We start from the raw sequence: 72,089 nt of genomic DNA on the forward strand, positions 1-72,089 counted from the left end.
TTGATAGAAGGTTATAATAATTCTTATTATTTTTCTATTGGAATGATACCTATCGACGCTAGAAAACCTGAAAATGCTGAAATTGTTTGGAATAATTTATATGGAGCATTTCGTGTAGATTATTTTGGTGAACCTAAATTAAAAGTTGGTCAAAATTTTAGAATTTCTAAGTATTAAAAGATATTTGACAAAGGATACGATCGTAATTTTACTAGAGAAATATATAAAATAAAAAAAGTAATAACAACAAAACCATATGTCTATAAATTAGAAGATTTGGATGGTGAAGAAGTTGATGGGTATTTTTATGAAGAGGAATTTAAACTACAGTTTAACTACTGAAAATCTAGAACAAATGTAAAATTAAAAAAATTTTAAAAACAAAAACTGTTAATAGGAAAAAATATTCTTTAGTAAAATTGGTTGGATGGCCAGATATTTTTAATGAATGGATATTATCAAGTCAAATTAAAAATATATAAATGAATAAGGAATTATTTATATTTGAGCCTCATAATATGTTAATTTCTGGTGTAACAAATTGTGGAAAAACTTATTTTATATTAAATTCATTAGAAACTATTTATAAAAACTATTTTGATAATATAGTATTATTTTGTCCAACATATGAATTCAATCAAACTTATAATAGAAATATAACTAGAAATAATAAATTTATTATATTAGATCCTAAAACAGTTAGAGAAAATTTAGATAATAGTATTAAAATAGCAATTGATATATATAAAGGATCTAATACATTATTTATCATAGATGATTGTGCTAATCTACATGATTCAAAAGTTAGAGAAAGTGAGTTATGCTATCTAGCTTTCTCTGTGAGACATGTTCCAATTGAAAAAAGTTTGGATGATTTAGGAATAACAGAAACAAAATTAACTCCAGATGATCGTGCTTTAAATGATGTTACAACAAATAATAATTATGAATATTATCTTTATTGCAAACATCAATTAGACATATTAATAGCATCTGGAAAATGTAAAACTTTTATTGGTAAAAATTTATCTTATAATGAATTGATACAATGAAACCTAATCAAATTATTAAATTATTTAAGATTTACGAAACTGCAAGAATAGCTAGAATTAATGATGCGATATCAGAAAATGTAGTAAAAGGTTATAGTAAATTATGTAAATATATGCTACCAATTGAAGATGAAAATAGATTATATTCCGATTTAAAAAATGATTATTTAGTTATGACTGAATTAAATAAATGGATTGGATATTTATCATTTCAATTAGGTGGATTTTAAGACATTATCATCAACTGGGGTTATAACATTTTCAAATATTGAAAGTAAAAGTTTTCTATGATAAATGAGCGAAGTGCGAGAGGTGAAAGAATTAACTGTGAAGAAAAAACCGGGATTACCGAAACAAATTGAAAGGTCTCGGCAATTAGGAATTAAATTACAAGAATTTAAAAAAGCTATAAAAGAAAAAATAAATAATGAAAATGTTAATGATAATGGTGAAAATATTGTTATTTCTACATATTTCTATATTTGATATTAATAATTCTGAAACTACTACTGTTGAAATTCCAAAGTTCACTATAAAAAATGGACTAATATTTTAGAAAAAAAGAAAAAAGAATAATTTCATTTTTAATTGATTGAATATCTCACTACTTTTGTCTATCTACGCGGAGCAATTAAATTGTCCAGATAAGTCATTTCGGATTCTAGATATTCATTATTTTTATTATCAATTTATTTTTTTAAATCCTTCTATTACAGTAGCTTAAATTTGCTGATATTTTATCTCCATATTTAGTTTTTATCTTTTCTAATTTTAATATTTTATATTTGTTGACAATTGACTGAACAATTGTGTTTAGGGATTTGTACTGGTATACGGTTTCTGTAATATCTAGTTATTATGTCACGCTGGTAGAGCATAAAATTTAGTCTGCAATCCTAGCAGTATAAAGGTTCAACACATAGCATTTTCTGGGCAGTTCACATATATCCTTCTAGTGACTGGTTTGAAGGGAAACAAAATTGTAAGTTTGAATTGTGAATCTATGTAACTTTATAGCTGAGAAATTAATTGTCGAGATATATAATTAGACTATTGGCTAAAATGTGTGTTTATATATTTTTGTTACAGCAAACGATTATGTTAAGAATAGAATAAATCCGTTTGAAAGTTTCCTGAAGAATTTGTTCGTTCGTGGTTTGGTGGTTTTTCTGGTGGACTGCAACATAGTTTGAATTTTGTGCCAGAATTATACGTCACTTAAAACCACCAGTACCATGAGTATGGAATCGAAAAGTTCTGAGAAGCTGAAGAGCAGTCGTGGTAGCCTCGCTGGGTGGCTGACAAGAGCCGTGGACCAGGTAGAGAGTGTTTTAGGGATGCACTCACTTGCTCAAAGAAACGCTTTGAGCGACAAAATAGCCGGACGTTTGAAATCGTTACAAGCTGCACATTATAGATACGTAGCTTCACTAGAGGACAGCGACGTAATTACCGAAGCCCACGAATGGATGGATTCGTATTACAATACCGCTACAAACGCGATTGGCCGCCTCGAAACATCGGTATTAGCACCAAAACCGTCACAAGAAATGCCGCAAGAAATGCAGCATCAACCGTCAACCGTGATACCACCATCATCAGCGACACCGGAGTTCGCATTGAATCCTAATGTACCCGGTTTCGTTCCGCAAACCAATTTTCAGGAACCGGCAATGCTTGGATCCGTTGATGCGTGGATCGACGACTTGCAGCCCGCAATGGAAACAATCGTCCCAGACCAAGACGACCAAGCGTCTGTAGAGCAACTTATGGCAAGGTTGTCAACTGATCGTGATTTGCCGAAAGTAGAGCTACCGGTATTTGATGGTTCTCCACTAGATTGGCCTCGATTTGTAGAGCAGTTCTACTCACAGGTTCATCTCAGATCCGAGATTAAAGACATTCGTCGCATGGACATTCTTCAGTCACACGTACGAGGTGAGGCGAAAAAATTAATTCAAGGTCTAGGGTACTCTGCCAAGTTAGAGTTCGTATGGCAAAGGTTAAAACGGCGTATAGTGAATATTTACGTCCAGTTGCGAAACTATGTGTATTGGAAGAATCTGTTGGAAATTGATTTGTTTGTAAACTATGTATCTATATTGATGTATTGTTTGAAATTAATATAGATTATAGGTTTGATAATTCTTAGTTTGACACCTAGTTTGTTAGGCGTCAAGGGGGCGCTATGTTGACAATTGACTGAACAATTGTGTTCAGGGATTTGTACTGGTATACGGTTTCTGTAATGTCTAGTTATTATGTCACGCTCGTAGAGCATAAAATTTAGTCTGCAATCCTAGCAGTATGAAGGTTCAACACATAGCATTTTCTGGGCAGTTCACATATATCCTTCGAGTGACTGGTTTGAAGGGAAACAAAATTGTAAGTTTGAATTGTGAATCTATGTAATTTATAGCTGAGAAATTAATTGTCGAGATATATAATTAGACTATTGGCTAAAATGTGTGTTTATATATTTTTGTTACAGCAAACGATTATGTTAAGAATAGAATAAATCCGTTTGTAAGTTTCCTGAAGAATTTGTTCGTTCGTGGTTTGGTGGTTTTTCTGGTGGACTGCAACAATATTCAATTTCTTTTGTAACATCAACTAACTTTTTTATTTCAAATTGTTTTTTTTGTTGGTTTTATTCTGTTATTTATTCTTGCTAAGAATGCTTTTCTATCTCCCATTTATTAGGGAAAAATTACTTGTGGTGATGAGTGGTGTGTCGGCCTCTCGCCCTCTGATCTGAAACCCCACTTTTCTAATTACTGATTTCTATATGCTTTTCTCCAAAATGAGGTTGTTATACGTTATAGTAAAATTCATACATTAATAATTTTGATATTTCTAAAACTGATGCTCCAACATAAATTGGTTTATTAAATTTCATAAAAGTTCTCTTCATTTTAACCGCAGCTAAATTTTCATCAAATCTTCTGTTACCAATAAATTTAGGATGTGTTTGTAAATGTCTAATTCTTTTACCATTACTAACTAACTCAATATCATTTCTATTTCTTATATTTTTTTTGGGAAGATTTTCTGTCGAAATATATATTCAAAGAATCGCTCGATCGTAATCAATGATGAATATTGTGCGTGTGTTTTCTTCTGGAGAACCATGAGTTACATAGTTATACCATACATCAATACAAGCGCCTCGGCTGTCATGAACAACTTTCGTGCTCGCCTGAAGCTGAAAAGTCTTAAGACAAAATTTTTCTCACACAGCACAGAACTGATGCTCCAACATAAATTGGTTTATTAAATTTCATAAAAGTTCTCTTCATTTTAACCACAGCTAAATTTTCATCAAATCTTCTGTTACCAATAAATTTAGGATGTGTTTGTAAATGTCTAATTCTTTTACCATTACTAACTAACTCAATATCATTTCTATTTCTTATATTTTTTTTGGGAAGATTTTCTGTCGAAATATATATTCAAAGAATCGCTCGATCGTAATCAATGATGAATATTGTGCGTGTGTTTTCTTCTGGAGAACCATGAGTTACATAGTTATACCATACATCAATACAAGCGCCTCGGCTGTCATGAACAACTTTCGTGCTCGCCTGAAGCTGAAAAGTCTTAAGACAAAATTTTTCTCACACAGCACAGAACTGATGCTCCAACATAAATTGGTTTATTAAATTTCATAAAAGTTCTCTTCATTTTAACCACAGCTAAATTTTCATCAAATCTTCTGTTACCAATAAATTTAGGATGTGTTTGTAAATGTCTAATTCTTTTACCATTACTAACTAACTCAATATCATTTCTATTTCTTATATTTTTTTTGGGAAGATTTTCTGTCGAAATATATATTCAAAGAATCGCTCGATCGTAATCAATGATGAATATTGTGCGTGTGTTTTCTTCTGGAGAACCATGAGTTACATAGTTATACCATACATCAATACAAGCGCCTCGGCTGTCATGAACAACTTTCGTGCTCGCCTGAAGCTGAAAAGTCTTAAGACAAAATTTTTCTCACACAGCACTTTTTCGACGTCACAATTTTCAAAAGTAAAAAACCCCCTGGTGGATGAACGGGACCCCAGTCAAAAATCCAAGACACCTACCTCATTGTACGTACATTTTGTATACAACACGTTAGTTTCAAGTAATCCGTCGAGGAATATTGTAATGCTAGCAGAATATAGAGTCATCCACGCTCTCGCGTATAGATAAATAAATAGATAGCTGGATTAAAAATTCATCAGCTCTATTCAGTAGGTGATGACCTCAATTACTGCTATAAATACCAGCTGTATGTAGGGTGCCTTAACATTGTGTTTACCACAGATGCACTGCTTTGTATAGAACATATATAGCACAGTACAGCGAGTGATATAACGCTCATGATCGTATTACACGCATGACACCACAGAGCCGTCGGAAGGAATTTTTCAGTGGCGAGGCTTATTTCTGGAGGGGGTTTGGTGGCCCTCCCCTTGATAAAATTTTAAAATTCAATCGCCAGAGATGCGTTTTGGGGCCATTTCACGGTCTCAATCACAGAAGCATAAGAAGTCGTGAGCCGACCACCTAGTACGGGGAACGAGCTGCTACGCGGTACAGCGTGCTTTTGAAAAAATTTTGTTAAGCAACAAAGTGGGGCCGCCCCTGTTCCGACGGTCCTGCACCAACCCAAAATTGTTCCCAGACTTCTAATTAGTTGATTTTTTTTTGTTGAGTTCAGCGCTAGGCCCAAAAGTGCATACGAAACCCTCACAAGCTATTCTAGTAATTATAGCTTTTTCTCAAATTGGATGGATGACATGGATATAGCGACAATGGAGAACAAGAGGGCTATGGGCTTTGAAACTTCGATTATCAGGGATTATGAAAAACGGTTGTTTCCGTTCCAGATGGCAGCACGAACTAGTTATTTTTTCACAGTAGTTTATATTGGAAATACCAGATGGCAGCACATAACGTTTGTCAGTTACATCATAATGCCATACAGAGCAAACCTTCCGACCCCCCCCCCCCCACCAATTTCTCAACGGATCTGGGCAATTTGGAAAGCTGTTTCTTTTAAATTTCTCATCACAAAAAAAACGGGAACCCGCCAAAAAAACGGAAAATAAAGAATGTCAAGCATAAAATAAGTTTTATTTTTATAGTTATACATTCCAAAATTGAAAAAGCCATTTCAAAATACATTCCAAAATCGGTAAATGTTATTAAAAAATTAAGTTGCTTCTAACAGACATATTCATTTCGATAATACAGTTGACTAACTTAAGTTTTCTAACACAGTAGACTCTGTCCAAACCGGTAAAGGTTTATCCGATAATCTGTTCAATTCGGTAAAATAAGAATACGTTTTCCGTTTGCTACATTGAATTTCACACTTCTATTAACCGAAAACCGCCTAATTCGGTGGAAAAATGAAGGTCAACTATACCGGGGTTCAGAGCTAAAACACGACTAAGGGTCGTTGAAGGTTAAAAAATTGAGTACAAATATTAACATTATATTCGAACTTTTACAGAAGTCCAATTTAATCAAAGCGGTAACACGGCGGTTTCACTTTAATCGATCTAACAATACAGAGACCAGGTGAGGAGCTTACAAAAAGAATGAAAGGTAAACCGTGTCAACAATCTGACAATTACAACATCTAACAGCCCTGGGGGGGGGGGGGGCATATACAAGAAACTATATACGGTAGACTCTGCTTAGCCAGAAACAAGGGATCCACGAATCTTTACATCTCAGGCGCAGTAAGTCAATTGAAGAAATTGTGGGACCATTGAGACATTGGATTAATGAGATGCAGGACTAATGGGATGTGGAATGAATTGTGGGTCTAATGAGTATCATCAGTACTCTACGTTATAAATACTTCTTTAGATACACGCTAAAGCGAAAGAAAATCTAACAGCGATCTAATGTCAATCGGCGCGGCGCCGGGCTTGGGCCAATTTGATTGTGCCCCTATCGATGATGTAGCATATTGATTGAATCTTCTATTTTTGCATAATAAAATAGTTTTGGGGAGATGGAATCAATACGTACGACAACTATCAAATTTAAAATACACATATGAAAGGCTGAATCCAAGAACATGGTCTATTGCACTTCTGATCTCAAACGTCTACTTTTACTTAGCCACTTGAGAACAATAAGCAATTAACAATACCGGCTACTTTTCCAGTAGTATACATTCAAAAACAGTGATTCAGTTAAGATCTGAAGATTCTGCCGATACTCTATGGGGATGTGAAATGTAATGAGTGATTCTCTACTCTAACCAATAACAATCGGGACTGGAGTTAAATTGGCTTACCAATTGTCATTACTAAAGTTTTAAGAAACCGAAATTTCCTTCTTTTCATGGCGATATTAATGAAATGAAGAATTCATTTTTAACAAATGCAGCTACTTTTAAGCATAGGTCTGCATTCATTTTTATTTAAATTCTTAAATTAGAAGCACAATCATAAATTCAGGCTAACCTCTCATTATTAAAATGGTGGTTTATTTTAACGGGGGAGGGGGTCTGGATTTCTTTACATCTTAAATTAAGATGTGAATTTTGGAGTGTTCGAACTTCCCTGAATTTCATATTAATTTCACTAAATCATTGATTTAAAAAAAATAGAATATGCTATATCCATGTGGATTTTAAACATTTTAAAGAAATCTCCCAAAATTGTAACAAGAGGCCCATGGGCCTTGAGGCATGGTGGATTATACTGTGGTAAGGTATTAAGTGGTTAATGTCTTACATCTGCTGGCAAATTTTCTATGGCGATGTTCATTGGGAGGATCACAGACTTAAGGTCTTAATGTACGATTTGCTGAAAATGAATTTCATTTTTTGCTGAACGATTTAGTCTACGCTATTTGTATTGTTACATCTCATTAATGCGATTCTGTTAAAGACGAAACTAGTTTATTCTGATGTTTTCCATCATATCCCAGCCAAGAGATTTATATCAATCAAGATTATTTCGGCCATTTCGCCTACACAAGATTAGTATAAACGAAGTACAACTGTAAGGGCAATCTCGACTGACTGTGGTTTTTCTTGCATGAACTGTTAGGCCCTATTGCTGAATAATGAAAAAAAAACAGAACGATTTTTCTGAATGAAAAATCCTCAGATGCGTAATAGTAAATAGATCAATCGGACAAACGTATGCACATCAAAACGTTGCACAGAGAGAAATGCCGGCATTGTTGTCACTGAGGCCGGCTGATGATTGCTTGTTTGCCTTTTTGGTTTTTTACGTCGTTCGGATCTTGGTTTCCCATCTTCATTTAACCTCATGACGGAACGGCCTTTGAAGTGTTGTCTGCACACTGTAAGCAGCCAGCAGGACTCGAACCCACTTGTCACCCAGCATTGATAGCGGGTGCAACAACAAGGCCTTATCTCACTGAGCAACAAAGGCCGCTCGATTCAATTCCAAAATAAATTGCCCATGGGCAAAGTGTGGTTTACTTTGAAAAAGCTAGAGGTTGTTTGGAGCAAGGGCATTACTTACAAAAAATCTTTTTAATTCATGACTTCAAAGTTCGATAAGTTAATATTGTATTTTATCTTTCTCAAAGAATTATTTTGTAGTCAAATAAGACAAAAGATATACATTGTTTACGGTCCACGTACGACATTTCGTAGGGTAAGCCTACATGTAGGCGCGGCAGGGAAACTATTTTTTGAAAAAATATTTTTCACAATACGAGAAAATATTAAAATGAAATTCATATCAGAGGGTGGATGAATATTGAGTCTTGGAAACCTCTTCCCATGTATGGCCGCGGAAGCTAAAATACCGGTGCCGTAAAAAAGTATGTAAGTAGATCGTTATAAACCACTAAAATAGTCACACCTAGACCTATAGTTTGCTGGTGGTCTTGTTGGTGGTCAGTGCAGCTTGTTCACTCGTTCATCAATCACTGTCTAAAGTAGTTAGTTAGTGTAATTCAACCGCTGAACGAGAACTGCAGCTGGCCTTTGATGATCTATATAAACAATTCACTCAAGCAGGAAAGCATGTGAAACTAAAATTACAGCCTATTGCATTTCTTTTACTTAGGCCAAAAGAAGATTCCTCTATCAAATGGATTACTGATTTAAAAATTACGTGAACATCTCAATTGAAATTATAACAGCATTTAATCAATCAATAATAATAATTGTTAGGCTTATTCTCACAGCATATGCTTAGTGAGTAATGGGTATTCGATTACAAAAGGATGCAATATGATACGCTAAGCTTATGATCTTATATTTGAAGTTGGTAATCTCATTTCAACCAAACTGTATAACTGTGAAATGAAATTTAGAGTAAGTTATCAATTCGAACAAGCATAAAAGGGTTAAATATTCATTAACAAACAAGCGGAGAACAGTGTCTAATGTATTACTTAATCCATCACATGGATTACTTAAACATCGATTGTATCGAAACAAACAATAATTATAGGTTAATTCTACGTATTTTAGATACACTTGTTTGGAATATTTTTTGTAGTCTTTCATCCAGATAATGAGATAAATAGGACATAATTCATGAACACATGATTCAACGCTGTTAACGATCAGGTGGTTTTACAGTTACCCCTACTGCTAGTGTGCACTATCCAAACCAAATGTTTTAAAACGGTCACTTTTCAATAGTAGACTCTTTAAAACAGCTACTTTAGAAAACCAACCAATTAATTGAAAGTAGACTATTTCAGAGTGATTGTTTTTGAACGTATACTGCTGGAAAAGTAGCCGGTATTGTTGCTTATTGTTCTCAAGTGGCTAAGTAAAAGTACACGTTTGAGCTCAAAAGTGCGATAGACATGTTCTTGGATTCAGACTTTCATATAATAAGACTGTCCAATGACTGGGAAATGAGAAAGTAAATCCTACACAAAAATGAAATTCTTGATATGGACTTTCCAAAATTTACATGAGTATGTTTAATCAGCATCAACATTAAACATTGGTAGTCTAGATTAGAGACTATAAGCAGAACAAATGAAAAATAGTGAAAACTGTTGAATTGATTCAAACAATGGGAGAAGACTGACTTTTTACAGACGATTAGATCGAAAATAAGGACGGAAACTATCAAGAAAAAAATGTCTTTTTCAAATTATGAATTGAAACGCATACCTATCTTCGGAATGAAGTTTTTGGGAGAATTTCAGAGAATCCGTGCTCCAAGTAATCAAAAAAGCCTAAGATGTCCCCCTTGATTGAATACAGAAAGTTTCATGAAAATCTGTCAATTGATACGATCTCCATCACACACAACAGCATGCCGATTCATCAAACATGGTACTGGGTTTCCCCACTGACTCAAATAGACACGTTCATCGTGTGACGATTTCTTGATTGAATCCAGAAGTTTTCATGAAAATCAGTCTATTGATAAGATCTCCATTACACACAACAGCATGCCTGCCGACTCATCATGGATATACATGGTAGTTTGTTTTCCCCACTAACTCAAATAGATACGTTCACGGTGTAACGATTTCTATACACTTTGTACGAAGTTTGTCAGACAATTCATTTTCGTAAATTGAACAATTTCCAAGATTCACTTCCCCTATCCAATTCTACTGCTCTAAAAAGGGGTAATTCATTTATTACGTACACATTAGGGGAGGGGTCAATTCAAAATTCAAAATTTTATGCGTACGTGATAAATGAATGTTCCCTTATAAAATTCACTGCATTTCACGACCGTTGGCAGTTGAATCATTTGCAGTTTCCAAAAAAACTTTAACTAGGCCTTAGCGAGGCGCGCTTTTCATATATATGCACGGATCAATACACCGTATAGCAGCGAGTATGTGTCAGCACATGTGTGAAGCATGAATGAAACAAAATGTAGTACCAGGGAAGTGTGATGAGTCTCATCACACTTCCCTGGTAGTACCAACAACAAATAAATAACTAATTTGATAAATAAGCAACAGATTCCGATGAAATTCAATAGGGTTAGAGCTTTTATTACTGCATTGAATGTTTTAAAAGTTCCAAAGAAAAACTAAGCCTCGATTGGAAATTATTTTGTACCAAAGGAAGAAAGTTTCATATGAGATAACAAAATGGACTATTTGCACGAATATTCGAGCAGATTAAAGTTTGCCTGCGTCTTATAATCAAATATGCCCTTTCATTGTTTGGCTGCTAGAGATCAGCCAACTGCAGGGAGCATTTATTTTACATCAATTTAACGAAACAACATGCTCCTCGGAATTTTCTTTAAAATCGCCACAAATTCGTCGATTGCTCTTAAAATGGACGCGAAATTCAAAATTCTATTTCCAACAGATTTTGGCTGCACGATCGAGCTACATTTTGCACATGTATATATTGGATTGCATGTGTAAAAGTTACAACCTCATTTGTAAGCAAAAATTTGATTGGATCTATTACAAAATCTCGGGCCCCGAGATAAAAAATCAACTAGTTAAGCGGAATTTGAGTAAGTGAAATATTTTGGCGCAAGACAAAACGAAGGCAACCACATGTTGACATTCGATAGAATATCAATAAGCATGTGTACAGGCAACAGGCTGCTAATTTTCGGTTTTTAGGATCGCTAGCCATGCTGGAGACTAATAACTGAATATGTACTAAAAACTGAATATGTACCAGTCTTGCATTATTATATTGTCAGAAAACACGTAGTGTTTTCAATTGATACTTGTGTTTACTGCCGGGAGATCGTTCAGATATTCAAGTTGAGAGGAATTTGAACGTGATTGTGGTCAGAAATAGGTAGAGTTGACCAAATATTCCAGCTTTGTGAATTTAAATGTATGGTTTAACATAGGAGATTTGTTAATTTCAACATTTGCAGAGTTGAAGAAACTTGCCACAAACAAAAGTCATGTCATAAGCAACTTTGCAATTGTTACATTGTGGTACATTTTTATAATTCCACGTCCCCGGTGAAGTATTGCAAAAGCCAATAACCTTGGCAATCAATACATAAGAAATTGCCATGATCTCCAACTTTGCCAGATTGTGATTCCAAAATGTACATGTAGGTAGTTACCAATATATATTGAAATACTCAACTCCCCTGATTTTGGGAACAATACTATACTTTGGCATTCCTAATTCTACAATAGAGAACTGATGAAACTGACATGGCTGCAGACTGTAACATTTGACTAATTAAAACCTGTCTCTGATAGGTTAAAAAATTTCAAGGTAATATGACTAATCATTAAGAAGCTAAAAGCTAAGACCCAAAATGACCTTTTTTGAACAAAAAAGGTCGCAAGAGGGCTATCTTGAATCAAATCAACCAAAATTTTCTTGTGATGCTAGGCCACAGGGAGATGCACATACATTCCAAATCTCTAAGCAATTGATTGAGGCTAAAAAAGTTGATACCTTGTTTTTCCGCTCTGCTGAGCTTAAAAGTTGACCCGGCCTTTCTGCCCTGTACATTACTTTTTCTAAAATCGAGATCAATTCTACCATAAACATCCTCGCTTGCCAGGGGTCCGGTATCGCTCCCAAACTCACTTCCACCAGCCCCCTGGCCTCACGAAGCGTGATTTCATTACTGGCGCTGTTGCGCATGACGTCATATATCAACACGCGACAATACTTCCGCGTTCACTACGTGTTCGCTGATTGGTCCATTTACCGGGAAATTCCATAGATGCCTAATGTCGTTTGTACCAAGCGCTGTGATTGGCCCGACCTGATTCTGGTCGGCTCGTAACGACTCCAACGACTCGTGAGGTCAAGGGGTTCGTGGAACGGCTTTAGCAGAGTGGGTTCGAATCCCTTGACGGGTGAAGATGACCATAACAGACTCAGCAGCTATATAAATGAACTGATTACAAATTCCATTATATTTTATGGTTTTGTTTGGCCCTAAGGGTCAAGAACTTACCAAAAATTCCAAAATTCTAAAATGTGGTATAGTCCTGATTTTGCCAAAGAACATTGGCCATAAGTCAGTCATTTTGATTGGGACATTTTGTGGAAGCAGATATCAAAGCGCATTAAAAAACTCTAGTAATCCAGTGACACCAATGAAATTTTTTACGATCAGACGGATTCAATATTCAATGCCATGGGTGAATTAGTACAGTAATCAATGAAACTCATTACACAATCACAATCATAGAGCTTGTAATAAGCTACAATTCTGCAAATGATTGCGGTCACAAAATATGCAGAGCTACCAGATACTGCAATACCATGTTATTCTGCTATTCAACACCCCCAAGTGAAAATACAAAAAAATCATTTACCTTGAATCATAGAGCATGTCATGAGCACAAAAAAGGTCATTGAAGATATTGAAACAAAAATAGGCACCAGCCTGGTCTGTTTAATGTAGGAAAGAGAGGAACAAGGTATCATATTACCTGTATGGGGCCCAAAAGAGCATAATTCGGTTAAACGTCTTGGTGGAAGTTCATGTGCGCCTCCTGTCGCCCATCTATTACAAAGATTTAATCTCATATCTGTTGACCTTGGCCTGTACCATGCTTACTTTCCATTTCTACTGCATCACCTTTAGGCCTATTAGGCCTTACATCTAAGGGCTCCATTTCAATACTTTCAGTCTCTTTTGATTCTGCTTTTAATTCCATGAACAGTTGAATAGCTTCCCGTAAGCCAATACCAATTATTATCAAATTTTTCACAACAAATGAAGAAATGTCTGAAATCAGGACATGCCATATGTACATTCTTATCCCGAAAAAAGGTACATTCACTAGAAAGGTAAATGCTAAAACATGAACTATCTGCACTTTAATAGAATATGGTTTTTTTCCAAGTGGCGTATGGCTAAGAACGAGCAAGGGAAATACTGGCAATATGAAGCTAATCAACCCAAATGACAGAATAATGTTTTCGAGGTTGAATGTTAACATAACTCTTGATTCTTGTACAAAAAGCACCTCCATGAATTCTACACTGTCTATTATGTCAAATGTAACTGAAGTTGACCATGCATTCATTATTCTTTTTCGATCTGAATTAAGAGGTGCATTACTATGACTATTGAATAATAGCAGGAACATGATTGATGACAATGCAAGGCTTGCTTTCAGTGTATTAGGTCCAAACACATAAGATTCCTTCAGCTGATTTGCGATGTGCTTAAATATTATAGCTGCTTTTGCCAGCAAGATGACAACATAAAATAACCAAGCGATGTATCCAAAGGGAAGCTCCCCAGAATACTTGTCGGTTTCCCTAGGTCGTTTATGCGGATAAAATATGTAGATGTATGACTGGGCAAGGGCCCAAGCCAACACTCCAATAACGATAACATCGGCTACGATCCAAGAGTACCATCTGGTATTGAAATACATCACGAGGTAAGCATTCAAAAGAACACTCTGGAGTACAGCAACAAGGATGCAGCCAATACGAGTTACAAGTCCTAGCAACTTCTCACAGCAGCTTTGAGTACTACCAACATCAGCTAAATGAGAGAAGAGAATTAGTTAATTTTCCTTAGAAAACTTTTCAATCCGGCAATGAAAGATCCCACTGGGGTTATACCCAAAAGGCTGAAGTGGTTTTAGTTAGGAAGAATATCAACAATTTAATAATTGTGTCAGTTAGAATAACTGTCTAATTCTTTCTTTTTTTTATCATGAAATAGGGATTGCTTCTTTCTTACCCCCACTCCACCCTCAAACTCTAATAGCCTTAATAAGAAAAATTTAAAAAATCTAAAATACCAACATCATCTGATGCAGCTGTCAATTAGAACTTTGTACCTTTCTCGACAGTCAATTGACACTTCTTTCCTATCATCCGGGAATCTTATCACCCAGGTTTAACACCACTGAACCCCAGGATTCAAAGTATTTCACTACTTTATAGATGTTAGGCCTGCCCTAGATGGCCACCAATTGCGTAACAATTGGCTGATCAAAAATGCCTGTCACAGGTATTAAAGATAAAGATCCCTTTCCATAGAATAGCCACTGCAAATTTCAATGAAAAATGGCAAACCAGTAGGAAGCAACAGGACTCTGAATTCGGGCCAAAATTGGCATTTTTGGGCACAAAAAAAGTCACAGGGCAGCCATCTTGTGTTCGATCGACCTAATTCCCTTATGCTGATAGGCCCTTGGGGGATACAAATACATACGAAAGTTTAAGATAATTGATCTAAGTGTCTTCAAATTATCCCTCGAAAACTTGAAAAATGTGCAAAAAGTGCTGAATTTGGCGAACAATGGCTGCCAGTCAACCATCTTGAAACTGAGTTTTCGGGCTGAAGATGTGTCTAGGGTTAATCCATGTGTAACCCAAATATTAAGACATGAGATTGCAGTGTCTTCAAAACTTCCGAAAAGACGGACGAAAAGAGAACGCAATAACCCGCCGGAACTTAAGTCCCAAATGGGCTAAAAAGGTATCCCAGAATTTTAGGTTATTTTAAGAATTATAGGAGCTGTAGGAACCAGGGTGTATATGAAGACTGATTCCATTTCAATATGAAGGGTGATGATCACAAGACTTCTGATCATCACCCTTCATATTGAAATGGTGAGCAGGTAGTTCCAGGCTTGCAGATGGATACCGGCAATTAAGCCTAACACAATCCAACCTTTTCGTTAGGTATTCCTACTTACTATTTTCATTGTTTGAAGCCATATGCTGCTCTTGCATGATATTAACAGCACAGAAGCTAATATACACATGTATATACTGTAGGCTTAAGTATCTTCTTTCTTGTCTTCAAATACTATTCTATTGGAAAAAAAGTTGTGAATTAACTTGGATGTTGATTATGGTAGCTTCATCCGATGGCTCTATTAGCTAATTTATAGTCAACCTCGGTTAATCCATATCACTAGGGACTGAGCTTTTTAGTACGGAATAAGTGATATACAGATAAAAGATAATTCGTCATTGATACGAATTAACTATTACCTGTATATTACCCGTATGATTTAAGTGCACAATCCGTATAATAGCTGGTTTAGTTATCACTCAAACCGTGGACGACTACTACAGTAGAACCACATTCTAACGATCCGGGGGGGGGGGGGAGAATAAAAAGTTTATAGTATCCAATGGTTCATTAGATCCATTTGATATCATTTATACATAAGAAAACACCCCCTGGTGTGATAAAAACACAAACCAACTGGTTTCAGTAGAGTAGGACTATTTGAAGCCATAGTATGTCTAAATACAGATAAGTCACAGGCCATGTACTTGAGGGCAATTCATCAAAGGACTTTCGCTGATTGACAGATAATAGCATCTGTGTTGAATATTTAGTGAAGCTTGAGACTATGACATTGATGGATTTACTTCAGTGTTTTCTGGAGTTTCTCATATTTCCTACTTACCACATAAACCTCATTAGATTACAGATGTTTATACTTTTTTCACTTCAAGTGTATGTTCCTGATACGGATTACACATTAGGATTTACATATGAATTGGACAACGGGACCAAGCATTTGTCTACGGAATAAGTGAAAATACGGATTATGGAGTACGAATTAGACAGAATTTTTAAGGGAATACCGTTACTGAAAAATGGGACGGATTTATTTATACGGAATAAGCACTTAGACGGATTAACCAAGGTTGACTGTTTACATATTATATGTATAAAAATCTATATACATATTATATGTATATAAATTAGCTTATAGTGTCATATGTATACATAAATATATATAAAATATAAAGTAAAACCTCCCTATACTGAAATGGTAAACACCTTTTCTGGTACAGAAGGTTCGTAATAGCTCCCTATAGTGAACAATAATGAATAGTAGGTGGGTTATGTGCAGTGCTTCATCTAGCATTAAAAAAGGGCAGGGTGCTGATTTCAAATAAGAGCATTTTTGCGTGTGATTCCATTGGAGCAAGGGCACATAATAACGCACTCATGTCTGTTTTAGGGGCAACCTGCAATGTTCCCTATTGCTTAGAATCGAGGTACCTGGCAGTAATTGGGGAATAGTTGTTTCAGATCAAAGGTCGAAGGGTCGAGCTCGTAAAAAATAAAAATAAATTCTCGCACTCGAATTTATTTTTAATTTTTTACTCACTCGCCCCTCCAACCTTTAACCTGAAACAACTATTCCCCAATTACTCTTAAAATTTCATGTTTTAAAAGTGAGAGTAAAATGTTAGCATAATAATCTAGAAAAATAAGATAAAATATAGATTTCGACTAAAAAAACAATTTTCAATATAAAAAGTAACGAGTAATTAACGAGTGAAATAATTTATATTTAAATCATTGAATATTTATATTTATATGTGTTAAATTCTTATTTTCAATATAAAAAGTGTGAGTAAAGTGTGAGTGAAATAATTCATATTTAAAACATTGAATATTTATATTTAAAATGAGTTTTAATAAAAGTTTTGTTATAAAAATGAAGAAAGAAGAAGAACCAAAATTCAAAATCGAAATAAAAAAAACTAATAAATTATTTTCACAATTTAACATTAAAAATTATATCTCAGCAACAAATCTAGTGCATGAGAGGCATTATAAAATCGATAATATTACTTAGATTACTATGATTAATAAAATATTATATTATAAATATTCAAATAAGATATTTCTAATTACTTTTAATTTTCTTTCTTTAAATAAATGGATGGTTTCATTCCAACTGGGAAAAGTGATTTAACACATTATCTTGTAGCAGGAGGATTAATTTTGGTCGCGCTTTTCTTTTACTATGAAAATATCATTAAAGATATGATGAATGAAAACGTAAAATTGAGTAAAAAGTTAAAGAAGTTAAATGGAAACAATCACAATAAAAAAGTTAATGATTTAAAAGAATTAGAGGATTATAACAGCATCTTTTAATTTAATTTATTTTACATATTTTAACTATAAAAATGAGTGAGAGTAAGGTATTAGAAATATTACATGTAATATATAAAAATCAACAGAATATTAAATCAATTATTAGTGTACGAGTGTACGAATGGTACGAATTGGAAGACTCGTACCATTCGTACACTGGTACACTTATACACATTCAAAATTCTATAATAATTAGGGTTTTCTGTTTCTTCACAGAAAACCCTATTGAAATTTGCGTGATTATTATCTTTTTTTTCCCTTTTCCACACAGTTTTTGTTAAAAGTGTAAAGGCTTCCTTACCTTACCGCTGTCGCCGATACAATCCGTATGATATCCTTCAGCTCACTTCAATCTCCAGATACTGCATGGATATTTTGATAAATCCACGTCATAAAGGCACTGTCGAGCCGTAAACATCGGAAATTTGGCTCCGTTCAATTAGTAGCCATGTTGTGTTTTCTTTCCGAAATTTCTCTCATCTTTATGAGGAAGAGCTATCGAATTATTCCCTCTCTTCTCCACAATCAATTTCTAAGTCAATTTTATGAATTTATTGCTCAGCGGGTCCGAGTCCAATAGTTTACGAGTCCGGCGTTCGCGTGTCTGACAGGTTTACGGGCATTTGTTTGTTACCTCTTTAATATTTTTGATTTCTTGTTATTCCGGTTATTTCATTTAAGTATATTGCTGATCAGTTCATGTAACCAAAAGCGTCAATAAACAGATTTTGAATTGATCAAGTTTAAATCAAGGTCGTTGAGTCGTGGAGGGCTACTAGAATTACGGTGCAGAATTACGTTCGTCTCAGAGAGAAAACAAACGACAGAAAAGTATCAGGTGATTATCGATAGCCTACTACAGTACACACAGTTGACAAACAGTGTTAGGCCTGTGCCGGTTGGTGCGTACTGGGAATAAATATACTGGTTGGTCAGTTGGTTCGGTTGTGAAGTGTGGAAGCTAAGAAGAAAGCCTACCGGTATCTATTTGTCTATAGGCCTATTATATAGTAGCCAAAACCATCTTTTAAGTACGAAGTTGTTACGCGTACGTGACTGTATGGTGATCTCCACAGGTTAACCGTACGTGAGTTCCCTAAAAATGCCGTACGTGAGTTCCTATAATCTGCAAACGCGCATGCGTGAAAGAATAGTTTGGGTTAGGTGAGGCTAGGCTATTTGTAAATCAAATTTCATCCACCCTGCAGTTACGTTCTGTGGCACCTTGGGTAAATCACTGGACTACAACTGGATTTTTTTTCGTTTGGTTTCGAATCCCAATATTGCAAGTCTGAGCGTCAACGTACTCACATACGGCTAACCTGTAGAAATCACCGTACAATCACGTACAGGTAACAACAGCATTTTAAGTATTAAGTGAGTACGACAAGCCTACCATGTACTTTTTTTTTTGTACAAATTAATTTTATTAAACAAGTCAATGATATACAAAATAAATACATGCTAAGGTCCAGAGAACATTACAAGCAATTATGCCTATGTACTACAAACACAACTTTTTTCCTCTCGTCGGCCCTACAGTGATGTTACTATAACTGGTGCAATTATAACATGGATTGGATTTGGTCAGGACTAGCCTAAAGTCTAATTCAGTCTTTGTACTAATTCACTCGATAGGCCTATTTTTAAAACAATACAGTGAAGCATTCACACGCAGAAAGGCGAATTGATTTGAGCCATGTGATTAAATTTGGCCAGGCCTTCTCTGACCTGCTGACATTAATAGTCAAACCAAAACGTTCATGTGGTCACGGCTTGTATACCAGAAATCGTTGTAGGCCTGTACATTTTGCTGTTCGTAGGTTTAGTATACCGATTTCTCCATACTTGACTGATAAGTGCTGCTGTACGCATTATACAATTGTTCCAATGGGAATAGGGCCTATTTATTGGGCTTATTATTTCCTGCTTTAGAATACTGAAATAAGCCCAACGTTCAATGAATGAATATTTTGCAGTTCAAATGGGTATGATGCTGATTCCAATGTCAAAAACATGAAGTTAGATGGTCAAGGACAGTCAACACCAAGATATCTCTCTTCGACCGATGTTGCACCATAGAAAATCTGATTCTTTCAACTCAAGGAAAGTGATTCAATACAATCGACATAACACTGGATTAGGTTTGCAGTAACTAACGGTTCATTTCATTTAGTCCTATGTACTTTTTAGCCAATTTGGATTTGATTGTAATTGAAACTCTGGAACTGTTAACAAAAGACAAGTTGAAAAAACACAAGTTATGCTTGATTCTCATGTTCAAATTTAATTCAAATTCAAATTTATTTTATTACATCATATTTACAAAGCATATACGCATTGGTTCATACAGTAATACAAATTAGGACAGAACAAATATTATTACAGAATTTCCAAAAGGCAATGAATTTCTATAACTAAATGAACATTATTTTTCTAATAACTCGGATCAAGAGTGACTCTACCGTTTATTAGGAAACACACGCAACTAGTGGAATAGGTTTGATTTACACACATGTTGCAGGTATCAATTGTTTATCACTATAGAATTTGTAATCCATAAAAGCCAAAATCAACATCAGCCGGAAACCCAGACCAGATCAATTCATAATTTATTGATTGAACCTACACTACAATATATGTATTTATTCAAATATTTCAATAAAAACATTAACTTCTTAAATCTATTTTAAATCATAGTACTTTCTAATCTGTAAATTCACTCAATCTATTGACTCAGCAGGTGCTTAAGATGAGTTCTTAATAGGGCAGATCCATTTTTAAGCATGGTGATAATACAGTATCATGATGTTTGAATGCCAAAATAAATGCCTGGTCAAATAAATTAATATTTGTGATTGTACGTCCGCGTATGTTCGGTTTCAAAGCTGAATCATATTTGACGTTTACACAGCATATTAGGTTCGAATCTGTCAATGCATTTTATTCTATGTATCGATATTTCAATTTACTACAATTACCATCTTTCTGAATGGCTTTGCAGAAAACCTGTCATCGCTGCTTGGCAGCTATATTTCAAATTATGATTTTATTTTATAAATTTATATTCATATATGATATATTAATTCTTTACATAAACTAGAATAATTCAAGAGTGATACTAAGTTAGTTGGTTTATTGTTTTTCTAGTCAAATGTAAAGAAATTTTAAGTAAACAAGAATTGAATAAAAAACAATAAAAAAAACAATAGGTTTTTTTTATCTAATACTAACTTGTTTGAGCTATCGTTTTTCTAGTTGAATTTATTCAAAATATTATTTAATCCTGTGAGCAAATAGAAACAATAACTAGTCTTAATTTAAAGATAAATATCATAATCTAGTGCTGCGTAAAGAATAAAAATATCCATCTGATAGTTTTTATATATCACTATAAAAATAAATATATATTTGAATATAATTTGTACCTTTCCAGTGTTGAAATATATAATATATTAGCTGAAAATATAAAATATATAAGCTGAAAATATAAATTATATTAGTTAAAAATATGAATATGATAAATCTGTGAAGACATAGGGGTTATTTGAATATAAGACCCCCCTGTCGTACCCTCGTCCATCAATATGAAAATAGAAATTAATCTTTTTCATTTTCCAACTTAATTTGAATTATGTAATTTATCATTTAGCTCATGAATATATTTATGATTCCTTAATTTTTTATTTTTATATCTTTTATTACAAATTTCACAACACTTAATATTATTAATTCTATCTGATAGATAATTCATGTTATCTTTTAATTCAGCGTATCTAATTTTACAATTATCATAGAATTCTAATAACTGTTTTATACAATAAAATGAAAAAGAAACTAATCCTGTAAGCATAATAATTGATTTAATATTCTGTTGATTATTATATGTAAGGTGTAATATTTTTAATACCTTACTCCCACTCATTTTTTATAGTTAAAATATATAAAATAAATTAAATTAAAAAATGCTGTCTTGATCCTCTAATTCTTTTAAATCATTAACTTTTTTATTGTTATTTTTTCTGTAATTGTTTCCATTTAACTTCTTTAACTTTTTACTTAATTTCATATTTTCATTCATCAGATCTTTACTGATATTTTCATAGTAAAAGTAAAGTGCAGCTAATATTAAACCTCCAGCAACTAAATAATGTTTCAAATCACTTTTTCCAATTGGAATGAAACCATCCATTTATTTAAAGAAGAAAATTAAAAGTAATTTCAAATATCTTATTATATATTTGAAACATACAGCTTAATCTTATTTCAATATATATTTATTATTCTTTTCATAATTGGTATGTTTAATTGTCTGATAATGCTTTGATTTATGTGATTTTAAATATTTACCTCCGCAATATCAATACACTTTCTCATTAGGATTGAATTTTCTTAATTCATCATCTAAATTACATTGAACTGCAACATCTTTATATGAATTATCATTAACTGATTCACTTTGAATTCCCATAGTTTCAATAGGAATGTCAGGGATATATCTTTTTTCTTCTACTCTGAAAAACATTACATAGCATTCTCTGAAAGGGCATTAACGAAAGTGTAAAAATAATGTTTTATGTGAATTTTCATTATTAAAAAGTGATTGCATTTCATCTGTAATTATTAAATGTTGATCTATTTCTTCAAATGTTGTGAATTTTGGAATTATTGTATTGAATACGATTTCATCTTTTTCATTCGATAACTCTATCATTAGATAATGATTTTTAAATATTTATTCAGTAATATTATTCACTTGAAAACGAAAACGTCCAATTTTAATCAAATCTTTAATAGGAACAAAATTTCTAATTGTAAAATATTTTTCTAATTCATTTAAATCGATATCTTTGAACTGTTGTATCTGTTCATTCAGTTATTAGTCACTTTTTTATTAAAATTTATATTTTCATCAACTCATCAATTACTCGTTACTTTATATGTTTAAAAATAAGAATTTAACACATATAAATATTCATTTTTTAAATATGAATTATTTCACTCACACTTTACTCCCACTTTTTATGTTTAAAATTACAGAGATGCTAGGGCCAAAGTACCAAAATTCCGGAATTTAGAACGGGGGTCAGAAAAATTCTCCCCCAGGAAAAATTTTGCGTTTTTGCATCACCGGAGATGCAGTTTCACGATCGGCATCTTTCATCTGAAAATACGACGGCAGGCATTCGTTGTGCTTCACATCCCTCGCTGCCTTCTTATGCCGCGCGCTATCCGGGTGACGAAGAATATCTTTTTTCCCGCCACTACCGTATTTGACCTGGTCTTTACAAACGACGCAGTACGCCATGCCTGCTAAGTCTAACTTACGAATGTAGTTCGATAAGTAGTCCCCGTTACTGTCCTTACACTCTAGCCAGTGCCAGTTAAATTTATTTTTTATACCGCTGTCAATTGCCTTTATATCGGCAGACTCCCAACTGACAATCTTTCCGTGCGTGCTCATTTTGCAGACCGTCCCGCTTGACAGCTGCAGGCAAAAAGAAAGTTACAAATCTGCGTGCCTCAGGACATAGCACGCGCATGGTTAAGATGATATTTATTAAATATCATCTTAATTATTACCACGTGCATCTTCACATTGTTGGCCGTCAGCGGGACGATGTACAACGGCGCGTAAAGATAATTTGAAATGGCGTCACAACAGTGGCGCTCCACCTACGCATGCACAGATACCACCACAAGCACACATATATACATTGTAGCAGAACATCCTCGGAAACGGAGACCAAGATAAAATAACACAGAAGCGACGACGAGTACAAGCAAACGAATGCTTTTACGGTCCGTGCCATTACTGGTCGCCGCGAGGAATTCTCACCAAATTTCCGGAATTGACATCGGCGATCCTAAATTTCCGGAATTCCGGATATTTCCGGAAAACTAGCATCTCTGAAATTGATTTTTTATTGCTGAAATCTATATTTGATCTTATTTTTCTAGATAATTATGCTAACATTTCACTCTCACTTTTAAAACATGAATATTTTAAGAGTAATAGGGAACAAGTTGTTTCAGGTTAAAGGTTGAGAGGGTGAGTTCATAAAAAAAGAAAAATTTCATTTTTTATGAACTCGACCTTTGATCTGAAACAACTTATTCCCCATTACTTACCCCCTACTACAATTGAGGAATAGAAACTATGTTTAACTCTGATTTTGCCATGAGTGACACACTTGACCACAGTACATCCTTACACCTATGCCTGTCAATGAACAAAACTTAATCTGATAGATAGGGCTTTCAAAATTATTTGGAAAACCAGTTGCAGACAAAAAATGGCAGAAAAAAAGCAATCTCAAAAAGCAAATGATACAGCGAAAAAAGCCAGCAATAATGTATAGGCCTACATGAAATTGCATATTCTTAATCTTAGAAATATCAAATTAATTGATTTAAATTGATAGTGTTAGTGATTGGCAAGTAACTGTTGATAATTGGTAAGCAGCCAGCTTAAGAACACATAATTGCTATTAGGCTACTCAAACTAATTGTCTCTGCAAGTCTCTCTGTGAGTTCACCGAACAAAGTTTTTCACCTTGTGTATATAAAATTTTCTAATAGTCTAGATAAAAAGATCCAGAGCATCGCGATGTGCTCAAAACGAAACAATCCATCGAATAAACACTACCAGCTTCAAAACGGCAGTCGCTAGAATGATTGGCAGTAGTTTGGAAGGCAGCCAATTTCCTGGAAACTAAAACTAGTTTTCACACGATGCACACTGACTGCAGTACATTTAAATATAACCACTGATCAAATGAGCCACTATCATTGATATCATATGAGATATTTCATAGCCGTCGGAGGATTCTTACTAACAGTCGGATGCGACGGCTTATTTTGAAAGCCCTGACTCATTACTCGAGGGCAGGAGGGCGGACCTACGGCAAGTGATGAGGGCACAAGGGCGGCTATTTAGGGGGGCAGGGTGGACCGCCCCTCCATTTTTGGCTAGATGAAGCACATAATGTGCCAATCTGGCTAATGAGTAAATTGTAGTTGATTGAATAACACACTCTGCACAGGTATTGTTCAAAATTAACTCTCATAAGTACCCGTGAACACTAATTAAAATAGGAAGAAACCTGTGTTGCCCAATGACACATCATGACCTGACCCTCCCTATTGTAAACACCTATAGTTCAAAGGTCAAGCCACATTATTAGAGAGTTAGGCCTAGGTATGGGACCCCTCGGTTTTGAAAGGACAGGGAATAAATTTATTTCCTTAAAATATTTTTAGCGAAAATTATGCGAAAATGTATGAACAACACCCAAAAATAATATAGTACTGGGTAGGATATACTTGTCGTGAGCTTGGATTTACCATTGATGATTTTCATATCACATCATCAAAAATATACTAGTTAGTTCTCGTCTGGAATGGATTTAAAGAGACATTCACTGCTTAGCTATTTATATATCTACTGTTTACTTCTGAGAATGAGGCCAACACTGTAGCTCTAATGCATAATACAGATAGGATTTGTCGTGGTAAATTCTCATTAAGCACCCATTAAAAAGGAATTCAGCTAAACGAGGGAGGTAAGAATCCCCTCAGTAAAATTCCACTCCAAGAACATTTCAAAGCAAGATATTTCTCAAATTCTATTCATTCGCAATAAAACTATACATATATATATATAATATATATTTGAACTCTGCAATAAAATCTTTCGTAATGAATTTGTAATGAATTCTTAGAATTGAATAGAAATAATGAATTTTTCATTTGTAATGTTTAAAATACTGGAATATTTATGAACTGTGAACTCTTATTAACATGTGGTATATTTCACCGTGAGATTATTACAAATAATGAAGTTAGTGATGAATTTAACTGCGATATATTTGAGCTGCGCCATAACTTAAAGTAGGCCTATTAATTCAGTATGAATGAAAGTTAGTTTGTAGTATTTCTTAATTCAAATTGTACAATAATTTGTACTCTCATCTTATTCTGATATCATACCGTAGGCCTACAGTAAAATATGAATAAATTGACCTGAAGATTTACTACACTCCATTCAAAAGGTGGATGATTTTTTATTAATTTTAGAGTTGCAGGCACAGATCACGAGGAGGGGTTTCAGGGGTCTTGCCCCCCTGCTCAGCTACCAAAAAATTTAAGCCATTTTCCTGAAGGAATGTACTCAAGACAAAGCAGGCGCACAGTACTGGCACATTATTGGTAGGCCTACCATATCATCTTATGATTCGAACAATATGCCGTATAGACCCTATCAGAGATTTTATCAGCGGTTTAACATTAACATTCCTTATGAACTCCCTCCTGGAAAAAATCCTGGATCTTCGTCTGAGTTGGGGATTATTACCAAGTAGTCAGGGATATGGAAGGTCAAAATTTTATATTCGTTTTCTTCGTCTGTTATATGGGCAAATTATACATCCACGGTAAAAAGTAACATCGACAGTCATCACTGAGTATGTTGTCACCCTTGACAACTGGTGCAATTTTGCACAATGCTGTTACCCAGGTTACAATTGACTAAAATGACGATTATTTCATCACTTTTTCTGGAAATTATTTCCTTCATAACTCAAAACCAGATTGAGATAATGTTTCAATTCCAATGGTTAGCGACAGCTTACCTATTGTTCTTTTGTTTGATGACCAAAAATATATCATCTAACACACTTGGATGCCTTTATATTTAAGATTTAGTCAGTTTTCCCCATTTTTACTCATAATGGCCAAATGGTGAGTTCCGGAAAATCCATCAGTCACCCTTAGCAACCGAGCAATGAGAACTTGACATGAAGCAAGGAGTTACTCTGCCACGTTCATATATGAATGATAAATCCTGTGTTCACTTCATTCAACGCATTGCTGATGTGATGGTGGACAAGTTAAAACAATCAATTGCAGAAAAAGTGCCGGGATCATATATTTCTGTTATGTTTGATGGATGCAGTGATAAATCTTTGGCCGAGCGTGAAATAGTTTGTATAAAGTATCTAGATAAGACTGGAACTCCTACAACAAAGATTATTTGGTAAGTACAATGAATAATTTGTAATCATGGTTCTATTACAGACATGAAAATTTATTGTTTAAGACAGTCTTAAATTTTTGTTATTCACATTTCTTAATTGTGATTAAATTAGTAGAAAGGCAAATTCTAGAACAAATGTGTACAAATTGCTTACTCACACTAGTAGGCCTAATTAATATTTAATTACTATCATGGATCAATTGCATCTTTGGTGTTAGTTAAAGTCTTTTATTATCTTTAGTATGGTCTACTAAATCAAAGGGTCTAATTAACTGTTTGCCAATTTATTTTCACTAATCAGTTCTTGTATGAATAATACACCGATAAAAATAATCAGTATTCTCTAAAAAATAATCGGGGTGGACAGTACTTTAATTTTTTATTCCTATCATTATTGTCCCTTTAATTTCTTTCAGTGTCCAGCAGCCAGAAACCAGTACAGCTATGGGTGTTAAACAAGTTATCGATATAGCATTTGAAAAACTGAACATTGACCCAACCAAGCAACTTGTTGGTGCATCAGCTGATGGTGCTGCAGTGAACTTAGGAAGTGTGAATGGCGTTCTAACTTTGTATACAAATAACTTAGAGTGGCTGATATTCATTCACTTCGCTGCACACAGGTTAGAATTGGCGATAAAAGATGCTTTCAAGGCAACATACTTCCAGGAGGTGAGACATTCCATAAGCTTCTTTATTTAAACAATAATAAAGAAACCAGTAAGGTCCTCCTTCTGTCTAGCAGTGACTTTAACAATATCAACATTTTTCAACACCCGTTCCCCAAGTATGTCATCCATCTGCACATTTGAATGAAAAGCCATTTAACTTTTTAACATAGGCCTATCAACTTGTTGCAGAGAATCTAATCTAAATGTTCATCTGTGGCCGCGTCAGAGCAACACTGCCCTGGGTGCATATGCAAACAAGGAGATTACGGCTGTGTACATTTTGCTGAAATCCTGAAAAGTAATGGATGCGCTACCGAGAGAGTTTTAACAGAATGGGTTAAACTAAAAGATTTTATTCGCAGAAACTGGCTATCGCGCTTCAGTGATAAAAAAACAGGTGTAGCATCACTCTGGAAAATGGTAATTCAAAGCCAGTTATCTGATACAAGTATTGAATATATTAATGTGCTGCATGTGATACAAATTCTCCTAGTTTTACCCGTTGCGGTGGGTGTCCGAAATGTGGTGTCCGAAACTTACGACATTCTGATGTCCGGAAAAACATATTTACAATACCGATTGTCCGGGGACACGCCTGCACGGACAATCGGTTTCCCGAGGACGATGATATTTACAAATTAATCTGGTGTCCGGAACCTTCGACATTCTGATGTCCGGAAAAACATATTTACAATACCAATTGTCCGGGGACACGCCCGCAGGGACAATCGGTTTCCCGAGGATGACGATTTTTACATATATACAATTAGACTTAGTGTCCGGAACATACAAACGACTGTCCGGGCACGGACAGTCAGCAAAACGTTTAGGTTCTTACATTTTTAAATCTTGGATCGTGTCTAGAGCGGTTAGTATATGCTAGCACCGCAGAGCGACTTTTTAAGTTCCGCGGACGAGCCGAGGGCTTTCTACCCGAATTCACGTACGCCGGCTAAAAAAGGTCACTGCGAACGGATATAAATAATAACATCACCGAATAAGGTAACATACAATTTAAGCAAATTAGACATATAAGTAATGGAGTTATAAGGAATTTGAACCCTACGCGCGCGACAAGGATGATAAAATAATATTCAATACGATTAAAAAAAGGGGTTAATAATATTCGGGAAACCCGGAAATAACGGAGCCGCTGCCGGAACATCAACCAAAACGGGTTAAACAGCAGAACCGGACGCTCCCGATCTAATAAAATGTACAGTTATATAATAGTATACAGTCTTAAAAATAGATAATAGAAATAGTGGGGCAGTGAAATCCGGGAGAAAGGTGATTCAAAAATTAGCGCCAAATTTTGGCGAAACTGGAAATTTTCACTACATCACCCCCTCCCAGCTTTCACGCGCCCCCGGGGGAAATTTAATCTTCGGTCTTCTCGCGATCTTCGATCTTCTTAGCGTTCTTCGATCTTCTTAGCGTTCTTCGATCAAACAGGCGATGCAGTCTACAGGGGCATCATCAAAACCAAATACACGCATGTCACCCGTCTCCAGTGGGTGTACATGAACTTCCCTGAACGGTTCTGACGACTTCCTGACCGGCAGCGACCAAACTATTCCAGCGGCGCGTGCCATCTTTACACAGAACGGACATTTGGCTGGAAATCCTGGAATTCCGACCTCCTCCACCCGCGGCTTCTCTTCTTTGTTCTGTATTTGGCTTAGAACGCCCCCGATTGCGTACGCACTGGCTTCGCAATCTAGGACATAAAGGTCGTCGGTGTTTGGATAGGCCAGGAGTGGCGCGCTCATTAGTTTGTCTTTTAACGTTTGGAAAGCTGTTGTGTGCTCTTCAGTCTACAGGAAATTTTGATCCTTAGCTGTAAGGTTGTGGAGAAGACTGGCAATATTTGCGAAGCCTGGAACGAATCGGCGGTAATACGTGGCGAGTCCAAGAAAATTCCTAACTTCCTTCACGTTAGTCGGTGCGGACCAGTTGTTAATGCACTCTACCTTGGATGGATCATGCCTTCTATGGTGTCGCTAAATATCAAAATGTCATCTAAATAGATCAAACAGATCTCCCACTGCAGTCCCGCTAATACCATCTCCATTAAGCGTTCAAACGTGCCACGTGCCGGGGACCCGGACATCCCGAACGGAAGTACCGTGAATTGCCACAGACCACTCTCTGTGGTGAAGGCCAACTTTTGTTTTGCGTCGTCGCTTAGGGCCACTTGCCGATAACCAGAGTTTAAATCGAGTGTGCTGAACCACGTCGCTCCCCTGAGAGACTCCAAAGATCTGTTAATGTTCGGTATGGCAATGCTCTCGATCGTCGTTACTTCATTCAAACGTCTATAGTCGACGCAAAACCGAGTGCTGCCGTCTTTCTTTGTAACGAGAACTATTAAAGATGACCAGGGAGATCGCGATCGCTCGATCAAACCTCTTCGCTCCATATCGGCCACCAGCGTCTCTGTTTCTTTCCACTTGCCGAGAGGAGGTAATCGCGGTGGCTGGCGGACAAAGGCATGAGTTCCGGTATCGACTTCATGTCGTACTAGGTCCGTTCTCCCCAGGTCTTCGTCGTTCATTGTTTGAAAAATATCGGCCCGTATCCAACTTGTCTTTTCCGTCGAAAGTACTCGAAAGAGTAGTAGCAGACCAGCTAACACTCCATTTGTCAAGCAATAACTTAGCAGACAAATTTCAATCTGCTTATAAACAACGCCACAGTGTAGAAACAGCTTCGGTTAAAGTGCATAATGACTTACTTCGTTCATTAGATTCAAAGCAGTGTGTGTTACTTGTTTTGTTGGATTTGCGCGCTGCTTTCGACACTGTGGATCACACTAGACTCGTAGAACGTCTTAATTTACTAGGAATTCAAGGCACAGTTCTTGATTGGCTCAGGTCATATCTTAGCAATAGGACTCAAAGTGTATGTATAAAGGGTAACTTTTCTGAGCAATTGGAAATCAAATTTGGTGTACCTCAGGGTTCTGTTTTGAGCCCTTTGCTTTTTGCAGCGTACATTACTCCTCTTGGTAACATCAGTCAACAGTATGATCTTGATTATCATCTCTATGCTGATGATAATCAACTTTACATTGCGTTTAGTGTACCTGATTTGTTCCCATCATGTCAAATTATGTCTGAAAGAGCTCATCGGCTTTTGCGTCGAGTTTCGTGTTAGTAGCGCTTAATGCTTCTGCTAATTTCGATATCTGGTTGCTCATCAGTTTTAAAGTCAAGTCGTATTGAGGCTCGACCGATATCGCTCGGGCCGCAACCGTTTTCCTCCCAGTAACACGAGGGCTGCCGTAATGGCTTCAGGCAGCGATCTCGGGCTCGCCTGAAATAAACGCATCCTCATCTCTCCGTCTTGTTACGCATCCATGAAGTGCGCTCAAGCAAGCGCATCCCTTGTGTTCTTATCAGTATCCGGGTACGCGAGAGCTACCAGTCGCTTAATTTTGTGACCCATCTCCTGTAGACTCTCTCCGGACTTCCTTTTTCGGGCTCGAAGTTTGGCGGTGTACAGAGAGAGTTCTTTCAGAACCTGTTGTGCATCGCCCTTGAGGCTGACTGCGAGATATGTGGCCTTCTCGTCCTCGTCCCAGCAGTTGAGTGTCGCGACAGAATCGAAATGCGCCTCAAACTCGTTCCAACTCGTTCTGCCGTCATAACGGTCGGGCATGGTCGCCGGTCTGGAAGGTTTATATCGTCGAGCGTTTCTCGGTAGTCGGAATTATATATGGGGTCCATCACCCCTGTCGTCCGCGTCATCATCTTCCTCCACGGTCGTTTCCATGACTTCCTCGTCCGAGGACGATTGGGACTGGTCGTCGCGGTCCAGACCATCCCCACCCTCCGGGGTTTTCGATACGAACTCTACCTCGCCTCCAACAGTCATAATCTCCGATTGGTCAGTCATCTCAATCTACATACGAATAACGGTTAACCTATTACGAGGTTTAGTACTATGGAGGGATGGATAATAATAATAATAATATATATAAATATATAGCAATGAAGATAAGCAAAATGCATTAAATTTGTTTTCAGCAGAGGTCAGCGGAGTCACAGTCCTAGCATCCGGATTCAGGATTCATCACTTGCGTTAAATTTTCTGCACCGGTAGGCCTCCCGTACGCCTGGCGTCACGGGACGACGCTCAATAACAACATGACTTGGAGGCTCCGACCTCGCTCGGTCCCGGACCGAGTCCTCGTGTCTACGCGAGTTTCTCCGTCAGTGGGTCCGTCCAGGTCCGCCCGTCCTTCTCTTGAAAGCGAGTAATACGGCTGGGCGAAGTTCCTCTCCTCTTATCGTCTTATTCTTGGTAGCGTGTTGCACCATCCGGAATTCATACGATCCGCAAGCTGACCTCCTAGAGCGGGCAGGAACTCCGCTGACCTCAATGATAGAACTACAGTCATTTGAACTGAGTATCAATGATAATTTTCGGGCTCGAGAATGAACATTTAGGCTATACAAATAAACTGGCATTTGCTGTCTGGAACGAACATGTTACCCAAAACCCGGCGGTCCGGGAAATAACGACCGGAAGTGTTTCCCGGGGACGACGATATAACATATAATCAAACTTGGGTCCAGAACGTACGCCAATCTGTTGTCGGGATGAATATATTTACAATACCGATTGTCCGGTGACATGCCCGCACAGACAATCGGTTTCCCGAGGACGACGATTTTTACATATATACAATTAGACTTAGTGTCCAGAACATACAAACGTCTGTTTTTTAAATCTTGGATCCTGTCTAGAGCGGTTAGTATATGCTAGCACTGCAGAGCGACTTTCCAAGTTCCGCGGACGAGCACAAGGGCTTTCTCCCCGAACTCACGCGCTGCGACCTAAATAGCCCGTGGTTGTCCGGGACCCTCTCTTATTGGCTGGAACACACAGGAATGGGAAGGTCATTTTTGCAGGCGTTGAGACGGCAACACTAGGTCACACGGGCACCAGCTACAAGTATTCCCCTTCTGTATTCAAATAATGCGGGATTTCGTAATGCCGTCACTAAACAGTGGAACGATGTTCAGTGACCTAGTGCGGCCACCTCAATGCCTGTAAAGTTTTTCCTATACGCTCACGCTTCGTCAACTACCTTTTCTTTTATATTACTAAAGACGTTTCACAAATTGATAGCGTCGGATGGATTAATGCGATATATAACTGTCATATCACTAGCAAGTGTCATATTAAATAAAATTTTTAATTTTACATTGAAAAACAAAGTTTGTTCAGTATTTTGTGAGGTCGCCGTGTGTAGAGCCAGCGGCCATTATCTTTTTAAACATATCAGGTCAGTAGGCCTACCAAGATGTTTTTTCTCGGACGTATTGCAGAATAACGAGTGAAAACACAAATACACTATCAAAAACCCCAGCAACTGTATCCCAAGCCCATAGGCCAGTGCATGTGGTAGGAGCCCCAAAAATCAACACTACCTATACCGAAACTGGTTCAACAGATATAAATGTATTGTTCTTGCCTGCTGACGGTGGTACTCTTTCTTATTCATTTGCAATTAAAACTGTCTGACCATTGCATCTAGGCAAACCTGCGGTTCGCAAAATAACGAACATTTACAAGAGGTAGGTAGTAAGTAGTAGGCCTGTTAGTGACACTGTCACTGACAGTGTTGGATTGGCACATTGTTTGTCATCTCATTATTGTCATTGACTGATTACTGATGATAACGTGAACTCACAGTTTAATACATGGTGCGCATGGATCCCATTATTATTGCATTCTCGTATCGTATGACTACTGACAAGATGAATGGAATGATGTCTCAGTTTCCAGACCCTGTCATTTCAGGTTTCAAGACCAAAAAATGATTTGAATTGATTGTGACTGACTGAAGAAAGCGGGTTATATGCTGGTGTACCGGAACCATTGAGGGTTATAAGCCGGTGTAAATCGACACAGATTTAAAATGGCGTCTCCACAAGAGAGCGCCACAAAACGATAGCTTCACCAACGTACGACATTAGGAGCGCTCCGTCCTGAGGGCCCGGTCTCACAAAAAGGATTAAATTCGTTAAATCGATTTAAATCCTTAAATCGATTTATTCAAACCAGTTTCACAAAAAAGATTAAATCTTAAATCGATTTAAAAATGAGTTAAATTTAACCCATCGCCGGAGGAGGATTAACTATCCTTAAATGATTTAAGAAAGAATATGGCGTTTTTTAATTTAATGAATTTTCGATTACAAAGAGCCCCGAGACAGTTTCGTAGGCTACCGGATCACCTTGACTTGTTCAATGATGATGAACTAATTCAACGCTATCGCTTTCGTCGTGAATCAATTGAAAGGATTTGCCACTAGTCGCGCCGGCAATAAAAAAACCCGACTGCGAAAGATCTCAGCCTTGTCGGTTGAATGCCAGGTGCTTATAACCCTGAGATATCTCGCGTCCGGCGCTTTTATGAACACTGTTGGAGATACATTGGGTGTTTCAAAATCGTCAGTATCACGGGCAGTCGATTCTGTGTGTAGGACACTCGTTGAGATGAAAGATCAGTTTAAAAAATGGCCAATAACTCATGCCGAAAAACAGACAATTATGCAGGGATTTTATGAAACATCACAATTTCCGTTGTGTATTGGTTTGATTGATGGAACCCATGTAAGAATCTTAAGGCCAAGCCAAAATGAACCAGCTTACATAAATCGGAAACGTTATCCGAGTATCAATGTGCAAGCGGTGTGTGACCCCACGGGTATGTGCCTATAAAATTATATGATGAATAAACACATATTTTGTTCCCTTACGGAGTCAAGTAAAAAACTAATCTTTTGTTTTCCTCTAGGTAAATTTACTAATGTCGTTGCTCGTTTTGGCCCGGTTCTGTGCATGATAGGCATATTTTCAAAACCTCGTTATTAGGCAGGTAAGTATTGCGGATCGATTCACATCAATCAATGAATAGCAATTTTGTTTTCATCGTTGCGATATGCGATATGTTTTCAGACATTTAAATCAGAACCATCAGCTGGAAGATGGAATTTTGCTGGGAGACAGCGGCTATGCGCTCAAACCATATCTACTAACCCCATTCCTTCAACCTGTCGGTGCTTCTCAAAAGAGGTATAGGCCTAATTACCGAATTTATTTCTTTTTAAGTTTCCATCCGTAGATTTTCTACCCAAGTCCTGCCATGTACAATATATTTGAAAGTACAACACTGCCCATAAACGCACCAGGTCTGGCATCGAAAGGACTTTCGGTAGGCTGAAACGTCGTTTCGGAATATTGCATGGCGAGATCCGATTAGAGCCAGCGAAAGCATGCCGGGTTATCGTTGCGTGTTGTGTTCTGCATAACTTAGCCATCATGTTTAATGAAACGGACTTGGGGACTGAGGAAGATGATGACGTAGAGCAGCTAATACAAAATCAAAATGTACCACAAGATGGAAAGTTGACGAGACAACATTTTGTAAATTCGTATTTTGCGCAGTAAACCTTTCTTTTAGTATATACATGTGATTGATAAAAATAAACAACAATGGTTCAATTAAAGTTTAACAACATTTTAACAAAAAAGGAAGTGCAATGTTTTTTTTCACTCTTCACCGGCTATGTTTAGTGATGGCGCAATAATCCCGTGCTGTTTCGATAAAGCATAAACTTCGATGGCGAGTTTATCTGCTTCCAACGCCATTATTCTCGCCTGCAAATCACTGTTCTTTTCCATTTGTTCAATTTCCAAATGCAATTTCTCATTTAATAGGGTTAGGTTAGTATATTGCAACTCCAGTACATCAGATTGTCGTATCTTTTTCGCTGCTGGTTTTGGTGGTGGAATTATTGGAGATGGTGGGCGTTCTGTAGATTGTACGCCTATTGGCTGTGGTGGAATTGGTGCATCTTGCAATTCAAACAGTTCATCTGAAAAAAATGAAATGAAAATAACTTATCAATCAGTTTTGTTTTTATGTCAATACATTTCGTTGATGTGGGCCTACATTGTAAACCATCAAGACTTATAATCTCCGGTCAAAAGAAAATCCAGCTTTCCTTCAAAAAAGCTACGTTTATTGATTTATGTATATTATTTAATGTAAAGTCGCGAAACAATAAGCGTATTCCACAGTGCACTAGCGCCGTGGCTGCACACCAGAGACTGGATTTATATACGACCATTTCGCAAACCTACTTCAACCGAAAGCCAAAGACCCGGGACTAGTACGATGAATATTTTTAACTAAAAGGTATGTGATGTATCGGATCGGTTTTATCTCGTGACTTTTAGGCGAGAGAATTTGATACGTAATTTACAACAAAGTCAAGGCCCGTCTCTACGTGCAGCGATACAACTGCGCCATGCGTCGCCTATCTATATTAATTTAATTAGGTCAATTTCTGGCATTATCCATTACGAGGCGGGGCTAACCTGCCAATCATTGAGTACGTCATGGAAACAATAACAACTTTGACAGACGTACCCTCTCACTGACTTCATAATAATTCAGAATAATATGATAAATTCAATACATGCACCCCATACGTGGTAAAAGTGTAGTGTGCTACCATATAGAGCTTAGCCTTGTATCTATCTATCTGACTTACCAACATCGGTAAACGACGCTGTTTCTAGAGTTTCGGTTTCGGGAATCCCATGAAAGCTAGGGACAGGGTTGGATTCATTCATTTCCAATAGTAGCCTGGTTTGTTCCGTCATTTCCTGAACAGGCGGCCCACCTCCAGTCTTGACTAGGCTCCTCTTCTCAGCAAACAGATGTTTTTTCGCTGATGCCCGATCGTTTTTAAACTTCATTTTAATCTCCGTACCGAACCTCGCTCGTAGCTACGCCCAAAGAGCTGACTTTTTCTGCGATCTCGTCCCAGACGCGTTGCTTTCTTGCATTCGTTACCTTTGGGTTAAATTTCGCGAACAAAACATGTTCATTTTCGCGAACTAACTGCGTGATCATCAATGAATCACTTGATGAAAAGTTCTTCTTGCGCGAGCTTTTCTTCTCGACGGCTTGAGATTCCATTTTTATTAACTTTGAAAAATAGTGCGCGGTGACGTCACATAATCGTTTTAAGACACTCTTAAATCGATTTTGTTAATTTTTTTGGATTAAGCCTTTAGTGAAACTCGTTTTATAAATCGAGTTAACTAAATCGTATTAACGGGTCTAAATCGATTTAAGAATTTAAATCGATTTTAGATTTAAACTTTTTTGTGAAACCGGGCCCAGGTTTCGGGAATCTCCAAGATATCGTGGATATCCTCGGTATCATAAGTATCGCAGGTAGTGTAACGGATTTCCCAGACACGGTAACCATTTGAAACCCCGGTCAAAATCGCTAAATAAATATTCATCGGAACCGACAACTCCTGCAGCTGTGTATGCACCGGTTGGCCTCCCGTACGCCCGGCGTCACGGGACGACGCTCAATAACAACATGTCTTGGAGGCTCCGACCTCCCCTCGGTCCCGGACCGAGTCCTCGTGTCTACGCGGGTTTCTCCGTCAGTGGGTCCGTCCGGGTCCGCTCGTCCTTCTCTTGAAGGCGAGTAATACGGCTGGGCGAAGTTCCTCTCCTCTTATCGTCTTATTCTTGGTAGCGTGTTGAACCCCCCACCGTCCGGAATTCATACGATGCGCAAGCTGACCTCCTAGAGCGGGCAAGACCTCCGCTGACCTCACTCAATGATAAAACTACAGTCGTTTGAACTTAGTATTAATGATTATTTTCAGGCTCGATTTTAAACATATATACAAATAAACTGGCATTTGCTGTCAGGAACGAACATGTTACACAAAACCCGGCGGTCCGGGAAATAACGACCGGAACAGTTCGTAAAAAATAAAAATGAAAATAAAAACAAAAATAAAAACAGCTCGTAAAAATTAAAAATGAATTCTCGCACGCTCGAATTTATTTTTATTTTTTACTCACTCGCCCCTTCAACCTTTGGTATGAAACAACATATTCCCAATTACTCCTAATAATATTCATATATATGAATAACATATAAATGAATAACATTTATAAATGAATAACTTCTAAAATCAATTTTAATAAAAAATTTGTTATTAGAATGGAGAACAACAAATCATTTCTAGATAGAATTAAAGATATCACAAATGCTAAATCTGTAGATTATAAATTTAAGAAGTTAAATGAACTAAAAATTCATAAGAAATATTTAATTACAAACATTGATACAGTTACTAACAAATATGGAGATAAATTAGTTATTCACTTAGAATATGAAGGATTGAAAGGAAATAAATATAAATTCGGAACATATTTACCAGATAGATTTCACAGATTATCAAGTGAAGATCTAGAAGAATTATGTTCTGGTGATTTCTATTTCATATATAAAGGTAAGAATGAAAAAGGGCACCATGATATAGATTTCGAATAAAATATGTAAAATAAATGCAAGATAAATTAAAAGAATATAGAATATTTGTTGATTCTAGAAGACTTACAAATTATAAATTTCATAATTTACTAGTACAATTAGATAGGGAATTTAAGAATTGTGTAGATTTAAAATTAGTAAATGTAAGTTTATGTAATTCTTTTCATGATATATCGAATAAAACTATTGAACATAGAGCCTTTTTAATTTTTGATAAAAATAAAGATGAATGGTCCTACATTTATTTAAAACCGGGGTTATATAATTTAGATACATTATCGAAAGAAATTAAAAGAAAAGCCTGGCACAAGTTAGGTAGTAATTCCGGGTTTAGTATTAGATTTTTAAAAAGTGAGAGTTCTGATGAAATAAAGATAAGGTTGACTAATAACAGGTGAAAAACATAAATTTATGGTAAAAAACCTATAGCTAAACTGTTAGGATATTCCACCAGATAGATCTTTTACAAATATTGATGCTACAATAAACTTAATACCTTACATACATTTTTATATTTATTGCAATTTAATTGATCCTACAAAAAAATTTGAAGCAACTAAAGATACAACTTGTAATTCTAGTACAATAAATATTTTACCACTAAAGAATGTTAATGAATTTGGAATGCAAATAAATTATAATTTAACAGAATGTGATTTTAAGCCTTGTATTCCAAAATTTAATAATTTTAAATTAGAAATCAGAAATCACAATGGTTACTTAATTGATTTGAATAACTTTCCTGTGATATATGAATTAGTTATAAGATGTAAAGAGTAATATTTGATATATAAATGAATATAACTGTTGGACCAAGTATATGTTTTGGGTTTGATTTTAAACATGGTAAAGAAATGAGAATTAAACTTAATGATGTAATTACTGATATCAAACGTAAATCATTTAATAATGAATCAATGATTAATAAAGAAAATCATAATATAGAAAAAGTAATTGATTTAATCAAAACATCTTTAGAATATTATGAATTAAATGAAGATGGAATTATCGGTGATATTAAAAATATATTATCGAAAATATACGATAATCATAAAAGTAGTAATGAAATAAATTTGTTGGTTATTCAATGGTATTAAAAAAAGTATTTAAAATGGGAAGTGTTAATGTTGATAGATTTGATTTAAATGATATTTTGAAATTAACATTAGCAGTAACTTAATCTAATTTAACAATTGATTATTTGGAAAAACAAAAATATATTCCTCCTATATAAATGCGTAATTGTTTTGCTAAAAAAATGGAATCTGCAATTATAACTATTATAGGATCAGCAATTGTTTACGCTTTAGCATTTACTGGTGGTGGTTATTTATTTAAACATATTGATAAAAATAGTCCATTAGGAGAACAAAGAAGAAATAACTTAGCATTAGAGAAATACAATAAAGCTGCAGAAGAATATAGAGAAAAGAGGCAAAACTATATGGATTACATCAATAAAGAATTATATAATCAGAAAATTACACATAGAGATTTTCAATCAGTTGATGATGCAATGAGTTTATAGAACGCAGTTACAAATAAAGAAAAATTACATCAATATAAACCTAAATTATCAGATTATTATACACCAAGTAATGAACAAAAGAAATATGAAATAATTTGGATTTTAAGTGGAACAGTTATTGTTATATTTGTAGCATATAAATTTCTAATTAGTATTTCATTTTTAAATAAATGGATGATAAAGTTGATAATATTGAGATTATTCCTCATGATATAAATAAAACTAAATTAAAATTATATTTGGAAAAACAAATATTAGAATTTGAAAGTGACTTAAAGATAAAAAAGAAAAAATATTTTAAATCTTAAATTATATATTATTTTATTATTAGTGGTTCAGTTACAATAAGTTCTGTAATAACATTTCTAGCAATATTCAGTCCATTAACACCTTTAGCTATATCAATTGGTGTGTTATGATTAAGTTCAAGTGTTTTAACCGGAATAAGTTCAAAATTAAATATAAAAAGTAATAAAGAAAAAATAAAATCTAATATAAAAGAAATTATTGAAAAATACACTAGATTATATAATAAGTTGAAATGGTAATATAACAGTTGAAGAGCAGGATACATTATTGAAAGAATTAATAAATTATTAATTTTTTTATGATATGAATGGTAGATAGTTTTCCAAAAGCGTTTCAATATAATAAATCAATTAAATATAATATTCCTGCAATAGATTTTAATAACGATATTTCATATAGAAATGAAAATTTAAATTCATTAATTTATTTAGACATTTATGTTACTGAAAGTACTAATTTTAATGCAAAGATAGAAAATATATTTCATGTATATATAATTAATTTTAAAAAATGAAAGATGAAAAACAATGGTTATTAAAATCTAATATGAAGTATTGGCAGAACCAATTAAATTTTGCTGTTTATTGTGCAACAACAGGATGTGGAATAAGTTGGAATGATCATTTGAATAATTCTAAATATAAATTAATTCAAAGTTTATTTAGATTCCATACATGCTTTCAAATGAGATAAATATTAAATGAATTAGAGACCCCTTTACCAGGATCTAGATATTTTAAAGAATTAGATAATGATATTAATTTATCAAAGTTTTATAAAATTTGTAATGAATTTAATATAGATATAAATAATTCTGATTTTAGAACAAAACTTGGAACAATAAGATCACTTCCTTGCCCTAAAAAGATTGCAGAATATTGTACACTTCCCATACCATCTAATAGTTTTTATAATATCTATAATAATAATTTAGGTTATGGTAAAATAGAAAGTAAGGATTAAGAAACATTAAATTTTAATAAATTACCGAAATTCTATGATAATTTAAAACAAGAAAACAATAATGGTTGGGTTTATTTTATTTTAGAAAATAGTGAAGGTTTTACTAAATCGGGTATACAAAGAATAAATCAATCAATTAGAACTTATTTTATTTGCATACTAGGCGCTCAAGTTGAAACAAGAACCCCGATAATTGGATATTTAAATACATCATTTTATACACAAAAACAATTTAAAGTTTTATTTGAAGATTCAATTCATAATGATAAAAATAGATCGATTCCAGAAAACATAGTAAGATATCAAAATTATGTAGATAAATCACATGTAAGATTAAATGATTGTATTGGTCCTAATTTATTAATTATTTCTGATGATTTAATATTAAAGATGGGAAATATTATTGGTTATAATATTTTAATTAAGACTGCAACAATAAATAATAAGTTTGGATTGAATGACATAAATAAAAAGATTATTTCTGCTCCAAAACTAATGGAAGATGAAAAAATTAAAAAACATATTCAATCAACAGAAACTAAAACTAAGAATATTGAATTGGACAATGATTCTAAAATAAAAGATTACAATACATCAGAAAATATAAAAACTGATATTATTCAACATGATATAATTAAAACTAACAATCATAATAAAACCCATGAAAATACTAACTCAGCTATTATTTGTATAGGAATTGTAATAGGAGGAATATTATATTTTAAATTTTGATTTTTCATTATATAAATGGAAGAAGATATTCCAATGGATACTTTTGATGAACCCGGTATAACTGATGAACCACAACCTGAATTTAATGAAACTAATATTGATAATGATGATGGATCAGCATATAATAATAATTTAAATAATGATGAAGACATATAATTCTAGTTTAGCTGATGAAGATGATGGTGTAATTGATTACGAAATGCGTGAAAAATTTAAAGAATATATGACAGCTCCCGAAAGGGAAGTTATTAAACCCGTAACATTTAGAAAAGATTTAATGAATAAATTAGTAAATACAACTAATCCTTATTTGAAAAATCAATTATATGGAATGAAACATAGAGTAATAGATACAATTGTTAACGAATTATTACCAAAAGATGTAATAGATAAAGTTGATACAGAAGATATTGTAATGCAAATTGAAAAAGATGATCCACATTTCATGAATAATTTAGAATTTAAAAATGATGCATGGTTTTATAATGTTGAATTAAATAACAAAACTGCATCAATAAAATTATCAAGAATGGGTCAAGATAATATTTTTGAACCTGGAATGCGAGCAAGATCTACAATTGAACGTTCAAAAGGTGGTTCAGAATTTCTCAGAATTATATGGAATGCACTCGATAGAATAAATGAAGAAGAACCAAATGTTGGTATTGATATTAACAAATATTCACCATTCAAAAATCCAAATTTAAATTCTTCTTATGTTGATCCAGAACTGAAAGAGTATGGAGATCGATTAGACAAATTAAGAACTTCAACACCAGAAACATCGAGAAGAGATATTCAACAAATTGATAATGATTCAAGTCAATTACAATTAGTAAAACATTTTGATAGCATGTTAGATACAGTTCATTCATTTGAAGAAGAGATGAATAGTGTTTTAGATACACCTGGTATTGAAACTGGAACAAATCGAATGCAATCTTTATTAAAAAAGGATTACTTGATTTAAATGAAGCACAATTAAAAATATTTCCTGAACAAGCACGTAGAGAAATTAAAGGTATGCAAGAATCAGCTGGTGAAATTGCTAAAATATTAGCAATTTCACCAGCTCATTCTTGATGAGATTTTCTAAAATAACCATGAAAAAGAATTAACTGATGCAAATGAAGAATTAAAACAATTAGAATTAAATAAAGATCTTCAAGTTATTGATGAAGCTGAATATGAAAGCAGAAAGTCAGCTTTAGAAAAAGAAATGATTTAAAATATATCAAAGAATTACAGGAAAAAGAAAGAGATATATTATTGAAATCATATGTTATCATAAGTTATTTTTAAAGATTTAATAATAAAACCAGATTCTAAAATATCCTTGAAAGACAGAATGAAATTATTATTTAAACTAGAAGGTATAACAATTCTTTCAATTCTAACAGCTGTAACTATGGTATTCACAACAATAGGTTTAGCTATATCAAATTCATTAAAATCTACACCAAATCCTAATAAACCGGATAAACCCCCAAATGTCTAAAAGTTGTTTCTAAAGATTTAATAATAAAACCGGATTCAAAACTATCATTAAAAGATAGAATAAAATTATTATTTAAATTAGAAGGTATCACAATTCTTTCAATTCTAACAGCTGTAACTATGATATTTACAACAATAGGTTTAGCAATATCAAATTCATTAAAATCTACGCCTACACCTAATAAACCAGATAAACCACCAAATAATCATTCTATACAAGATAAAGTTAAAGATGGTTTAAAGAAATTAGCAAAATATCTATGGGAATTATCTAAAAAATCTGCTGCAGCTTTCCCCGGAGTTATAGCATCAATTGTTGGTTTTGTTTTAAAATCTGCTGGGAATGTTCTTAACTTTTCTGCTGAACATATTATTTTATTTCTAATTACAGTTGTAAGTGCTATTATTTTTGGGTTAGTGAATATGGTAAAAAATAAATGATTAATTTTTTTGTTAAATAAATGAGTGGGAGTTATACAGATCCTTCTAAGAATTCAAGAATATCTAATACTATTAAAGCAGAGAGATCTCATCATATAATTACTCATAATCCTTCTAATATTAATCCCGATGAAACTTTATATGTTAGATATCCCTCGATTAAAAAAAAAATACTTTTTATGTTCCAAATAGTATTTATATATCAGCTGATATAAAAGTAACTGGTAATAATAATAATTATGTTGTTGATAATGTTGGAAGATATTGGATTATAAAATTAACAATAAAGATTGGACCAGAAACAGTTTTTTCATTAGATGATTATAATTTGTTTTATTTGTTTGATTTATGGTTAACAAAAGAAAATAGAAATAATATGATATTTCAAGGCATCCAATCAGAAAACCAAAATAAATTAAGATCTGAAGCTAATAATGCAGTAGTAACTAATGCTACAGATAATTTGATAAAAAAGATTTATGGAAGCAAATATAAAATTCCATTAGACTTCGAATTGATAAATAATAATGCACCTTCATATAAATATGCTATACAAGAAGCGGTTCCTGAACTTCGCTGAAAAAGCTGAAACACTGAAAAGCTGAAATAAAAACGCTGAAATTTCAGGGAATTTCCGAAAAACGCCGAAATTTCAGGGAATTCCCGAAAACGCTGAAATCGTGCTAGGTACCGCGCAATGTTTATAAACATTGTTAAATAATATAAATAAGATATAATAAGATAGATAATAATTATTATCATAGAATGATCGCTCAACTTAAATTATGAATTAGATATAAACAAAGATGATTTTATAAACTTACTAGAAACAAAATTAGAAAAATTAATATATCTATGTACTAGACGTACGTAAGAATCCAAGAATCCAAGAATTCTTACTTTCTTACTCGTACCTCTTGTACTTAGATATATAAATTAGTTTTTATAAAATTTAAAAATGTAAATTATCAATCTAAGTATAGAAATAATTATAATATAATCTATTTTTTATTTCTATTAAGTGAAAACATATAATTATCTCACATAATATATTTTTAATTACTACAAATCTATTTATTAATATATGTACTAGAGGTACGAGTAAGAATCCAAGAATCCAAGAATTCTTACTTTCTTACTCGTACGTCTAGTACATACATATATAAATTAGTTTTTTTTAATTAAAAATGTAAATTATTAATTGAAGTATAGAAATAGTTATAACATAATCTATTTCTTATTTTTGTTAAGTGAAAACATAAAATTTATTCATTTTTATAAAACTAAGTACGAGAGGTACGAGTAAGAATCCAAGAATTCTAACTTTATTACTTTCTTGGCAAGAATGTTGGTTTCGTACTCGTACTACTCGTACATAGATATATAAATAGTTATTTTAAAAAAGGGGGTTTAAAGCATTTAGGTATCTAATACGTATTTAATACGCATTAGATACGTATTTAAGTATTTATGTATCTAATATGTATTAATCTAAATAACCTTTATTATTTTCAAACTTAGTTGAAAAAATAAAAATATATTAGTTGAAAAATTAAAATAAATAAAATATTTCAAAAAAGGGGGTTTTAAGTATTGATGTATCTAATACGTATCAAATACGTACCTAATACGTATCTATTACGTACCTAATACATAAATGCTTAAAATACCTTATTTTATAAATTCATATCCATAAGGAAATTGTAGTCTCAGAAGCAATTTGGAACCTTTATTACGTTTTAATTTATTCATATATTCATCATGTAATTCAGTAGGTATAATTTGATTTTCTTCCAAAGATTGTTGCATTGATATTGTAGAATAAAACTAAAAATCTAATATTCTTCCTAAAGTCTTTAACAATTGAATTATATTTTTGATTTGAAACCAATGTTGTTATGCCAAAATGTCTCCCAGAGAAAGCTACATAACATAACTCACTTTCTCTAACTTTTGAATCATGTAAATTAGCACAATCATCTATAATGAATAATGTATTTGATCCTTTATAAATATCAATAGCTATTTTTATACAATTATCTAGATTTTCTTTTACTGTTTTAGGATCTAATATAATAAACTTTTTTATCTTAACTAAACCCCTATTATATGTTTTATTCATTTCATAAGTGGGGCAGAATAATATTATATTATCAAAATGATTCTTATAAATAGTTTCTAACAAGTCTAATATGAAATGTGTTTTACCACAGTTGGTTACCCCAGTAACTAACATATTAATGCGGTTCAAATATAAATAAATCTTTATTCATTTATTCTTTTAATTTTACTAGATAAAATCCATTCATTGAATTTTGTCATCGTACCCTTTATATTTCACCAGAGAATACTTTTTTCCTTTAAGAGTTTTTGTTTTCAATACTTTTTCTATTTTGTATTCTATTTCATCTGGATTTGGTACAAGTGATAATTCTTGTTCATAGAAATAACCTAATATTTCTTCATCTTTTAAATCTTCTAGTTTATAAACAAAAGGTTTAGTTAATATTATCTTTTTAATCTTAAATATTTCTTCAGTAAAATTTGGAGTATAACCTTTATAAAATGTTTTTCTATATTTAGATATTCTAACATGTTGTCCAATTTTAAACTTAGGTTCACCAAAATCATGTGATACAAACGCACCATATAAATTATTCCAAACTATTTCTGAATTATCTTCTTTTCTAGCATGTATAGGTTTCATACCAATACTTGAATGTTTAGAATTATTATAACCTTTCACTAAATCATCTAATACATCGATATATTTATATGTTTCATTAGCAGTAAAATGTTTCCACATTCTAGTTTTCAATGTTTTATTAAATCTTTTTATAATAGATGCTTTTTGATCCGAATGTGTTGAAAAATATTCTACATCGTTATCAGATAATAATTTTTTCAAATGTTTATTATAAAATTCCTTACCTTCATCAAATTGTATTATAACAGCCAGGAACGATGCCTTTAAACTCAGTCGGCCTTAATGATCTTTGAACCGGTTCATAACGGATGCAGTTAGGCCTAATCGATCGTTCGAGTTTCCGACGTGTGGGGACCAGAAGAGCTGTTATTCGCAGATTCTTTGACACACCTCCCAGCGCCACATCTGCAAGATGGACAACCTCACACCTAAGACCTCGGTTTAATCCTAGAGAAATAAATGAATCATAAGAGATATTTATAAGAATATCAACACACCATTTATTCACTACCGACAACTATGGCGGCTTAATATACAACAGAATAAACCATTTATAATTGTTAACTAGACTTATAAAAGCACCATTACATTCATAGTTTCACTCTACTTACGAATGTAGCACACACAGACTAATATAGGGCAGCCATATTGATCTTCAAAGAATAACTATAATTGATACCTTTATACACCATCCTACGCGCTTTAACCCAGCTGCATATAATGTCAATAATAACGTTAAGTTAATAATGTAAATAATAACAACACGCTTACCTAGAGAAATAAATGAATCATAAGATATATTTATAAGAATATCAACACACCATTTATTCACTACCGACAACTATGGCGGCTTATTATACAACAGAATTAACCGCCAAAAGTAGTACCAAGTGCCCTGGTGGCAGCACTGTATGGTAAGCAATTAAATACAGAAACCGGGAGTCGAATAATGTGCTTAATACTTGCCTACCACATTCTCCCCCTAGTTAAAATATATCGCCCCGATATCAGATCAGCTTAATTTAGCTAAACCTACACGTACGGAATATAAACACATGAGCTAAAACCTTTAAATGTCAAGAGCCACAATCAATTAATTTTAAACAAGATTCTTACTCAAACCAAACAAATTAATCAAAATCAATACATCTGAACTCTCCTCCCTTACGAAGGAAAGAAAATCTGACCCAAGATCCAATGATTCACATCAGTAATAGACAACGAAACTACAAAATTTTACTGTTTTTTTTTAAATTCCAGATAAAACAACAACAATTTAAAAACAAATCCAAAATTTAGCAATGCAAATTAACCACGATCCTGAAGCATAGACGCAAGTGCAGACAAAGCAGAATTTCCCGCAACACTAGGATCCTTGCTTCTTGTAATTAACCACTCTGCTCTAACCTTCCAGGAATCCTTAGACACGTTTGACTGATTCACGACGTAATCACCAGAAGTTAACCAATCAGGAGGTCATCTATCTCTAACACTTCTTCTAGGAGCTTCCGGACTCCGATCTCCATGAGCCACAATCTCGTCCGCCTCACTTTCGGAACTCGAGTCGCTACTGGATTCATCAACTTCATGCAGAGTACGTACACGACCACCACCAATCGGTTCAACAACATATACAGGAACATCAGGAGACACTCTCCGCTTAACCTCGTACGGCGTTGATTCCCATCTATCGGCTATCTTGTGTTTCTCTTTGAGAACCCACTCTCCTGACTCTTGAATCTGACAGGGCCAGTTTTTTGGCTGAAGATGTGTCTAGGACAACACTAGTTAAAACCAGCTCCACCTGGTGGTGAATCACCGATAATAACAAAATATGCCTCGTGACCAATTTAATATGGAAATACAAAGTTATTCTACAATTCAACGCCCAAATGTTCAAAACCCAATGACCTCGAAACTCACCACAATCATAGAACATGTCATGGTTTACAACTTTGCAATTGATCATGGTAACAAAATATGCCTAGGTAACAATATAATAAGGAAATACTAAGTTATTCTAATATTCAACGCCCCCTGGTGACCATATAGAATAACTAATGTCCTTAAAACTCGCAACAATCATAGATGATGTCATGAGCTACAACTTTCCAATTGATTGTGGTTACAAAATATGCACAGGTACGAATATAATAAAGAAATGCTAAGATATTGTATTATTCAACGCCCTCTGGTGGCCATATACAAAATCCAATGACCTTGAAACTCACCACAATCATAGAACACGTTATGAGCTACAACTTTCTTATTGATTGTGGTACCAAAATATGCTTAGGTATCAGTATAATGTGGAAAAACTTTTTCCCACTTACGAATTAATACTGATGACACCAAGATGGCCGCCAATTGCGTCATAATTGGCTGATGAAAAATACCTGTCTCAGGTATAAAACATCCCTTTCCAAAGAATACCCATCACAAATTGCAATGAGAAATGGCAAACCAGTAGGAAGCTACAGGATTCAGAATTCGGGCTAAAATTAACATTTTTGGGCACTAAAAAGGTCATAGGACGGCCATCTTGATTCCGATCAACCCAATTTTAGATTCACATATATCCGAAAGATCAAAGTAATTGATCAAAGCGTCTTCAAAATTTCCCTCAAAAAGTTCAAAAATGTGTAAAAAGTGCTGATTTTGGCGAACAACAATGGCTGCCAGTCGGCCATCTTGATTTTGACAGGGCCAGTTTTTGGGCTGAAGGTGTGTCTAGGGTAGATACATGTGTAACCCAAATATCAAGACATTCCCTTGAAGCGTCTTCAAAACTTCCCAAAATAACTGGATTCCGTCTACGGACGGACAGACGGACGGGCGGACGACGGACGAAAAGGGAACGCAATAGCCCGCTGGGACTGAAGTCCCAAGTGGGCTAAAAATTGGTACCTTGTTTAAATTTATATTGTCTTAATTAATTCATATATATTGTCTGAAAATTGCATTTTAGATACTTAGAAGATAATTACAGAACCATTGAAGACGGATTGATTATTGGTGACAGTGGCTATGGTTGCTCATCGTACATAATGACACCATATTTGCGGCTAAGTAATCTAGGACAGGAGCGTTACAACCGAGCACATACATCATCAAGGGTACAAATTGAAATGGCTTTTGGAAAATTAAAAAAACGTTTTTTGGTTATTATCAAATTGCTGGGAAGCAACTATGACTAGAATTCAACTTCCACTTTTCAAGAAATACATTTGTTTTAGGTTTTTACGATGCAACGATTAAATCGCGATTTTCAATTTCCTTGAAAAAACCGATACATACTTCAAGGGGATAAACAATTAATTGCAGTTGATTAACTGATTGAGAATCTATCAGACAATCAAATCAACTATAGAGAAATAGGATACTAATTTTTCTATACATTATTTTCAGGTTCTTCATGGTGAACTGCAATTGAAACCAGCATGTTGTTGTCATGTAATTGCGGCGTGCTTTGTGTTGCATAATCTAGCCATAGAATTTGGAGAACCCGACATGGAATATGAATCACAACAACAAATTCCGATTTGGTTGGAGCCGTATGAAGGACGAGATATTGGCAATGCTTTGAGGATTCATATTGTGCAGACTTTTTTCAGATAACTGGTGCGTTTTTAGTTTGGATTTCTGAGGAAAACAAGAAAGCTCATATCCGTTAAATATAATCTATTCATATAATTAAACTCTTAACTTTGAAAAATGTCGAAAAAGACAAATATCTGAAAATCATTAAACATATAATCATTGAACGGATGAATTTTGGAAGCCTGTTGGCTGGTAAAAATAAGACAAACATGTATCTTATTTGTTAAATCATTGTTTATTAACAACTTTTACGCCATTCTCCTGCTGCAGTAAATATATTTCCAAAATTATCTTTTCATTTTAAAGTTCCAAGTTGGTATTTGTCAAACGCAATCTTTCACTATCTAATTTCAGATTTTCGTATTGAACCCGCCGAATCATATCCTTACACGGATTTGTTGAGGAATCGTTGATTTGTCAGAAGTGGTCCCCATATCTGTAAATACAATTTTATTAAACCGTTACAATAAATATTACATGTTTATCTATAAGGCATTTATTGTATATTTCATTTTTTCATCTATGAACGACATACCATTACGTACCTTCTTGCAGTCATTTGATGTTGTGGTGTAACTTGTTTTAGAGACATTCGTGAGTTGCTGAGGTACTGTGAAAAAGGGAATCAAGATTGAAATATTTGAATTGATCCATTCATGGAACAAAGCTAAAGCTGGTGGTTTTTGCATAGTATTCATGTGACAATCGCATATTACATAAGAAAGAATATAATATGCAATACAATACATATAATCAGCTAGGCCTACCTTCAGTTAGGCCTAAGATTGGTCTTTCATCAGATTCTGGTTGTTTCGAAATTGTAGCTGTAGGCGGCAGACTGGTAATAGTAGACCTACTGTCAAAGCCTGAAATGTATGAATAAAATACATGCAGGCCTACCTGCGGACTACTACAAATATCTGCAGTTAAATATTTCGGCCTTCAAGATATAAAACTGTCAAAACTGTATATTGCTGTTTTAAATTTAATGATTCTTTGAGGGCGTCATTAAGAAAATAATGGGTTAATTTTTGTATATTAAACTTACGATCTGTTTCTACACTGGTATCGATTCCATGAAAAGAAGGACAGATGAAAAGATATTAACAGATTGCCGCAAAATGTCTTAAACTTTTAAGCTTATCTATTTTCACGATTGTTGGAAAAAATGCCACCAGGAAAAAATTATCTTGAACTAACTTCAGAGCAACCGGCACCAGTACCCTTAAAATATATATTCGATCCGAAGTAGCCGTCGATCAATGGGATACCGGCAACACGGCGCAACAAATTAATTTAACATTTCCTTTCTCTCTCAGTATGGTATTGATTTCACTGAAAATTAATTTACTGATCAGACTTTTGACTGAAAGTCAGGCCCGTAGCAAGGAGTAAAATGGTGATGAAGCGGCCTTGGGATCAGATAGACGCCTTAATTAGAGAAAAAAACACCTTAAAGAAGTTTATTGAAATATAGAAGGAATTGAAGCACGGTAACCCAGTGCCACTAGCGACCCGGCGGATTATCGCTGAATCATCATTTGCTATCATTCCCTCTTATCAGTAGCCTTGCCGGTATCCCATTGGATGGTTGGAAAACCAGTTTGAATGTTGTCTCCATGATAAGGTGATAAGGCGACTTCAGTGAACAGAGGTTTTCTGTTCTTACGTGAATCTCGCTTTTCCAACATCAAAAAATGCGAAAAAATCAAAACAATTCTTACCTACGTACGACGGCAATGAATGCATTGGGAATGAGGAAGCTGAACAGCCGAAGGCAGCGGCCTCCACTGCTGGAAAGGTAATGTTTCTTTATATAATTTTTAGACCTCGCAAAATAGTGATGATCAGTGCTGTTTATTTAGTGAATATGATATCCTTATTTGCTGTGGTTGTAGGAAAAAAAATCGGTTAGCGGTTAAAATCCCCTTGGTAAAAATCCCTTGGTAAAAATCGCCTTGGTAAAAATCCCCTAGGTATATTTCCCCAATTCTTCAAAGTAGGAAAAAATCCCCCTTCTTCTGAATGGAGTGTAAGTAGACACAATCTTAAGCTCAATTAATTCATATTGTTGATACATATTTCTAATGTATTCATATTTTACTGTGGAATGTCTAAATCTTGAATATCTAATGTATTCAAGGGGATTTTTACCTACAACCCTATATCCTGGGTTAAGATCCCCTGGCTCAAAATCCCCTAGGTAAAATACCAAAATATTCACCGTAGGTAAAAATCCTCACTCGGTGAGTTTCAGGAACATTTCAAAGCAAAATGTTTCTCTTGTATTCATTTGAAATGTTTGAACTCGTGGTCGTTTGAACTGCGCAATGAAGTCTTTCGTTAGGATAAATTCTTAAGTAAACTCTTAGAATGAAATAAATTGTTAACATTGTGGTATATTTGAGCGGTGAACTGAAAAGATGGCCAAGGAAAAAATGGCCACGGAAAAAAGGCCAAGTAAGAGTAGATAGAAAACTAACTATCATTTCCTTATCTAACACGAAATCAAATGCAATGATGTTTTGACTTATCACTTTTTGACATCATCCTGGATTAGTTTAGGTCAATTTACGATAATATTTGATTTTATCGGTTAGCGGTAAAAATCCCCTAGGTTAAAGTCCCCTTGGTAAAAATCCCCAATTCTTCAAAGTAGGTAAAAATCCCCCCTTCTTAATTTAGTGTTAGTAGATACAATCTTAAGGTCAATTAATTCATATTATTTACACATATATCCAATTTATTATTGTGGAACATGATAACGATGTCATAAGTTTACAAACTATGGTATATATACTATTTGAATTAAAAAATACTACAAAATTAACAGTTCATTAATACTAAATTATTACTGAAAGTTATCACCTAACCAGCCTAATAAAAGGGTTCATCGGACTTTTCAAATATATTATACTAGCTGGAATCTAAAATAGCTAGAATTAAAAGTTCATTATTGCTTATAATTCATGGCATTGCACCGCTAAAATTTACCCCAACAAGTCAACAAGAGTTCACAGTTCCAAAAAATTCTAGTTCGAATTTTAAGATATTACAAATGAAAAGTTCATTCATTCTAATTAATTCTAACAACTTATTTTATTCTAAGAGAATTCTTAAAGAATTTATCGCAACGAAATATTCGATTGCGCAGTTCAATCACATTTCAGTCTCATTGCAAATGAACAAAATTGGAGAAACATTTTGCTTCGAGATGTTCTTAAAAATCACCAATCAGGATTTTTACCTACTTTGAATATTTGGGGATTATTACCTAGGGGATTTTTACCCAGGGGATTTTCACCTAAAACCGATTTTGCTATATAAATTACCACACAATTTCAATGCATTTACCTTTGATAATTTAAGACGTCTGTGCCCTAAAAGCTTACTTTGATGTTTTGAAATATTAATTTAGTAAATTTATTAAGTTTAAGTTTATCACTATTAAGTTTAACCATTGACGGCTTGCATGATAGTTCTTAATATATTCAATATATGTAAAAAAATCGAATGTAAGTTCTTCAAATTTCTGAACTCATTATACCGTACCGAATGGCCAAGGAAAAAATGGCCACGGAAAAAGGCCAAGGAAGATTAAATAGAAAACGAACCATCATTTCATTGACTAACAAGAAATCAAATGCATTGATGTTTTGACATGTCACTTTTTGAGATTACTAGACCTATTCCTGGATTAGTTTAGATAAATCTATGATGATCATATCTAACTTTGGTGTTATCAGACACTGCACCAGTTTGCTATATAAATTACCACACAATTTCAATGCATTTACCTTTGATGATTTAAGACAGTCAGTGCCCGCTTACTTTGATGTTTTGAAATATTATTTTAATAGTTAATTTATTAAGTTTAAGTTTATCACTATTAAGTTTATCCGTTGCCCACTTGCATGATAGTTCTTTCATGATAGTTTTTGATATTCATTATATTTAATGGAATGAAATGTAAGTTCATAACATTTCTAAACTCATTATACCGATTTAAATTGTTTTAACCCCATGAAAAAATAAATGATGTCATTAAATTGAAAGTTTTATTAACATTGTCAGTAGTTCTCGTAAATTTTCCGTGGCCATTTTTTCCTTGGCCAATTTTTCCTACGCAAATGCCTTGGCCATTTTTCCATGGCCATTTTTCCTGGCCATTTTTTCCTTGGCCATTTTTCCTACATTCACCGATTTTAATGGTTTTAAGCCCCGTATAAAGTAGATGATGTCATTAAATTGAGAGCTAAATGTATTATTAACATTTTCTGTATTATTAACATTGTCAGTAATTCTCATAAATCATAATTTCGATAGACATCTATATGTGGTCTTATATACTTTACAATTACTTAAAAACTAATAATTGAAAACGGTAAAAAGTATATAGTACCACATATAGATGTCTATTGAAATTCAAAAATTTAGAATAAAATTTGTAATAATTATGAACTTTTGAATGAGGTGAGCAAAAATTCAAGTTGAATTATCGGGAAGACGATATCAATGTTTATAACTTCACCAGCGCGCATTGTTGGATTAACTATATAAACGAGTAATATCACAAAAAAGTTAATATCAGCTGAGTTCTTCGATATTTTTACTTTTTAAATCAACATTGCGGACCCGGTGGGTACCCTAAAATGGCGCCTTGACACTGTAAAAGGCTTATTATTAGAATTTACGCACTTTTAAATCGTAATTTTTTGGGTTCGAACAGGAATGTTTTTAGCTGTAAACTCTTTTAATCACTTTGAAAAATTGGGGAATAAAACCGCCAACCGTATATACCTGGACATGAACTTTTATCTTGTTGCTGCATATAATTAAAAACATAGGAAATCATAGTGTGTGCAAAATTGATATGCTGGCAGTTTGAAGAGAAAAAACCTAAGCAAAATGTAAGTTCGTTACAGTTCGAAATCATAGTGTTCAGCGCGTCTTATCGACTTCAATTGTTTTTTACTTCTTACTCGGGGTTGCTATTTCTGTCTAGCTATGATTTAGGAAATAGAAATGATACACTATCTATTGGGATAACAGAGCAATAAACAGTAGAATATTCAATTTCAATTTCAATTTATTTCACAGAAAAGCGTAACATTAATACAATTTACACAATTCAAAAAAGTGAGAAAATATATAAATTTACAAATATAAAAAGATTTTGCATCAACATCTATGACAGCGTGCTCGTGGTCTGTGTTAATCATTCATATTTTCATAGCAACATAAAACGTTCTTTATTCAATGCCTTTAACAAATAAAATTATCTACGAGTGTATGTCACTATTAGCAAATTAACGTTTTGAGTTGCTTCGTCAAATTGTCGTCTGAACCATGTAGAATTAAAGTGATCTAAATGACTAAATGTGATGTAACGATCTACTTCTTTACCCAAACCAGATAAACTAATTTCAAAAAATGAAAACATCATAAACCACATGGAATAGTAATATCGTATATGAATGATTTACTCATATCTTTCAGAAATTGCATCGGTTCAAGAAATACTATCTTCTTTGCTGTGTTTGTTGTTATTATGAGCACAGTATGCGAAGCAGGATCAAACTACCAAGACAAATATGTAAATGAGATTATCAAGACATTTGCATCCTTACCGAAAGAACAGCAAATTGGATCGTGGAACATAAATTTTCCAGCATGTCCCTACACAGTTGTAGGGTTGGATGATAGTACCCTTAAGCATCATGATCAGTTAAGTATCATGCCTGTTCTTCTTTGGCACCCTTTAGCTCGAATTCCACATTCAACATTTAGTTGCCCTTCTGTACCGAAACTGGATTGCATTCAGCCCTCGATGAAACTGGTTTTTGGTGTGATGGTAAAACGTTCAAAAGCTTTAACTATATATTGTTAAACCATATAGACAGCAACGTGCTTTTAGTAAAAGTCACATATATACATGCAAAAATAACCATCGCATCCGTGGGCATCATCCTGAATATAATTGACAAGTTGCATCAATCTGTAGTACCATTTTTCTTAACCCACAGAAGTGGCATGACTGTTGAATTGGTAAACAACATTGATATGTTATTACTCTCAGAGTTATCATCCGGCAAGGTCGAATTGAACATCAGAGGTAACTATAGGTCCCGGTTCATACGACGCAAAGCATTCTGGACAGGGAAAGAATCGGAATTTCCGGACTTCGATTCCTTTACATCACTTCCATATCGTCATTTATTCTGGACTGTTTCAAAACATATTACTTTCATTGGTATCCACTAGTTGAATTGAGTATGAAATCATTAAAAGCTAAATGGGTATCGTGCGATCATCATAAATTAAATATTGCTAATTCAATATTGGTTTCAAAAGAGATCTTGACGGGAAGTGGACGAAGCAATATGATTCTGTTTTCTTTATTTTGAATGAGAATGGAGAGAGGCTTGTCATGGGACAAAGTTTTGATAATGTCCAAGACCTCTTCGTGGATGTAGCATCCCGACAGAATGAAATAGGGTTGGAGCAAATATACTCTGATAACTGTTTCAAGTGGAGACAACGTCTTTATGATATATTTGGTTCTTCAAATATCGAGGTTAAGTTGGATTTATTTCATGCTATCCAACGCATTCTTCAAACCGTGAAAAAGGACACCCTTTTAGAAAAGATATAATGTGTGACTTTAAGTTAGTTTTTCGTCAGTCGCACGATTTTGGGAAAGAAAGGACCCAACCAACGCCTAATGCCATAGCACTATTAGAAAATATTGATAATTTCTGCAAAAAGTGGTCAGAAGTAAAATCAGAAGGTGGGGCATCAGTTCTCAATCCAAAAACCATTTCAAGAATTGATGATTTAAAGAGAGCATTGAGAAGTGATGATTTAAAGGAGCTGGAACAAATAAAAGTGAGCGTTTGCACAAGACATTAAGAACTATGATCGACTTCCCGAGAGTTGGTGTAGAAACTGTTTCGGTCGAGTATTTTTCGACATTAATCAATATATAAAGTTTAAAGAGTTCCGGCCTATTTCTGAATTATCGATCTGTCCTGACTTCAAAATAATAAATGAGCCTCGGCAAATGTTGAAAATTACTAAGAAACTTCCGCTAACATGTTTGCACATAGAAACCTTAAATGAATTAATGGTTATTTCGCAAAATAATCTAAGAAGTTCAATTAACTATTATGACCACAAATATTGTAGTCCAACGAAACCCATAGAATTTGGTCTTCACGCGAATACCATAGCTATTTGTTGGTGGCTGAGTATATAAAGCGCAACAAATAAAAGATCGTTACATATAGATGGAGAAAATATAGTGCTAATGAATGAAATAATTCCGAAAACTGGTCCATACAGACCATCTCAATATAATGAGGCTGACGAAAGCAGATTAAATTCAGTCGTAGCTAGGTGGAAATTCAGAAGAGTTCCTGTAACTAGTGATGGCAACTGTCTTTTTACAGCAGTAAGCATGCAACTTCAACAGTATTTGACGATAAATGAAAATTCTTCCTTAAACGTCTTATTTCCTAGTGATCAGTCTATCGGTATGAGGGCAAATTCGTTGCGGAATATGGTAGTCGACGAATGGCTTGAAAATCAAAATCTTTATGAATTATATTTATCCGATGGCATTAACTTTACGATGGAAGCATTACGGTTTCGTTCGAATGGCGTTTTTTCTGGACCACTTGGGGATGTAGTACTATTGGCGTTATCAAATGTTTTAGGAATTCCCATTTGCATTCTTTCTTCAATGGAACACTTTGAAAATTTTATTGTCTCGCCTAATTCCCCAGATCGCATGAAAGTCCATATGTCACCGATTTATCTTGCGTACCTAGCCAGCGGTCCTGGTCATTATGAATCGTTAGAAGAAGTAATGACGCATTGAAGAATGCACGGATGCTATCAAAAATCATATTGAAAAGGAAAATCTTGTGCCTAGGATTAAAAAACGAACGATGGGTTGTCGTTGTGGAAAAGGGGCCAAATCAATTGGACCATTTTGTAATTCCCGGCGATGTCCATGTTTTACGGATGATTCAAAGTGTGTTCAAGACTGTAAATGTAGAGACTGCTGCAATGGTAAAACGTCACACCCAGTGCGTAACCTCCGTGTCATATCACGAAAACGAAGTAAATTCTTGTTGCAAGGCCAATCAAATAGAGGGATAGATTTTCTTGCGGACATGTCCGAAGATATGGCTCTTGGTACACCAATTCTAATAGAATCACTCTTAATGCAGGCAGTGCACACTGTGTCTTGTTTGAAATTTGATTTGAGTTGTTTATTCTCTACATGCGTTGATTGCTTTAATGCCATAGTAAAAGATATCAATTCCAGCCCCCTTCCAACTAGGGAAAAACAATATCTTTCCAAATTAAAAAACGCTATGCTCCAAAGGAAACAATAAACCATTTTACAGTTGCTAGCCGCCATTTTGTTAGGGTACTTTTGTCCCGTATTGTTGGGTCATTTTTTTCTCTTTTTTAAAAATTATCCGTGATGTGTATTGTATCATATTTCATCTGCCCTGGATGGATTTTGACAACTTAAGCAACATTCAAACCGCGTGAATCTCTAGTTTTAAGTTATTTAAAAATCATTTCTCAAATTTACAACAATGCGACATGAGAGCGATATAAAAATCGGTGGTCAGTTTTTGCCGTGCGCATAGAAATCCAGGGTACTGAACTTTGAAGTTCGTTATTTTCAGAAATAATTTTCTAAAAAATCCAAACATTTCAAGCACTGTGCGCATAAACGCCCCCTTTCAGGTGAACTTTGAAATTTTAAGATATCTTGCCTAGTTTTTTTCCTATGGCTCTTTAACTGCAGCGCGTGTATTGTCATTCCGAGATTCGGCGCTGTTTTCTTTGCGTGTATTTCAGTATATGAGCGTCAAATAGTTAACGACGAGCGTTCACTCTAAAAACAACAAACATATTTGGAACGCGTAGAACGCGAAAATAGAACACATAAAATGGGACACATTTTAGAACACTTTTTCTCCAGAACACCAGATTTAGAACACGAGAGAACATTTGTATGACATCAAGAACACTTCTATTGAACAGATTTTTCAGAACATATTTCGGGAACACTTCTAGGTCTGAACAAATCCAGAACAGGAATCGACCACTTTCAGAACACATGAAGAACAAATCTAGACTTTTCCTGGAATACAGCAGTGGGATCAAATGATTTTCCTCCAAAGCAGAAAAGAGTCAACCATACACATAATACAAGATATCAGAAAAGATACAAACACTTTATTAAATTTTAAACACATTGTGTTTGATTAAAACAATATAACAATTGCTTTATCGTAACAAAAACATTAAACCGAGACCGGGTATACGTGTATCTCTCGTGGAGATCGAAAAGATTTAATACTTTTTAATACCTCTCTGTATTCAAATACTGTAATTAACAAAATACCACGTTAGTATATAACTGTATAAACTAAATCTATCAGGATAAATCATGATAGTCCAAGGAATGTGCCTGACGAAATAACCAAAATGAGAAAATTCTTACTTAGTTCATTTCAATACTTAGAAGTGAAATCTCATAAAATAAAAAAATGTTACTTAGAATTAAATTAGAAAGTGTAAAGCTAATATCAGCTCAACAAGTGATCAAGGTCCATTTAGTAAAAGATGCCAGATGGTACCAACTTTTTCACGGTTACTGCATTTGACAATGTTCATACCGGACACATACCAAATCTGAAAACTTGCAAGATACCAAACAAATATCGCTGTACTCCAAAAGTTGTAGAGCTGTAATAGGCAATTCCTAGTAACACTTTTAGAGTGGTACTACCTCTGTACATTTTGTGACAGCCCCTTAAACTCAAACATGTATCATAAAAAGCCCCTTAAACTCGAACAGAAAAAAACCCCTTAAACTCAAACATAAAAAGCAATCATCATAAATTGAAAAAATTCAATTTTTTGAATGTTTTTCAAAATGATTCCAGTTAAAGGTAACCAGTTTCAAAGAGATAATAATAAAGAGAGTAAATATTTAATTTAAAAAAATCTTTTTAATTACTATACTGAGAAACTCACCCTGAAATCTCTTTAAAATTTCTCTTGAAAATGGCTACAAATTATGTATATATACAAGTATCAGGTATACAAATGGGCAATCTATCTGACTTCTGGTGTCAAAACATAATGAAAAAATAGCTAAATCCAGGGAAAAATTAATTTCTGTTAGTTGTCCCAGTATTAGGAGCTTGTAGAAACTTTCAGTCTAAAATAAGTTAAGACTACATCTGTATTGAATTCACCTGAATTAAAATTTACCTGATATTTATATATATGCCAACCTATATAACCTGTTACAAAATATTTTATATTCTTAAACGATTTCTATAGATTGATAGTCTATCACGCCAATTTCAATTTTTGGAAAAGTATGCAGCAAGAAATTTCACAAGTTTTGGCTGCTTCTTCGTTTCAATCTTCGCATTCAACAATGCAACTTGTAGAAAATTCAAAATTGGTGCGAACTGTCGCGGATAGTTAATGTCAAATACATAATAAAATCCGAAGAGATCATGCAAAGCGCCACTAGTGTTATGTTCTGTGCACTCAATCATACGTTCCGCGGTTTGAATGAAGAACTCCAAATTGTGGTTGTTTTCCAAGTACACAATCCTTGGGAACTTCAAAGGATTCTTTACATCAGCAGCCTAGGAATGAAAGATTAAAAGTCTGGATTACAAAGTGATGACATGTATCATTTGATCAGGGAGAACATAGAAACAAGAGCCCCATGGGGCACTATGGCAAGCCTGTCGCTTTTTCATAAATAATGCAATCTGTGGGTTATATTTGTCAAAATACACTACCCGCTCAACATAATGAGGCCCTTTTTCAAAATTCGGCTTCGTAGAAATTGGAGAACGGATAATGCTTGAATGCATGAATTGTATGAATATATGCTCAGTTGCACAGTGAAAAAGCCTTTCAATGTATCTCATTTGAATTGGGTAAAATCTTAAATGTCTTTCCAATGGCATGTATTTAACTGAATTTGCTATTTTCACTGGATTCTCCAGTTATTCTTACATGCATTCAGATATATGGATAGCTAACCTTTATCTGACTGTAAATAGAAGAACTAGTACTACCATAACCAAGCTGATCTTCTATTCGCTGTATCAGACTGATGGTTTCGATGTTCTGAAAAAATATCAAATCAGATACTGAGAACATAAGTTTTTGGTCACTCAAGATGTTTTCAGTGATTAGTGGTAGTCAGTAAAGGTTGGAAGCTCTGCCGCTTTATTCGATATAACCATTATCGATATCTTAAATGAAATGAAATTAATTTAATAAAAACTTAAAGAAAATTTTTACTAACTCTGCCATTAAAACTTAAGGAAGGGAAAGGATTTATTTCACCCCTTAAGCTTTCAGGCCATATTGGAGCTAATAAACAAAATCTAATATAATTTACCGTTAATTGCTGTTCGATGTTAAACATCAAGGAGCACTGCGTAGTCATCTCTAAGAAACGCTTATGAAAGCATTCTCTTTCTGTTAAATTTAGCATTTTGAAGTCATGCATAATCTGAAGGCAAAAATTTACAGGATATCAAACTAATAGACGAATGCTTAACCAGGTGTCCAGGGTCACAGTGCCCACTTGGGAAATAGTATTTGTTTCAAAGTTTTTTTTTAATGGCCAACCGTGTGTACGTATTTGCTGCGTATTTGAAAGTTATTTTTAGCTGATTTTAGAGGGCCAAGAAAGATTTAACCTTAACTGTGGAACAAGCGTGAAATAGGCAAATTGTATATAATTCAAAATTCAACTCCCCTGGTGGCGAAAACCTGGGTAACACCAATTCCACGTGAGATGAATACTACAACAGTGACACTATTTATTAAATATCAAGACTAACTATTTGGAAGCTACAGGTCTTGGAATTGAGGGCAAAAATGACCTTTTGGGCACAAAAAAGATCACACGACGGCCATCTTGGGTCCGATTGACCCAATTTTTCTCATACTGATGCATCATAGGGGGAAACAAACATATGTGAAAGATCAAGATAATTGTTTAAAGCGTTTTCAAAGATGTATCTAGGGTAGATACATGTATAACCTAAAGATCAAGAAAATCCATTCAAGCGTCTTCAAAACTTCTCAAAATAACTGGATTCCGTCTATGGACGGACGACGGACGAAAAGTGAACGCAATAGCCCGCTGGGACCAAAGTCCCAAGTGGGCTAAAAGGGATACTACAATTGTGGAATCAGGGTTGGAATCATGAGCATAAGATGAAGATGATTGGTTAAAGATTAGGTTTCATGATGACTTACATATTGCATGAAGTTGAAAAATTTGTATTTTCCAATTACAGCGTCTATGTCACCAGATTTCATGATTTCTTTTCTTCTCGCCTCAAATGTCTTCTCCATCAATTTGTTTATTCGTGGTCGATCTAACGGCATACTTTCACCAAGTTTTTCAAGGAGTTTCATGGAAAATGCAACTAAAATACATATGAAGCAGGCTTGTAAATGCATTATATTTCATGATTGACCATATAAGCATGTTCTTCAAGTCACAGAATCTACAAGTATCTTTATTACAGGAAAAGCCAAAGTTCGATCGAAATGTGGTAATACACTCATGACACTATGAGAGACAACTTTCCAATTTGGTGAAGACCAAGTGGGCGAAATACCAATGACTTTGGCACTTTTTTACTGAGTGGGCAGAATTTGCCATAGACGAGCACCAAATATCAAACATGTTTAAGCAATTACAATTGTATTTCTAGAGCCAGGTAAATTACCGTCTTTAACGTCAGCATTTTTGGTAGAATCTGAATCCACGACATTGTCCGAAGAGATTGCTGGGTCTTTGCTGTTTCCCTTGTCATTTTTATGCTCTACTGAATGATTTTTTGACGTTGATGTAGCATTACTAGTACCTGCTTGAACACAATTTTCATCAGAAGGGTCTTGTGGTTCAACTGTTGTGCAAGATAAAGCAAAATTAGGTAAACTATTTCAGCTTAAAAGCAAAGAGAAACGATTAGAAAGATTGATTTGGGAATGTAACAACACTTTTACAATTTGTAATTCATTCTCACAAATCTTTTTCTATCAAACAATATATTTTGACTCAAGATATCAAGCTATTAGATTATTTTCTGAAAACTTCAAGAAATCGGTGTATTAGAAAACAAGATATTCCTAGGAGATTGATTGAGAGATGCACCTACCTGTAACTACAAAGGAAGAATCCTTCACAGCATTCGGTGTTTTGCAATCATATCTGATATGTCGGATTTTCTGTGATAGACTTTTTTTTAAAGCGGCCTAGAAATGCAAATTGAAATTCTAAAATATAAATAAGCGAATAACTGCTTAATGAAAATATAAAGATACAAAATGCTTAATTCAAAAGCCTGTAATTATTTTATCTAATTCACCAAGTTTTCCATTGAGGCCATTCTTTTCATCATTATATGAACAAAATATTTAGAGAGTGAAATTTGGCTCAATTACTAATGGTGCAATTACATAGGTTACGCTGGTAAAATTTCACTTGGGTTTTCTATTGTGAATATCCCAGTTATGTATTAGCATTATCAAAAAATGCCAAACAGATGAACTTATTGTATGTGAACAGATGAACTTATTGTAAGTTTTATACCCATGGTTTTTCTGCCTTCTGTCTTTTATTTTCACCCTGTTTCACATCATCTCTCTTCAGATTTGGATATTTCTCAACAATCTCTTTGCAAATCAGATCATATTCAGATTTCCTCCGTATGTCTATCTGAGCTAAAACACCGTAGGCAACTTCTGCTACTACATTATCACAAACAGCTATGGCAGAACTGCGTGACTTTAATAAACTTTCAGATAACGTATTACTAATTATAGGAATCTGAAAAACGAAAAATAAAATAAGCATAAGGACGCCTCAGCACAAAAACTACCTTGTTTCTTATTATCAGGGAGTGGGTGAATTAAAATGAGAATGAAATCCAGATTTTCTCATATTTTTTAAGAATAAAAAATGATAGAGGGTGGAGGTTAGCTCATATACTTTGTTCATTAGTCCTTATAGAAATTTTACATTTATTTACTGGTACATTGACATAATGACATCAGGGCCGTACTAGCATTTTAATTTGGGGAAGGGGGCAGATATAACCGAAAAAGGGCGGTTCTATAAGATGTAACAACATTTGCAAAAAGGACACTTTTCAAAAATTATCTCATTTACTGAATAACTAAGGGAATAACACTAAGCATCATACATATGATTACATACTTACAATCAGCATAGCTAGGGAGGGTCGAAGTTTGGTACCTATACAATTGTGTCATACCTTCTGTATAGAGAAGCTAGGAGTGGTCAAAACAAAACAGCTTCTTTTCAAGGGAGTTTAAAAGTTCAGTAAATCACATTTTCAAACGAGCATTATATATATTACCTGAAAATTAGATTCTCCAGTATCAGAGGAATCATCATGAAGCGAAGCTGTATCCGATGACGATGCTTCATCCAAACTTTGTGATGACGAGTCATCCAAAAACGAGTCAATTTTGCTGGTGATGTTTAGTTTGTTGAATGAACAAGATGAACCTAGATATAGTGGCAGAAATACAAAATTTTTCAGGACCAGGAAGTTTTATTTTGTACCCTACCTTACAAAGTGGTGGTTTGGTGTATATCAGGTATGCTAACTTTCATGGGTATCCAACCTTTTCTTATCAACAATTTTCAATAGACATTTTGGTAAGATTACTCATATCACCAATTCCAATATTGGTTAAAAATCATATACAATAATAAGTATGGCAACTAACCAATATATTTGTTTCCAAAAATATAACTACGTATTGGCCTATAGAAAAGGGTACAAATCTAAACACTTAAAATTTCTTACGATGATTGATAGGAATAAAAAAGATGCCTGTCAATTATAAAGAACAATGTAGGCCCACCTGCCATTGTGATTGGATCTTCATTGCAAATATAATATGCGTCAACTTTCAAGGCGCTGAACACCTCCTCATCTAATATCTCTGCTCCATCACTGGTGACAACCATCGGCAAGTGCAAATATCCAAACTTAGTCATAGCTGTAAAAATTAAAATGACATTTTTTAGTTGAGTTTTCAATAATGATGAATGATTTGCTGTAAAATAATCATTGTAGGCAATTTTGAGTCGAAATTATCAGGTCAAACAGTTTCTTATCATACTGCTGCATTTTATGAAGTAAATAAATTAATATTGAATGGCTAACTAGAGATGCAATAAATCCACAGAGGATCCAACCAAGGAAAATACCTTAAAATAAGCTCATACCTTTCTTGCGCAAATCATTGAAGGTTGTACAGAAGATCCAGACCTTTCTTTTAGTGGCTTGCTCGATACATTTTACTAATCTATTCTCCATTATAAGCTGGGGTGAAAGATAATTATGTGCAACATTAACCTTGATGTAACTGCAAAATTCATTGTTGTTTATGGTTTTCATTATACATACAAGTAATATGATCAAGTCCTAATCAGGTAATATGATCACATATATCACTGACACAAACTGTTCAATTATGTAGCTAAATATGCTGCTAAATTCAGTTAATTCCACTGATCCCATCAATCTGAGTAAAAATGTTTTCATGTATTAGTATTAGAATATTTGTCCAGCCATTGCAATCGGCCAAAAATATATCCATTCAACCCATTAGCACTCAGGAATTTCACTATGTAGTGTCTATTACTCCACAGAAAATTCAAGGGAAAATCCAAATTTATTACGATACAGAATAGCTCATTCCCAGTTTATTTTCATGTATTTCAAGTTCGTGTTATTTTGTAGTAATATATACCACTATAAACGTTTTTGTGTAGCAGACGAAAAAAGTGTCAGGACGGATTCGGGTGGCTTGAGTGCTAATGGGTTAAAATTTCAAATTAACCAGTGCTTGATCCTACTACTATGGTGGCTGATTCGGGCCACATGAAAAATAAAATAAAAATGAAACTAGCTCACCACCAATTTTTTTCTAATTCTACATTTTTCGTTTTAACGATGAAAACTGGTTTTAACGTGGTGTTAAAACGAAAAATGTAGAATTAGAAAAAATTAGTGGGGACCAAGTGTCATCTTAAAAAATTTTTTTAATCAGCCACCATATACTACAGAGATAGACTGTAATGTTGAATATCCATCTTACAAACACAAAGATACTTGGTATCTTTGTAAACTAACACATGGACGATTCTGACAAAACACGGTAATTCTTCTTCAAAGCCAAGCAGGAGAATTTCATTTGGCATGTAACAATGTCCATTTGCTAGAACCCTTGGGCTCACCATGGCCCTATTTATTGTGAAATCTGGATCCTTTGCCATAAGGTATGTTCTCATAATATCTACATGATTATGTACATTGATATCTAACATAGAACCCATGCAGACAGTATCGTGTGATTTGAGAAAATTGCTACTAAAGCTGTAAGTGAGCCACCGCTGATGTTTGACAGCCATTGATTTGGGGATATTTTTGAAGTTTTTCCATCGAAGTTGCTTGAAGTAGGCATGTTTAGCCTCGAACCGCATACACCAATGGTTTCGTAAGGGGCCAAACATAGCCATTTGTGATGGCAAATGCAGCAAATAGTGCATTTTAGGAGTAATGTTAATAGCTGGGTATAAGTCTCGAAATCTTTGATTATGCTGAGTAACAAGAATCTCCAAAAATGTCATGGTATCCGCCGATATTACTGGAGATAAACAAAGAATTTTAATCTTCTGTAACCGCAGCCAATTTTTCCAGTACTCATTGTGACTAGGTATGTCAATAATAAAAGGTAAAATAAACATAAGAATTTTCATTTCCTGTGCACTTTGACCAAGCTTTCCACTAGTTTGATTGTTAAGGAGCTTCTTGTCAATTGCTTGAGGCTTGTCTTTTTGATCTAAAAAGCTATATTCAAAGTTTTCAATAGCACTGTTTAATGCACTTAGGGAAATAAGGTTATCATCTATAAGCCTTGAAAGAAGCAATTTCGTTTCCATTGGGCAAACACCCTCTAATAGCACATGCATCACATCCATTACCAAGCATTCCGTGACTCTGAACCCTTTAACATCTAAAAGAGTAGATCTATAGTTTATACCATACTCTATACTCATTGCTTTCCTTTCCTGCCCATCAAGTTCCTCAAGATAATCACACCTTGCTAGGTGTTCTTCTTCATCTCTTTTTTCTGAATCATCAGCATGGAAACAAGTATTTAGATTTTCACTTTTGATTTCACATATTCTACAAGGCTTTTTGGCACCACCCACACCCTCTTTAAAACCTCCTATCTCATTTGAGGCTGGAGTGTCTGCTGAAAAGCAAAATAAAGCCCCATTAGTTCGGTATGGTCCAGTTTTTAGAAGTAATGTGTGCCCATTATATAATACATTTATATCATGCACAAAATTGGCTAGAAGTTTCTTAAAAGTTTTGTCAAATTTGTTTATGTCTTTCCTCTTTGCCACTGCAATTAACATTATATTTGGTAATTTGGAACGCATCTTTGGGGGAATATTGCACAGCATTAGATAAAAAAGAACGATTTTGTGCTTTTTAGTGTGAGTCCCAATGGGATTAACAATTTCTATGTCATCATCGTATGCAAGAAAAGACAATGTCTTTCGATTTGCAATAAAAACAGGATGATTTTTCACAAATTTTCCATCACACATATCATGTAAATATTCATTTGCACTATCATACGGACCAGAATCTACACATTGCTTTACATCTGACTGATTGAGTAAATTTGTAAGGGTCTCGAGTAATGGTATATAATATCCTATTGCAGGTACTCTCTTATACCGAAACTTCCCTTTGAATTTAATTTTTCTTAATTGATAACCTAAAACAATTCCAATTGGTTTTACTATATCGAAAACCTCAGAAAAGTATTTATCCTGGTTATGAATCGATCTTAAACCTTCAAAAATGTTTTCTCTATCAGCAAAACATCCACTGACAATATCTTTTTCCTCATCAGTCAAATTAGGAAGTTGATTAAAAAGGTTTTCTTTTATAATGAAATTCATATCCTGCAATAAATCTTCCACATTTTCAATAACCCTTGGGGTAGCTTGATGGCTCAATTGAGCACCTTCACGTAAACTGAGCAAAAACTGCCCAATACGCTTTTTGAAATTAGCATCCTGCTCAACGTCAGCAATATAATTGTCTATTTCCATCCCCTCATCTTCATTGTGCATACCAGCATCATTAACAGGTTCCAGTTCATTCACATTATCTTGTTCTACTCTATGGTGCCTGCTTACATGAGTACGATAGGATAAAAAATTAGCATATGTGGCCCCACAGAATTGACAGTTTATTCTAAAATTTGGAGCATTTTTGTGTTTCGCCAACAAATGTTTTTGGAATTTATAAGGATCCCTGTTAAAGTAATTGCAGATGCTACAATGCCACAGCATTTTATGGAATGTTAAACTTACCACTTTAGGCTTTGTTTCTAATCTGATATTCACATCTCAAGTGTGCAATAAAGTTTATCAAAACACATAGATCTGTATATGACCACACACGTATCACATTATGGCTATTAGGACACAAATAGTCAGTTACATCAAGAGATAAATATGCACAAAACTCTAAGGCTTTTATAAAATCGTTTGAGCGTCTGAAGTGAATTTCTGCACCCATTGGTAACTACGCAGAAGTTTATTGTTTTTAAACATAAGAGCAAAGCCCTAAGACCTGAAATATCAATGATGATTATCAAATTTTGACACTGAATTCTCACTTTGAGCATGCTTGATACAAGAAATTTGGAGTCCACCGTCTAAACGAATGGATTTTGAGCATACAAGTATCCTAAAAACCACTTTCAAATCTTAAAACAAACAACTGCAAAGCTCATTTCATGGCAATTTAGGCAATGTTGAATACTTTATTCAATCTGCTATAGACCTATTATACTGTAAACGTGAAGAAATGGGGTTAGGGTTGGTTCAAAATATGATTCAATGACATTTCACAAGGGTTCTCAGCTGGCCACGATGGTTCAGAGCAGCGTATGCCATTTCTTAGATATTATATCCTTTAGGTTCGAATCCGATTTTGATATTTACCATTACCAACAGTTCATGTTTCAACATTACCCAACTTGCCATTTCATGTAGGTAGGCGCATTTGTTTAAAATCAGTTTGTTAAACTCAAATTGTTTCGGTTTATGCCTAGGCCTAGGAAAATAGATGGGTTTTTTAGACTGCACAGTTTAACTGTGGTTGTATCAAAAAGACTGAGGAGGTGGTAGGCCTATGACTATGTGTTCATAAGTTTAAGAAAAATATTCCCAAAAATCAATGTAAGGCCTATAGAAGTAAGGTATCAGTTTACCGTCACCCCATAAGTCAAAAGTTGATACTTAATAGGGCCTATAACATCTTTAATTACCTAGAATTTTAAAAATGACAGCTTCAATTTATGTTTGATAGATGGCGCTAGTGGTAGCTCAGCTGTCAAAATAAAATAGATGACAAGGCATTCATATTCCAATAATAATCTCTTAATTTCAAGATATAAACATCGCAATCCAAACTTCTAAAGCCAATCTACATATTAAATATTGCTTTAAAAAACTTTTTATCAATGACTTTTATGTGTTTGGTGCATTATGTTCATTTTCTGGATATTAGAACATAAAAGATGAAAAATAATGAAAATTTCCATGCGGGACCCGGCCATCTACGTGGGCGGTGACGGTAAACTGATACCTTAATTCCATAGGCCTAAGATAAAACATTATCTTTGTCTCTTTAAGTCTAGGGCCCTCTAGACTCCAGCCTATAGCCCATAGTAGTATTATACTATAACTGAACGCTAGTAGGCCGCCGGAGGGAATTTCTTAGCGTCGAGTCCCTGTCATTCTCACTCGATTCGATGATCATTTACTGCCGTGCCGGCGAAAAAATAAGTCACAGCATAGGCCTAAACGTAAGGCAAGGGGAGAAGATGACAGAGAGACAAAACTTACCGCCCTAACCAAAATATTCTCGCTGACGAAAGCAAAAGTTCTCCCGACTGCACAATGGCGTCCTACAATCACGTGACTTTTGAAAAATGTTCAAGCGATGTTCTGTAACTGATCGGACATTTTGAGAACACGGCTCATTCATGGGTTTCCCACAGGCGTTCTGAGTTGGTATATGGAAGCGCTCAGAACACATTCACAAGATGTGAACACGTTCTTTTAGTGTAAGCATGTTCATTAAGTTCGAAATATGTTCCCTGTTTTTAGAGTGTTGTCGTTAATCAACGATGAGAATTGTACGACGGAGCGTCAAATAGTTAACGACGAGCGTTTTCGTTAATCAACGATAAGAATTGTACGACGGAGCGTCAAATAGTTAACGACGACCGTTGTCGTTAATCAACGACAAGAATTATACGACGGAGCGTCAAATAGTTAACGACGAGCGTTGTCTTCAATCAACGATAAGAATTATACGACGGAGCGTCAAATAGTTAACGACGACCGTTGTCGTTAATCAACGATAAGAATTACACGACGGAGCGTCAAATAGTTAACACCGAGCGGTGTCTTCAATCAACGATAAGAATTATACGACGGAGCGTCAAATAGTTAACGACGAGCGTTGTCGTTAATCAACGATAAGAATTATACGACGGAGCGTCAAATAGTTAACGACGAGCGTTGTCTTCAATCAACGATAAGAATTATACCACGGAGCGTCAAATAGTTAACGACGAGCGTTGTCTTCAATCAACGATAAGAATTATACGACGGAGCGTCAAATAGTTAACGACGAGCGTTGTCGTTAATCAACGATAAGAATTATACGACGGAGCGTCAAATAGTTAACGACGAGCGTTGTCGTTAATCAACGACTGCGCGCCAAATTCAAAATGTCGTTGACGCGAACTCGAAGAGTCGAAATTCAGAGGCGACGTCAAGAAGGAGATGAAACGACCGCGTGTTCGTTCGAAAAAGGAGTGATACTGAATACAGGCGATTTTCATGGTCAGCAGAAATGACATCTCGGAGTAAGATTACGGAAAAATAGCACAGAAGAATACTATACTATTACTATTACTATTACTATTAGTAATTACAGCGACGAGAGCGTTAAGATGGCATCTTCAAAGGATTGAATTTAAACAGACGATAATTTGATGGAGAATTAACAATATTTACAGGATTGTAAGTGACGAGTTTATCGGCAGCCCATGGCCGACTGACTACACGGCCCCCGGGTGCGTCGGCACCCGGGACTCACTGAGGGCGGGATGTCAAAAACCACTGCAGCGATCCCGGGGTCAGACGACCCGGAGGCCCGTGTCTTAAATAGAAAGTAAAATTGTCTTCTTACATGATCTGTACGATTTACAGCGTCCGATTCGTAAAACGGTGAAGAAGCAGCAAGATAGAGTTTCTAATGCGGCTCTGCCAGAGCCAAGTTGCCAATGAGCGCGATTGCGCTAAATTTATAGTTTTCATGCGGTCAACGCACGCGGTGATTGGTCAAGCGTGACGAGCAGTGATACGCTCCACGGACAAAGTAGAGCACGCGAAATCATTCGACCGTGACGAATGATAAAACCCTAAATAAAGACTTCATACGCGAGAAATACAATTAAGTTCTATAATATTTTAAGATTAACGCGAAAAATGACGACTATAAGACCGATACGGAGATATTTACTACAAAATAAACCGGAGTCAACCGCACCACCGCGAAAACGCTCACACGGAAGTGAGGCGGCGCCAGCGAGCGGCGTCGTAAAAACGAGCGTAAACACTAGCAGGGCTGGAGAATTCTCCGGCGACGAGACGGAACCAAAACGGCCCAAAATCAAAGAAGTTGGGTCTCAAATATAACAAGAAAATTAATTTTAGAAAATTATTTGACGCCTGGGAAAAAAATGTAGAATTTCTGAGCTAAGCTAATGTGGAATTGCAAATTTGAAATCGAAGTTTTAAGAAATTTGGGGAATGATGAGATTTGGCGATTGGGTAGATGATACAGGTCTTCGACTCTAGTAGTGGTTTAAATTTTTTTATTGAAAATTCTCAATAATTGATCGCGAACCTTGCGACCGACTTCATTTACTTATGCCTCTAAGCTGGTCTGCAATTGCCTCCATGGATGAAGAAAGAGCTCTTCTGATGTCTGCTTCATCATGACTTCGAGCATATCGTGTGGCCTAGCCAGCCGGCCCGGTCCCCGGGCCCGGGCCACGGGTTTGGCTGTCACTCGATATCCTAGAGTCTTGAGT

The 72,089-nt window shown here is 34.6% G+C and overlaps 2 protein-coding genes across 3 annotated transcripts; both read right to left on the reverse strand.

Moving 5' to 3' along the window:
* Positions 1–6,198: 6,198 nt before the first annotated feature.
* On the reverse strand, positions 6,199–33,412 carry LOC141901917 (uncharacterized). 2 transcript variants are annotated; one of them, XR_012618874.1, is made up of 4 exons: positions 33,291–33,412; positions 15,660–15,777; positions 13,425–14,494; positions 12,467–12,497 (listed from the first exon to the last, which is right to left on the reverse strand). XR_012618874.1 is itself a non-coding variant. In XM_074789490.1 (3 exons), the coding sequence occupies exons 2-3, from the start codon at positions 15,694–15,696 to the stop codon at positions 13,518–13,520; spliced, it is 1,014 nt and encodes a 337-aa protein (XP_074645591.1). In that variant the 5' UTR covers positions 15,697–15,777; positions 33,291–33,412; the 3' UTR covers positions 6,199–13,517. The 2 variants fall into 2 exon arrangements, 1 of the variants encoding a protein (XP_074645591.1); XM_074789490.1 differs by having other exon boundaries at positions 6,199–14,494.
* A 32,534-nt stretch (positions 33,413–65,946) lies between these two features.
* Positions 65,947–68,262, reverse strand: LOC141902103 (uncharacterized). The gene has a single exon (XM_074789745.1). The coding sequence runs from the start codon at positions 68,260–68,262 to the stop codon at positions 65,947–65,949; it is 2,316 nt and encodes a 771-aa protein (XP_074645846.1).
* Positions 68,263–72,089: the final 3,827 nt, after the last annotated feature.

The sequence above is a fragment of the Tubulanus polymorphus genome, chromosome 3 (genome assembly GCF_964204645.1).
Source record: "Tubulanus polymorphus chromosome 3, tnTubPoly1.2, whole genome shotgun sequence".
In the NCBI taxonomy this organism is placed as follows: Eukaryota; Metazoa; Nemertea; class Palaeonemertea; order Tubulaniformes; family Tubulanidae; genus Tubulanus; species Tubulanus polymorphus.

Coding starts and splice junctions, on each gene's coding strand:
- LOC141901917 (XM_074789490.1), bottom strand. CDS start 15,696: ATGCAAGAGCAGCATATGGCTTCAAACAATGAAAATA. Junction 14,495..15,659: donor GGCTTCAAACAATGAAAATA/GTAAGTAGGAAT, acceptor TCTCTCATTTAG/CTGATGTTGGTAGTACTCAA.
- LOC141902103 (XM_074789745.1), bottom strand. CDS start 68,262: ATGCTGTGGCATTGTAGCATCTGCAATTACTTTAACAGGGATCCTTAT.